The sequence below is a fragment of the Humulus lupulus genome, chromosome 5 (genome assembly GCF_963169125.1).
Source record: "Humulus lupulus chromosome 5, drHumLupu1.1, whole genome shotgun sequence".
NCBI lineage: Eukaryota > Viridiplantae > Streptophyta > Magnoliopsida > Rosales > Cannabaceae > Humulus > Humulus lupulus.
This window is the reverse complement of record NC_084797.1, coordinates 245,586,164-245,658,252: the sequence shown is the minus strand read 5'-3', so window position 1 is coordinate 245,658,252 and position 72,089 is coordinate 245,586,164.

Here is a 72,089-nt window from a genome sequence, read left to right as displayed (position 1 = left end):
GATCTTGCAATTCACTCATATTTCTCCCGAACAAGCTCTAATTTTTTTGAACCTTTTCCCTTCTCAATAATATTATATAGGGCTATTATTTACCATGAATTGGGGTCCTAATTCAACCAAACTAAAAAATTGACCTTTCAGGCCAAATCTCCGAGGCAGCTGCCTAGGGCTCCGAAGCGATCTTGTAATTCACTCATATGTCTCTCTAACAAGCTCTAATTTTTTTGAACCTTTTCCCATCTCAATAATATTATATAGGGCTATAATTGACCATGAATTGGGGCCCTAATTCAACCAAACATAAAAATTGACCTTTCAGGCCATATCTCCTAGGCCGCTGCCAAGGGCTCCGAAGCGATCTCGTAATTCACTCATATGTCTCTCTAACAAGCTCTAATTTTTTTGAACCTTTTCCCATCTCAATAATATTATATAGGGCTATAATTGACCATGAATTGGGGTCCTAATTCAACCAAACATAAAAATTGACCTTTCAGGCCAAATCTCCTAGGCAGCTGCCTAGGGCTACGAAGCGATCTCGTAATTCACTCATATTTCTCCCTACCAAGCTCTAATTTTTTTGAACCTTTTCCCATCACAATCATATTATATAGGGCTATTATTTACCATGAATTGGGGTCCTAATTCAACCAAACTAAAAAATTGACATTTCAAGCCAAATCTCTTAGGCAGCTGCCTAGGGCTCCGAAGCGATTTCGTAATTCACTCATATTTCTCTCTAACAAGCTCTAATTTTTTTGAACCTTTTCCCATCTCAATAATATTATATAGGGCTATTTTTGACCATAAATTGGGATCCTAATTCAACCAAACAAAAAAATTGACTTTTCATGCCAAATCTCCTAGGCCGCTGACTAGGGCTCCGAAGCAATCTTGCAATTCACTCATATTTCTCCCGAACAAGCTCTAATTTTTCTGAACCTTTTCCCATCTCAATAATATTATATAGGGCTATTATTGACTATGAATTGGGGTCCTAATTCAACCAAATAAAAAAATTGACCTTTCAGGCCAAATCTCCTAGGCAGCAGCGTAGGGCTCCGAAGAGATTGCGTAATTCACTCATATTTCTCTCTAACAAGCTCTAATTTTTCTGAACCTTTTCCCATCTCAATAATATTATATAGGGCTATTATTGACCAAGAATTGGGGTCCTAATTTAACCAAACAAAAAAACTGACCTTTCAGGCCAAATCTCCTAGGCAGCAGCGTAGGGCTCCGAAGCGATCTCGTAATTCACTCATATTTCTCTCTAACAAGCTCTAATTTTTTTAAACCTTTTCCCATCTCAATAATATTGTATAGGGCTATTATTGACCATAAATTGGGGTCCTAATTCAACCAAACATAAAAATTGACCTTTCAGGCCAAATCTCCTAGGCAGCTGCCTAGGGCTCCGAAGCAATCTTGCAATTCACTCATATTTCTCCCGAACAAGCTCTAATTTTTTTGAACCTTTTCCCTTCTCAATAATATTATATAGGGCTATTATTGACCATGAATCGGGGTCCTAATTCAACCAAACAAAAAAATTGTCCTTTCAGGCCAAATCTCCTAGGCTGCTGCCTTGGGCTCCGAAGCGATTTCGTAATTCACTCATATGTCTCTCTAACAAGCTCTAATTTTTCTGAACCTTTTCCCATCTCAATAATATTATATAGGGCTATTATTGGCTATGAATTGGGGTCCTAATTCAACCAAATAAAAAAATTGATCTTTCAGGCCAAATCTCCTAGGCGGCAGCCTAGGGCTCCGAAGAGATTTCGTAATTCACTCATATTTCTCTCTAACAAGCTCTAATTTTTCTGAACCTTTTCCCATCTCAATAATATTATATAGGGATATTATTGACAAAGAATTGGGATCCTAATTCAACCAAACAAAAAAATTAACCTTTCATGCCAAATCTCCTAGACAGCTGCCTAGGGCTCCGAAGCGATCTCGCAATTCACTCATATGTCTCTCTAACAAGCTCAAATTTTTTTGAAACTTTTCCCATCTACATAATATTATATAGGGGTATTATTGACTATGAATTGGGTCCTAATTCAACCAAACAAAAAAATTGACCTTTCAGGACAAATCTCCTAGGCAGCTGCCTAGGGCTACGAAGCGATCTCGTAATTCACTCATATTTCTCCCTAACAAGCTCTAATTTTTTTGAAACTTTTCCCATCTCAATAATATTATATAGGGCTATTATTTACCATGAATTGGGGTCCTAATTCAACCAAACTAAAAAATTGACCTTTCAGGCCAAATCTCCTAGGCCGCTGCCTAGGGCTCCGAAGCGATCTTGTAATTCACTCATATGTCTCTCTAACAAGCTCTAATTTTTTTGAACCTTTTCCCATCTCAATAATATTATATAGGGCTATAATTGACCATTAATTGGGGCCCTAATTCAACCAAACATAAAAATTGACCTTTCAGGCCATATCTCCTAGGCCGCTGCCAAGGGCTCCGAAGCGATCTCGTAATTCACTCATATGTCTCTCTAACAAGCTCTAATTTTTTTGAACCTTTTCCCATCTCAATAATATTATATAGGGCTATAATTGACCATGAATTGGGGTCCTAATTCAACCAAACAAAAAAATTGACCTTTCATGCCAAATCTCCTAGATGGCGGCCTCGGGCTCCGAAGCGATCTCGCAATTCACTCATATGTCACTCTAACAAGCTCTAATTTTTTTGAAACTTTTCCCATCACAATCATATTATATAGGGCTATTATTTACCATGAATTGGGGTCCTAATTCAACCAAACTAAAAAATTGACCTTTCAAGCCAAATCTCCTAGGCAGCTGCCTAGGGCACCGAAGCGATTTCGTAATTCACTGATATATCTATCTAACAAGCTCTAATTTTTCAGAACCTTTTCCCATCTCAATAATATTATATAGGGCTATTATTGACCAGGAATTGGGGTCCTAATTCAACCAAAAAATAAATTGAACTTTCAGGCCAAATCCCTAGGCAGCTGCCTTGGGCTACGAAGCGATCTCGTAATTCACTCATATTTCTCCCTAACAAGCTCTAATTTTTTTGAAACTTTTCCCATCTCAATAATATTATATAGGGCTATTATTTACCATGAATTGGTGTCCTAATTCAACCAAACTAAAAAATTGACCTTTCAGGCCAAATCTCCTAGGCCGCTGCCTAGGGCTCCGAAGCGATCTTGTAATTCACTCATATGTCTCTCTAACAAGCTCTAATTTTTTTGAACCTTTTCCCATCTCAATAATATTATATAGGGCTATAATTGACCATGAATTGGGGCCCTAATTCAACCAAACATAAAAATTGACCTTTCAGGCCATATCTCCTAGGCCGCTGCCAAGGGCTCTGAAGCGATCTCGTAATTCACTCATATGTCTCTCTAACAAGCTCTAATTTTTTTGAACCTTTTCCCATCTCAATAATATTATATAGGGCTATAATTGACCATGAATTGGGGTCCTAATTCAACCAAACATAAAAATTGACCTTTCAGGCCAAATCTCCTAGGCAGCTGCCTAGGGCTACGAAGCGATCTCGTAATTCACTCATATTTCTCCCTACCAAGCTCTAATTTTTTTGAACCTTTTCCCATCACAATCATATTATATAGGGCTATTATATACCATGAATTGGGGTCCTAATTCAACCAAACTAAAAAATTGACCTTTCAAGCCAAATCTCCAAGGCAGCTGCCTAGGGCTCCGAAGCGATTTCGTAATTCACTCATATTTCTCTCTAACAAGCTCTAATTTTTTTGAACCTTTTCCCATCTCAATAATATTATATAGGGCTATTTTTGACCATAAATTGGGATCCTAATTCAACCAAACAAAAAAATTGACTTTTCATGCCAAATCTCCTAGGCAGCTGACTAGGGCTCCGAAGCAATCTTGCAATTCACTCATATTTCTCCCGAACAAGCTCTAATTTTTTTGAACCTTTTCCCTTCTCAATAATATTATATAGGGCTATTATTGACCATGAATCGGGGTCCTAATTCAACCAAACAAAAAAATTGACCTTTCAGGCCAAATCTCCTAGGCTGCTGCCTAGGGCTCCGTAGCGATTTCGTAATTCACTCATATGTCGCTCTAACAAGCTCTAATTTTTCTGAACCTTTTCCCATCTCAATAATATTATATAGGGCTATTATTGACTATGAATTGGGGTCCTAATTCAACCAAATAAAAAAATTGACCTTTCAGGCCAAATCTCCTAGGCGGCAACCTAGGGCTCCGAAGAGATTTCGTAATTCACTCATATTTCTCTCTAACAATCTCTAATTTTTCTGAACCTTTTCCCATCTCAATAATATTATATAGGGCTATTATTGACAAAGAATTGGGATCCTAATTCAACCAAACAAAAAAATTATCCTTTCATGCCAAATCTCCTAGACAGCTGCCTAGGGCTCCGAAGCGATCTCGCAATTCACTCATATGTCTCTCTAACAAGCTCAAATTTTTTTGAAACTTTTCCCATCTACATAATATTATATAGGGGTATTATTGACTATGAATTGGGTCCTAATTCAAACAAACAAAAAAATTGACCTTTCAGGACAAATCTCCTAGGCAGCTGCCTAGGGCTACGAAGCGATTTCGTAATTCACTGATATATCTATCTAACAAGCTCTAATTTTTTAGAACCTTTTCCCATCTCAATAATATTATATAGGGCTATTATTGACCAGGAATTGGGGTCCTAATTCAACCAAAAAAAAAATTGACCTTTCAGGCCAAATCCCTAGGCAGCTGCCTAGGGCTACGAAGCGATCTCGTAATTCACTCATATTTCTCCTTAACAAGCTCTAATTTTTTTGAAACTTTTCCCATCTCAATAATATTATATAGGGCTATTATTTACCATGAATTGGGGTCCTAATTCAACCAAACTAAAAAATTAACCTTTCAGGCCAAATCTCCTAGGCCGCTGCCTAGGGCTCCGAAGCGATCTTGTAATTCACTCATATGTCTCTCTAACAAGCTCTAATTTTTTTGAACCTTTCCCCATCTCAATAATATTATATACGGCCATAATTTACCATGAATTGGGGTCCTAATTCAACCAAACATAAAAATTGACCATTCAGGCCAAATCTCCTTGGCTGCTGCCTAGGGCTACGAAGCGATTTCGTAATTTACTGATATATCTCTCTAACAAGCTCTGATTTCTCAGAACCTTTTCCCATCTCAATAATATTATATAGGGCTATTATTGACCATGAATTGGGGTCCTAATTCAACCAAAAAAAAAAATTGACCTTTCAGGCCAAATCCCTAGGCTGCTGCCTAGGGCTACGAAGCGATCTCGTAATTCACTCATATTTCTCCCTAACAAGCTCTAATTTTTTTGAAACTTTTCCCATCTCAATAATATTATATAGGGCTATTATTTACCATGAATTGCTGTCCTAATTCAACCACACTAAAAAATTGACCTTTCAGGCCAAATCTCCTAGGCCGCTGCCTAGGGCTCCGAAGCGATCTTGTAATTCACTCATATGTCTCTCTAACAAGCTCTAATTTTTTTGAACCTTTTCCCATCTCAATAATATTATATAGGGCTATAATTGACCATGAATTGGGGTCCTAATTCAACCAAACATAAAAATTGACCTTTCAGGCCATATCTCCTAGGCCGCTGCCAAGGGCTCCGAAGCGATCTCGTAATTCACTCATATGTCTCTCTAACAAGCTCTAATTTTTTTGAACCTTGTCCCATCTCAATAATATTATATAGGGCTATAATTGACCATGAATTGGGGTCCTAATTCAACCAAACATAAAAATTGACCTTTCAGGCCAAATCTCCTAGGCAGTTGCCTAGGGCTACGAAGCGATCTCGTAATTCACTCATATTTCTCCCTACCAAACTCTAATTTTTTTGAACCTTTTCCCATCACAATCATATTATATAGGGTTATTATTTACCATGAATTGGGGTCCTTATTCAACCAAACTAAAAAATGACCTTTCAGGCCAAATCTCCTAGGCAGTTGCCTAGGGCTCCGAAGCGATCTCGTAATTCACTCATATTTCTCTCTAACAAGCTCTAATTTTATTGAACCTTTTCCCATCTCAATAATATTATATAGGGCTATTATTGACCATAAATTGGGATCCTAATTCAATCAAACAAAAAAATTGACTTTTCATGCCAAATCTCCTAGGCAGCTGACTAAGGCTCCGAAGCCATCTTGCAATTCACTCATATTTCTCCCGAACAAGCTCTAATTTTTTTGAACCTTTTCCCTTCTCAATAATATTATATAGGGCTATTATTGACCATGAATCGGGGTCCTAATTCAACCAAACAAAAAAATTGACCTTTCAGGCCAAATCTCCTAGGCTGCTGCCTAGGGCTCCGAAGCGATTTCGTAATTCACTCATATGTCTCTCTAACAAGCTCTAATTTTTCTGAACCTTTTCCCATCTCAATAATATTATATAGGGCTATTATTGACTATGAATTGGGGTCCTAATTCAACCAAATAAAAAAATTGACCTTTCAGGCCAAATCTCCTAGGCAGCAGCCTAGGGCTCCGAAGAGATTTCGTAATTCACTCATATTTCTCTCTAACAAGCTCTAATTTTTCTGAACCTTTTCCCATCTCAATAATATTATATAGGGCTATTATTGACCAAGAATTGGGATCCTAATTCAACCAAACAAAAAAATTAACCTTTCATGCCAAATCTCCTAGACAGCTGCTTAGGGCTCCGAAGCGATCTCGCAATTCACTCATATGTCTCTCTAACAAGCTCAAATATTTTTGAAACTTTTCCCATCTCAATAATATTATATAGGGGTATTATTGACTATGAATTGGGTCCTAATTCAACCAAACAAAAAAATTGACCTTTCAGGACAAATCTCCTAGGCAGCTGCCTAGGGCTACGAAGCGATCTCGTAATTCACTCATATTTCTCTCTAACAAGCTCTAATTTTTCATAACCTTTTCCCATCTCAATAATATTATATAGGGCTATTATTGACCATAAATTGGGATCCTAATTCAACCAAACAAAAAAATTGACTTTTCATGCCAAATCTCCTAGGCAGCTGACTAGGGCTCCGAAGCCATCTTGCAATTCACTCATATTTCTCCCGAACAAGCTCTAATTTTTTTGAACCTTTTCCCTTCTCAATAATATTATATAGGGCTATTGTTGACCATGAATCGGGGTCCTAATTCAACCAAACAAAAAAAATTGACCTTTCAGGCCAAATCTCCTAGGCTGCTGCCTAGGGCTCCGAAGCGATTTCGTAATTCACTCATATGTCTCTCTAACAAGCTCTAATTTTTCTGAACCTTTTCCCATCTCAATAATATTATATAGGGCTATTATTGACCAAGAATTGGGGTCCTAATTTAACCAAACAAAAAAATTGACCTTTCAGGCCAAATCTCCTAGGCTGCTGCCTAGGGCTCCGAAGCGATTTCGTAATTCACTCATATGTCTCTCTAACAAGCTCTAATTTTTCTGAACCTTTTCCCATCTCAATAATATTATATAGGGCTATTATTGACCAAGAATTGGGGTCCTAATTTAACCAAACAAAAAAATTGACCTTTCAGGCCAAATCTCCTAGGCTGCTGCCTAGGGCTCCGAAGCGATTTCGTAATTCACTCATATGTCTCTCTAACAAGCTCTAATTTTTCTGAACCTTTTCCCATCTCAATAATATTATATAGGGCTATTATTGACCAAGAATTGGGGTCCTAATTTAACCAAACAAAAAAATTGACCTTTCAGGCCAAATCTCCTAGGCAGCAGCCTAGGGCTCCGAAGCGATCTCGTAATTCACTCATATTTCTCTCTAACAAGCTCTAATTTTTTTAAACCTTTTCCCATCTCAATAATATTGTATAGGGCTATTATTGACCATAAATTGGGATCCTAATTCAACTAAACAAAAAAATTGACCTTTCATGCCAAATCTCCTAGGCAGCTGCCTAGGGCTCCGAAGCGATCTCGCAATTCACTAATATGTCTCTCTAACAAGCTCAAATGTTTTTGAAACTTTTCCCATCTCAATAATATTATATAGGGGTATTATTGACTATGAATTGGGTCCTAATTCAACCAAACAAAAAAATTGACCTTTCAGGACAAATCTCCTAGGCAGCTGCCTAGGGCTACGAAGCGATTTCGTAATTCACTGATATATCTCTCTAACAAGCTCTAATTTTTTTGAACCTTTTCCCATCTCAATAATATTATATAGGGCTATAATTGACCATGAATTGGGGTCCTAATTCAACCAAACATAAAAATTGACCTTTCAGGCCATATCTCCTAGGCCGCTGCCAAGGGCTCCGAAGCGATCTCTTAATTCACTCATATGTCTCTCTAACAAGCTCTAATTTTTTTGAACCTTTTCCCATCTCAATAATATTATATAGGGCTATAATTGACCATGAATTGGGGTCCTAATTAAACCAAACATAAAAATTGACCTTTCAGGCCAAATCTCCTAGGCAGCGGCCTAGGGCTACGAAGCGATCTCGTAATTCACTCATATTTCTCCCTACCAAGCTCTAATTTTTTTGAACCTTTTCCCATCTCAATCATATTATATAGGGCTATTATTTACCATGAATTGGGGTCCTAATTCAACCAAACTAAAAAATTGACCTTTCAGGCCATATCTCCTAGGCCGCTGCCAAGGGCTCCGAAGCGATCTCGTAATTCACTCATATTTCTCCCTACCAAGCTCTAATTTTTTTGAACCTTTTCCCATCTCAATCATATTATATAGGGCTATTATTTACCATGAATTGGGGTCCTAATTCAACCAAACTAAATAATTAACCTTTCAGGCCAAATCTTCTAGGCAGCGGCCTAGGACTCCGAAGCGATTTCGTAATTCTCTCATATTTCTCTCTAACAAGCTCTAATTTTTTTGAACCTTTTCCCATCTCAATAATATTATATAGGGAAATTATTGACCATAAATTGGGATCCTAATTCAACCAAACAAAAAAATTGACCTTTCATGCCAAATCTCCTAGACAGCTGCCTAGGGCTCCGAAGCGATCTCGCAATTCACTAATATGTCTCTCTAACAAGCTCAAATTTTTTTGAAACTTTTCCCATCTCAATAATATTATATAGGGGTATTATTGACTATGAATTGGGTCCTAATTCAACCAAACAAAAAAATTGACCTTTCAGGACAAATCTCCTAGGCTGCTGCCTAGGGCTACGAAGCGATTTCGTAATTCACTGATATATCTCTCTAACAAGCTCTAATTTTTCAGAACCTTTTCCCATCTCAATAATATTATATAGGGCTATTATTGACCAGGAATTGGGGTTCTACTTCAACCAAAAAAAAAATTGACCTTTCAGGCCAAATCCCTAGGCAGCAGCCTAGGGCTACGAAGCGATCTCGTAATTCACTCATATTTCTCCCTAACAAGCTCTAATTTTTTTGAAACTTTTCCCATCTAAATAATATTATATAGGGCAAATTTTTACCATGAATTGCTATCCTAATTCAACCACACTAAAAAATTGACCTTTCAGGCCAAATCTCCTAGGCCGCTGCCTAGGGCTCCGAAGCGATCTTGTAATTCACTCATATGTGACTCTAACAAGCTCTAATTTTTTTGAACCTTTTCCCATCTCAATAATATTATATAGGGCTATAATTCACCATGAATTGGGGTCCTAATTCAACCAAACATAAAAACTGACCTTTCAGGCCATATCTCCTAGGCCGCTGCCAAGGGCTCCGAAGCGATCTCGTAATTCACTCATATGTCTCTCTAACAAGCTCTAATTTTTTTGAACCTTTTCCCATCTCAATAATATTATATAGGGCTATAATTGACGATGAATTGGGGTCCTAATTCAACCAAACATAAAAATTGACCTTTCAGGCCAAATCTCCTAGGCAGCGGCCTAGGGCTACGAAGCGATCTCGTAATTCACTCATATTTCTCCCTACCAAGCTCTAATTTTTTTGAACCTTTTCCCATCTCAATCATATTATATAGGGCTATTATTTACCATGAATTGGGGTCCTAATTCAACCAAACTAAAAAATTGACCTTTCAGGCCATATCTCCTAGGCCGCTGCCAAGGGCTCCGAAGCGATCTCGTAATTCACTCATATGTCTCTCTAACAAGCTCTAATTTTTTTGAACCTTTTCCCATCTCAATAATATTATATAGGGCTATAATTGACCATGAATTGGGGTCCTAATTCAACCAAACATAAAAATTGACCTTTCAGGCCAAATCTCCTAGGCAGCGGCCTTGGGCTACGAAGCGATCTCGTAATTCACTCATATTTCTCCCTACCAAGCTCTAATTTTTTTGAACCTTTTCCCATCTCAATCATATTATATAGGGCTATTATTTACCATGAATTGGGGTCCTAATTCAACCAAACTAAAAAATTGACCTTTCAGGCCATATCTCCTAGGCCGCTGCCAAGGGCTCCGAAGCGATCTCGTAATTCACTCATATGTCTCTCTAACAAGCTCTAATTTTTTTGAACCTTTTCCCATCTCAATAATATTATATAGGTCTATAATTGACCATGAATTGGGGTCCTAATTCAACCAAACATAAAAATTGACCTTTCAGGCCAAATCTCCTAGGCAGCGGCCTTGGGCTACGAAGCGATCTCGTAATTCACTCATATTTCTCCCTACCAAGCTCTAATTTTTTTGAACCTTTTCCCATCTCAATAATATTATATAGGGCTATTATTTACCATGAATTGGGGTCCTAATTCAACCAAACTAAAAAATTGACCTTTCAGGCCAAATCTCCGAGGCAGCTGCCTAGGGCTCCGAAGCGATTTCGTAATTCACTCATATGTCTCTCTAACAAGCTCTAATTTTTCTGAACCTTTTCCCATCTCAATAATATTATATAGGGCTATTATTGACTATGAATTGGGGTCCTAATTCAACCAAATAAAAAAATTGACCTTTCAGGCCAAATCTCCTAGGCAGCAGCGTAGGGCTCCGAAGAGATTGCGTAATTCACTCATATTTCTCTCTAACAAGCTCTAATTTTTCTGAACCTTTTCCCATCTCAATAATATTATATAGGGCTATTATTGACCAAGAATTGGGGTCCTAATTTAACCAAACAAAAAAACTGACCTTTCAGGCCAAATCTCCTAGGCAGCAGCGTAGGGCTCCGAAGCGATCTCGTAATTCACTCATATTTCTCTCTAACAAGCTCTAACTTTTTTAAACCTTTTCCCATCTCAATAATATTGTATAGGGCTATTATTGACCATAAATTGGGGTCCTAATTCAACCAAACATAAAAATTGACCTTTCAGGCCAAATCTCCTAGGCAGCTGCCTAGGGCTCCGAAGCAATCTTGCAATTCACTCATATTTCTCCCGAACAAGCTCTAATTTTTTTGAACCTTTTCCCTTCTCAATAATATTATATAGGGCTATTATTGACCATGAATCGGGGTCCTAATTCAACCAAACAAAAAAATTGTCCTTTCAGGCCAAATCTCCTAGGCTGCTGCCTTGGGCTCCGAAGCGATTTCGTAATTCACTCATATGTCTCTCTAACAAGCTATAATTTTTCTGAACCTTTTCCCATCTCAATAATATTATATAGGGCTATTATTGGCTATGAATTGGGGTCCTAATTCAACCAAATAAAAAAATTGATCTTTCAGGCCAAATCTCCTAGGCGGCAGCCTAGGGCTCCGAAGAGATTTCGTAATTCACTCATATTTCTCTCTAACAAGCTCTAATTTTTCTGAACCTTTTCCCATCTCAATAATATTATATAGGGATATTATTGACAAAGAATTGGGATCCTAATTCAACCAAACAAAAAAATTAACCTTTCATGCCAAATCTCCTAGACAGCTGCCTAGGGCTCCGAAGCGATCTCGCAATTCACTCATATGTCTCTCTAACAAGCTCAAATTTTTTTGAAACTTTTCCCATCTACATAATATTATATAGGGGTATAATTGACTATGAATTGGGTCCTAATTCCACCAAACAAAAAAATTGACCTTTCAGGACAAATCTCCTAGGCAGCTGCCTAGGGCTACGAAGCGATCTCGTAATTCACTCATATTTCTCCCTAACAAGCTCTAATTTTTTTGAAACTTTTCCCATCTCAATAATATTATATAGGGCTATTATTTACCATGAATTGGGGTCCTAATTCAACCAAACTAAAAAATTGACCTTTCAGGCCAAATCTCCTAGGCCGCTGCCTAGGGCTCCGAAGCGATCTTGTAATTCACTCATATGTCTCTCTAACAAGCTCTAATTTTTTTGAACCTTTTCCCATCTCAATAATATTATATAGGGCTATAATTGACCATTAATTGGGGCCCTAATTCAACCAAACATAAAAATTGACCTTTCAGGCCATATCTCCTAGGCCGCTGCCAAGGGCTCCGAAGCGATCTCGTAATTCACTCATATGTCTCTCTAACAAGCTCTAATTTTTTTGAACCTTTTCCCATCTCAATAATATTATATAGGGCTATAATTGACCATGAATTGGGGTCCTAATTCAACCAAACAAAAAAATTGACCTTTCATGCCAAATCTCCTAGATGGCGGCCTCGGGCTCCGAAGCGATCTCGCAATTCACTCATATGTCTCTCTAACAAGCTCTAATTTTTTTGAAACTTTTCCCATCACAATCATATTATATAGGGCTATTATTTACCATGAATTGGGGTCCTAATTCAACCAAACTAAAAAATTGACCTTTCAAGCCAAATCTCCTAGGCAGCTGCCTAGGGCTCCGAAGCGATTTCGTAATTCACTGATATATCTATCTAACAAGCTCTAATTTTTCAGAACCTTTTCCCATCTCAATAATATTATATAGGGCTATTATTGACCAGGAATTGGGGTCCTAATTCAACCAAAAAATAAATTGAACTTTCAGGCCAAATCCCTAGGCAGCTGCCTAGGGCTACGAAGCGATCTCGTAATTCACTCATATTTCTCCCTAACAAGCACTAATTTTTTTGAAACTTTTCCCATCTCAATAATATTATATAGGGCTATTATTTACCATGAATTGGTGTCCTAATTCAACCAAACTAAAAAATTGACCTTTCAGGCCAAATCTCCTAGGCCGCTGCCTAGGGCTCCGAAGCGATCTTGTAATTCAGTCATATGTCTCTCTAACAAGCTCTAATTTTTTTGAACCTTTTCCCATCTCAATAATATTATATAGGGCTATAATTGACCATGAATTGGGGCCCTAATTCAACCAAACATAAAAATTGACCTTTCAGGCCATATCTCCTAGGCCGCTGCCAAGGGCTCTGAAGCGATCTCGTAATTCACTCATATGTCTCTCTAACAAGCTCTAATTTTTTTGAACCTTTTCCCATCTCAATAATATTATATAGGGCTATAATTGACCATGAATTGGGGTCCTAATTCAACCAAACATAAAAATTGACCTTTCAGGCCAAATCTCCTAGGCAGCTGCCTAGGGCTACGAAGCGATCTCGTAATTCACTCATATTTCTCCCTACCAAGCTCTAATTTTTTTGAACCTTTTCCCATCACAATCATATTATATAGGGCTATTATTTACCATGAATTGGGGTCCTAATTCAACCAAACTAAAAAATTGACCTTTCAAGCCAAATCTCCAAGGCAGCTGCCTAGGGCTCCGAAGCGATTTCGTAATTCACTCATATTTCTCTCTAACAAGCTCTAATTTTTTTGAACCTTTTCCCATCTCAATAATATTATATAGGGCTATTTTTGACCATAAATTGGGATCCTAATTCAACCAAACAAAAAAATTGACTTTTCATGCCAAATCTCCTAGGCAGCTGACTAGGGCTCCGAAGCAATCTTGCAATTCACTCATATTTCTCCCGAACAAGCTCTAATTTTTTTGAACCTTTTCCCTTCTCAATAATATTATATAGGGCTATTATTGACCATGAATCGGGGTCCTAATTCAACCAAACAAAAAAATTGACCTTTCAGGCCAAATCTCCTAGGCTGCTGCCTAGGGCTCCGAAGCGATTTCGTAATTCACTCATATGTCTCTCTAACAAGCTCTAATTTTTCTGAACCTTTTCCCATCTCAATAATATTATATAGGGCTATTATTGACTATGAATTGGGGTCCTAATTCAACCAAATAAAAAAATTGAACTTTCAGGCCAAATCTCCTAGGCGGCAGCCTAGGGCTCCGAAGAGATTTCGTAATTCACTCATATTTCTCTCTAACAATCTCTAATTTTTCTGAACCTTTTCCCATCTCAATAATATTATATAGGGCTATTATTGACAAAGAATTGGGATCCTAATTCAACCAAACAAAAAAATTATCCTTTCATGCCAAATCTCCTAGACAGCTGCCTAGGGCTCCGAAGCGATCTCGCAATTCACTCATATGTCTCTCTAACAAGCTCAAATTTTTTTGAAACTTTTCCCATCTACATAATATTATATAGGGGTATTATTGACTATGAATTGGGTCCTAATTCAACCAAACAAAAAAATTGACCTTTCAGGACAAATCTCCTAGGCAGCTGCCTAGGGCTACGAAGCGATTTCGTAATTCACTGATATATCTATCTAACAAGCTCTAATTTTTTAGAACCTTTTCCCATCTCAATAATATTATATAGGGCTATTATTGACCAGGAATTGGGGTCCTAATTCAACCAAAAAAAAAATTGACCTTTCAGGCCAAATCCCTAGGCAGCTGCCTAGGGCTACGAAGCGATCTCGTAATTCACTCATATTTCTCCTTAACAAGCTCTAATTTTTTTGAAACTTTTCCCATCTCAATAATATTATATAGGGCTATTATTTACCATGAATTGGGGTCCTAATTCAACCAAACTAAAAAATTAACCTTTCAGGCCAAATCTCCTAGGACGCTGCCTAGGGCTCCGAAGCGATCTTGTAATTCACTCATATGTCTCTCTAACAAGCTCTAATTTTTTTGAACCTTTCCCCATCTCAATAATATTATATAGGGCCATAATTTACCATGAATTGGGGTCCTAATTCAACCAAACATAAAAATTGACCATTCAGGCCAAATCTCCTAGGCAGCTGCCTAGGGCTACGAAGCGATTTCGTAATTTACTGATATATCTCTCTAACAAGCTCTGATTTCTCAGAACCTTTTCCCATCTCAATAATATTATATAGGGCTATTATTGACCATGAATTGGGGTCCTAATTCAACCAAAAAAAAAAATTGACCTTTCAGGCCAAATCCCTAGGCTGCTGCCTAGGGCTACGAAGCGATCTCGTAATTCACTCATATTTCTCCCTAACAAGCTCTAATTTTTTTGAAACTTTTCCCATCTCAATAATATTATATAGGGCTATTATTTACCATGAATTGCTGTCCTAATTCAACCACACTAAAAAATTGACCTTTCAGGCCAAATCTCCTAGGCCGCTGCCTAGGGCTCCGAAGCGATCTTGTAATTCACTCATATGTCTCTCTAACAAGCTCTAATTTTTTTGAACCTTTTCCCATCTCAATAATATTATATAGGGCTATAATTGACCATGAATTGGGGTCCTAATTCAACCAAACATAAAAATTGACCTTTCAGGCCATATCTCCTAGGCCGCTGCCAAGGGCTCCGAAGCGATCTCGTAATTCACTCATATGTCTCTCTAACAAGCTCTAATTTTTTTGAACCTTGTCCCATCTCAATAATATTATATAGGGCTATAATTGACCATGAATTGGGGTCCTAATTCAACCAAACATAAAAATTGACCTTTCAGGCCAAATCTCCTAGGCAGTTGCCTAGGGCTACGAAGGGATCTCGTAATTCACTCATATTTCTCCCTACCAAACTCTAAATTTTTTGAACCTTTTCCCATCACAATCATATTATATAGGGTTATTATTTACCATGAATTGGGGTCCTAATTCAACCAAACTAAAAAATTGACGTTTCAGGCCAAATCTCCTAGGCAGCTGCCTAGGGCTCCGAAGCGATCTCGTAATTCACTCATATTTCTCTCTAACAAGCTCTAATTTTATTGAACCTTTTCCCATCTCAATAATATTATATAGGGCTATTATTGACCATAAATTGGGATCCTAATTCAATCAAACAAAAAAATTGACTTTTCATGCCAAATCTCCTAGGCAGCTGACTAAGGCTCCGAAGCCATCTTGCAATTCACTCATATTTCTCCCGAACAAGCTCTAATTTTTTTGAACCTTTTCCCTTCTCAATAATATTATATAGGGCTATTATTGACCATGAATCGGGGTCCTAATTCAACCAAACAAAAAAATTGACCTTTCAGGCCAAATCTCCTAGGCTGCTGCCTAGGGCTCCGAAGCGATTTCGTAATTCACTCATATGTCTCTCTAACAAGCTCTAATTTTTCTGAACCTTTTCCCATCTCAATAATATTATATAGGGCTATTATTGACTATGAATTGGGGTCCTAATTCAACCAAATAAAAAAATTGACCTTTCAGGCCAAATCTCCTAGGCAGCAGCCTAGGGCTCCGAAGAGATTTCGTAATTCACTCATATTTCTCTCTAACAAGCTCTAATTTTTCTGAACCTTTTCCCATCTCAATAATATTATATAGGGCTATTATTGACCAAGAATTGGGATCCTAATTCAACCAAACAAAAAAATTAACCTTTCATGCCAAATCTCCTAGGCAGCTGACTAGGGCTCCGAAGCCATCTTGCAATTCACTCATATTTCTCCCGAACAAGCTCTAATTTTTTTGAACCTTTTCCCTTATCAATAATATTATATAGGGCTATTGTTGACCATGAATCGGGGTCCTAATTCAACCAAACAAAAAAATTGACCTTTCAGGCCAAATCTCCTAGGCTGCTGCCTAGGGCTCCGAAGCGATTTCGTAATTCACTCATATGTCTCTCTAACAAGCTCTAATTTTTCTGAACCTTTTCCCATCTCAATAATATTATATAGGGCTATTATTGACCAAGAATTGGGGTCCTAATTTAACCAAACAAAAAAATTGACCTTTCAGGCCAAATCTCCTAGGCTGCTGCCTAGGGCTCCGAAGCGATTTCGTAATTCACTCATATGTCTCTCTAACAAGCTCTAATTTTTCTGAACCTTTTCCCATCTCAATAATATTATATAGGGCTATTATTGACCAAGAATTGTGGTCCTAATTTAACCAAACAAAAAAATTGACCTTTCAGGCCAAATCTCCTAGGCAGCAGCCTAGGGCTCCGAAGCGATCTCGTAATTCACTCATATTTCTCTGTAACAAGCTCTAATTTTTTAAACCTTTTCCCATCTCAATAATATTGTATAGGGCTATTATTGACCATAAATTGGGATCCTAATTCAACTAAACAAAAAAATTGACCTTTCATGCCAAATCTCCTAGGCAGCTGCCTAGGGCTCCGAAGCGATCTCGCAATTCACTAATATGTCTCTCTAACAAGCTCAAATGTTTTTGAAACTTTTCCCATCTCAATAATATTATATAGGGGTATTATTGACTATGAATTGGGTCCTAATTCAACCAAACAAAAAAATTGACCTTTCAGGACAAATCTCCTAGGCAGCTGCCTAGGGCTACGAAGCGATTTCGTAATTCACTGATATATCTCTCTAACAAGCTCTAATTTTTTTGAACCTTTTCCCATCTTAATAATATTATATAGGGCTATAATTGACCATGAATTGGGGTCCTAATTCAACCAATCATAAAAATTGACCTTTCAGGCCATATCTCCTAGGCCGCTGCCAAGGGCTCCGAATCGATCTCGTAATTCACTCATATGTCTCTCTAACAAGCTCTAATTTTCTTGAACCTTTTCCCATCTCAATAATATTATATAGGGCTATAATTGACCATGAATTGGGGTCCTAATTAAACCAAACATAAAAATTGACCTTTCAGGCCAAATCTCCTAGGCAGCGGCCTAGGGCTACGAAGCGATCTCGTAATTCACTCATATTTCTCCCTACCAAGCTCTAATTTTTTTGAACCTTTTCCCATCTCAATCATATTATATAGGGCTATTATTTACCATGAATTGGGGTCCTAATTCAACCAAACTAAAAAATTGACCTTTCAGGCCATATCTCCTAGGCCGCTGCCAAGGGCTCCGAAGCGATCTCGTAATTCACTCATATTTCTCCCTACCAAGCTCTAATTTTTTTGAACCTTTTCCCATCTCAATCATATTATATAGGGCTATTATTTACCATGAATTGGGGTCCTAATTCAACCAAACTAAATAATTAACCTTTCAGGCCAAATCTTCTAGGCAGCGGCCTAGGACTCCGAAGCGATTTCGTAATTCTCTCATATTTCTCTCTAACAAGCTCTAATTTTTTTGAACCTTTTCCCATCTCAATAATATTATATAGGGCTATTATTGACCATCAATTGGGATCCTAATTCAACCAAACAAAAAAATTGACCTTTCATGCCAAATCTCCTAGACAGCTGCCTAGGGCTCCGAAGCGATCTCGCAATTCACTAATATGTCTCTCTAACAAGCTCAAATTTTTTTGAAACTTTTCCCATCTCAATAATATTATATAGGGGTATTATTGACTATGAATTGGGTCCTAATTCAACCAAACAAAAAAATTGACCTTTCAGGACAAATCTCCTAGGCTGCTGCCTAGGGCTACGAAGCGATTTCGTAATTCACTGATATATCTCTCTAACAAGCTCTAATTTTTCAGAACCTTTTCCCATCTCAATAATATTATATAGGGCTATTATTGACCAGGAATTGGGGTACTACTTCAACCAAAAAAAAAATTGACCTTTCAGGCCAAATCCCTAGGCAGCAGCCTAGGGCTACGAAGCGATCTCGTAATTCACTCATATTTCTCCCTAACAAGCTCTAATTTTTATGAAACTTTTCCCATCTCAATAATATTATATAGGGCAATTATTTACCATGAATTGCTATCCTAATTCGACCACACTAAAAAATTGACCTTTCAGGCCAAATCTCCTAGGCCGCTGCCTAGGGCTCCGAAGCGATCTTGTAATTCACTCATATGTGACTCTAACAAGCTCTAATTTTTTTGAACCTTTTCCCATCTCAATAATATTATATAGGGCTATAATTCACCATGAATTGGGGTCCTAATTCAACCAAACATAAAAATTGACCTTTCAGGCCATATCTCCTAGGCCGCTGCCAAGGGCTCCGAAGCGATCTCGTAATTCACTCATATGTCTCTCTAACAAGCTCTAATTTTTTTGAACCTTTTCCCATCTCAATAATATTATATAGGGCTATAATTGACCATGAATTGGGGTCCTAATTCAACCAAACATAAAAATTGACCTTTCAGGCCAAATCTCCTAGGCAGCGGCCTTGGGCTACGAAGCGATCTCGTAATTCACTCATATTTCTCCCTACCAAGCTCTAATTTTTTTGAACCTTTTCCCATCTCAATCATATTATATAGGGCTATTATTTACCATGAATTGGGGTCCTAATTCAACCAAACTAAAAAATTGACCTTTCAGGCCATATCTCCTAGGCCGCTGCCAAGGGCTCCGAAGCGATCTCGTAATTCACTCATATGTCTCTCTAACAAGCTCTAATTTTTTTGAACCTTTTCCCATCTCAATAATATTATATAGGGTTATAATTGACCATGAATTGGGGTCCTAATTCAACCAAACATAAAAATTGACATTTCAGGCCAAATCTCCTAGGCAGCGGCCTTGGGCTACGAAGCGATCTCGTAATTCACTCATATTTCTCCCTACCAAGCTCTAATTTTTTTGAACCTTTTCCCATCTCAATCATATTATATAGGGCTATTATTTACCATGAATTGGGGTCCTAATTCAACCAAACTAAAAAATTGACCTTTCAGGCCAAATCTCCTAGGCAGCTGCCTAGGGCTCCGAAGCGATTTCGTAATTCACTCATATGTCTCTCTAACAAGCTCTAATTTTTCTGAACCTTTTCCCATCTCAATAATATTATATAGGGCTATTATTGACTATGAATTGGGGTCCTAATTCAACCAAATAAAAAAATTGACCTTTCAGGCCAAATCTCCTAGGCAGCAGCGTAGGGCTCCGAAGAGATTTCGTAATTCACTCATATTTCTCTCTAACAAGCTCTAATTTTTCTGAACCTTTTCCCATCTCAATAATATTATATAGGGCTATTATTGACCAAGAATTGGGGTCCTAATTTAACCAAACAAAAAAATTGACCTTTCAGGCCAAATCTCCTAGGCAGCAGCCTAGGGCTCCGAAGCGATCTCGTAATTCACTCATATTTCTCTCTAACAAGCTCAAATTTTTTTGAAACTTTTCCCATCTCAATAATATTATATAGGGGTATTATTGACTATGAATTGGGTCTTAATTCAACCAAACAAAAAAATTGACCTTTCAGGACATATCTCCTAGACAGCTGCCTAGGGCTACGAAGCGTTTTCGTAATTCACTGATATATCTCTCTAACAAGCTCTCATTTTTCAGAACCTTTTCCCATCTCAATAATATTATATAGGGCTATTATTGACCAGGAATTGGGGTTCTAATTCAACCAAAAAAAAAATTGACCTTTCAGGCCAAATCCCTAGGCAACAGCCTAGGGCTACGAAGCGATCTCGTAATTCACTCATATTTCTCCCTAACAAGCTCTAATTTTTTTGAAACTTTTCCCATCTCAATAATATTATATAGGGCAATTATTTACCATGAATTGCTGTCCTAATTCGACCACACTAAAAAATTGACCTTTCAGGCCAAATCTCCTAGGCCGCTGCCTAGGGCTCCGAAGCGATCTTGTAATTCACTCATATGTGTCTCTAACAAGCTCTAATTTTTTTGAACCTTTTCCCATCTCAATAATATTATATAGGGCTATAATTGACCATGAATTGGGGTCCTAATTCAACCGAACATAAAAATTGACCTTTCAGGCCATATCTCCTAGGCCGCTGCAAAGGGCTCCGAAGCGATCTCGTAATTCACTCATATGTCTCTCTAACAAGCTCTAATTTTTTCGAACCTTTTCCCATCTCAATAATATTATATAGGGCTATAATTGACCATGAATTGGGGTCCTAATTCAACCGAACATAAAAATTGACCTTTCAGGCCATATCTCCTAGGCCGCTGCAAAGGGCTCCGAAGCGATCTCGTAATTCACTCATATGTCTCTCTAACAAGCTCTAATTTTTTCGAACCTTTTCCCATCTCAATAATATTATATAGGGCTATAATTCACCATGAATTGGGGTCCTAATTCAACCAAACATAAAAATTGACCTTTCAGGCCATATCTCCTAGGCCGCTGCCAAGGGCTCCGAAGCGATCTCGTAATTCACTCATATGTCTCTCTAACAAGCTCTAATTTTTTTGAACCTTTTCCCATCTCAATAATATTATATAGGGCTATAATTGACCATGAATTGGGGTCCTAATTCAACCAAACATAAAAATTGACCTTTCAGGCCAAATCTCCTAGGCAGCGGCCTTGGGCTACGAAGCGATCTCGTAATTCACTCATATTTCTCCCTACCAAGCTCTAATTTTTTTGAACCTTTTCCCATCTCAATCATATTATATAGGGCTATTATTTACCATGAATTGGGGTCCTAATTCAACCAAACTAAAAAATTGACCTTTCAGGCCATATCTCCTAGGCCGCTGCCAAGGGCTCCGAAGCGATCTCGTAATTCACTCATATGTCTCTCTAACAAGCTCTAATTTTTTTGAACCTTTTCCCATCTCAATAATATTATATAGGGTTATAATTGACCATGAATTGGGGTCCTAATTCAACCAAACATAAAAATTGACATTTCAGGCCAAATCTCCTAGGCAGCGGCCTTGGGCTACGAAGCGATCTCGTAATTCACTCATATTTCTCCCTACCAAGCTCTAATTTTTTTGAACCTTTTCCCATCTCAATCATATTATATAGGGCTATTATTTACCATGAATTGGGGTCCTAATTCAACCAAACTAAAAAATTGACCTTTCAGGCCAAATCTCCTAGGCAGCTGCCTAGGGCTCCGAAGCGATTTCGTAATTCACTCATATGTCTCTCTAACAAGCTCTAATTTTTCTGAACCTTTTCCCATCTCAATAATATTATATAGGGCTATTATTGACTATGAATTGGGGTCCTAATTCAACCAAATAAAAAAATTGACCTTTCAGGCCAAATCTCCTAGGCAGCAGCGTAGGGCTCCGAAGAGATTTCGTAATTCACTCATATTTCTCTCTAACAAGCTCTAATTTTTCTGAACCTTTTCCCATCTCAATAATATTATATAGGGCTATTATTGACCAAGAATTGGGGTCCTAATTTAACCAAACAAAAAAATTGACCTTTCAGGCCAAATCTCCTAGGCAGCAGCCTAGGGCTCCGAAGCGATCTCGTAATTCACTCATATTTCTCTCTAACAAGCTCAAATTTTTTTGAAACTTTTCCCATCTCAATAATATTATATAGGGGTATTATTGACTATGAATTGGGTCTTAATTCAACCAAACAAAAAAATTGACCTTTCAGGACATATCTCCTAGACAGCTGCCTAGGGCTACGAAGCGTTTTCGTAATTCACTGATATATCTCTCTAACAAGCTCTCATTTTTCAGAACCTTTTCCCATCTCAATAATATTATATAGGGCTATTATTGACCAGGAATTGGGGTTCTAATTCAACCAAAAAAAAAATTGACCTTTCAGGCCAAATCCCTAGGCAACAGCCTAGGGCTACGAAGCGATCTCGTAATTCACTCATATTTCTCCCTAACAAGCTCTAATTTTTTTGAAACTTTTCCCATCTCAATAATATTATATAGGGCAATTATTTACCATGAATTGCTGTCCTAATTCGACCACACTAAAAAATTGACCTTTCAGGCCAAATCTCCTAGGCCGCTGCCTAGGGCTCCGAAGCGATCTTGTAATTCACTCATATGTGTCTCTAACAAGCTCTAATTTTTTTGAACCTTTTCCCATCTCAATAATATTATATAGGGCTATAATTGACCATGAATTGGGGTCCTAATTCAACCGAACATAAAAATTGACCTTTCAGGCCATATCTCCTAGGCCGCTGCAAAGGGCTCCGAAGCGATCTCGTAATTCACTCATATGTCTCTCTAACAAGCTCTAATTTTTTCGAACCTTTTCCCATCTCAATAATATTATATAGGGCTATAATTGACCATGAATTGGGGTCCTAATTCAACTAAACATAAAAATAGACCTTTCAGGCCAAATCTCCTAGGCAGCGGCCTAGGGCTACGAAGCGATCTCGTAATTCACTCATATTTCTCCCTACCAAGCTCTAATTTTTTTGAACCTTTTCCCATCTCAATCATATTATATAGGGCTATTATTTACCATGAATTGGGGTCCTAATTCAACCAAACTAAAAAATTGACCATTCAGGCCAAATCTCCTAGGCAGCTGCCTAGGGCTCCGAAGCGATTTCGTAATTCACTCATATTTCTCTCTAACAAGCTCTAATTTTTTTGAACCTTTTCCCATCTCAATAATATTATATAGGGCTATTATTGACCATAAATTGGGATCCTAATTCAACCAAACAAAAAAATTGACTTTTCATGCCAAATCTCCTAGGCAGCTGAATAGGGCTCCGAAGCAATCTTGCAATTCACTCATATTTCTCCCGAACAAGCTCTAATTTTTTAGAACCTTTTCCCTTCTCAATAATATTATATGGGGCTATTATTGACCATGAATCGGGGTCCTAATTCAACCAAACAAAAAAATTGACCTTTCAGGCCAAATCTCCTAGGCTGCTGCCTAGGGCTCCGAAGTGATTTCGTAATTCACTCATATGTCTCTCTAACAAGCTCTAATTTTTCTGAACCTTTTCCCATCTCAATAATATTATATAGGGCTATTATTGACTATGAATTGGGGTCCTAATTCAACCAAATAAAAAAATTGACCTTTCAGGCCAAATCTCCTAGGCAGCAGCGTAGGGCTCCGAAGAGATTTCGTAATTCACTCATATTTCTCTCTAACAAGCTCTAATTTTTCTGAACCTTTTCCATCTCAATAATATTATATAGGGCTATTATTGACCAAGAATTGGGGTCCTAATTTAACCAAACAAAAAAATTGACCTTTCAGGCCAAATCTCCTAGGCAGCAGCCTAGGGCTCCGAAGCGATCTCGTAATTCACTCATATTTCTCTCTAACAAGCTCTAATATTTTTGAACCTTTTCCCATCTCAATAATATTGTATAGGGCTATTATTGACCATAAATTGGGATCCTAATTCAACCAAACAAAAAAATTGACCTTTCATGCCAAATCTCCTAGACAGCTGCCCAGGGCTCCGAAGCGATCTCGCAATTCACTCATATGTCTCTCTAACAAGCTCAAATTTTTTTGAAACTTTTCCCATCTCAATAATATTATATAGGGGTATTATTGACTATGAATTGGGTCCTAATTCAACCAAACAAAAAAATTGACCTTTCAGGACAAATCTCCTAGGCAGCTGCCTAGGGCTACGAAGCGATTTCGTAATTCACTGATATATCTCTCTAACAAGCTCTAATTTTTCAGAACCTTTTCCCATCTCAATAATATTATATAGGGCTATTATTGACCAGGAATTGGGGTTCTAATTCAACCAAAAAAAAAATTGGCCTTTCAGGCCAAATCCCTAGGCAGCAGCCTAGGGCTACGAAGCGATCTCGTAATTCACTCTTATTTCTCCCTAACAAGCTCTAATTTTTTTGAAACTTTTCCCATCTCAATAATATTTTATAGGGCTATTATTTACCATGAATTGCTGTCCTAATTCAACCACACTAAAAAATTGACTTTTCATGCCAAATCTCCTAGGCAGCTGACTAGGGCTCCGAAGCAATCTTGCAATTCACTCATATTTCTCCCGAACAAGCTCTAATTTTTTAGAACCTTTTCCCTTCTCAATAATATTATATAGGGCTATTATTGACCATGAATCGGGGTCCTAATTCAAACAAACAAAAAAATGGACCTTTTAGGCCAAATCTCCTAGGCCGCTGCCTAGGGCTCCGAAGCGATCTTGTAATTCACTCATATGTGTCTCTACCAAGTTCTAATTTTTTTGAACCTTTTCCCATCTCAATAATATTATATAGGGCTATAATTGACCATGAATTGGGGTCCTAATTCAACCAAACATAAAAATTGACCTTTCAGGCCATATCTCCTAGGCCGCTGCCAAAGGCTCCGAAGCCATCTCGTAATTCACTCATATGTCTCTCTAACAAGCTCTAATTTTTTTGAAACTTTTCCCATATCAATAATATTATATAGGGCTATAATTGACCATGATTTGGGGTCCTAATTCAACCAAACATAAAAATTTACCTTTCAGGCCAATTCTCCTAGGCAGCTGCCTAGGGCTACGAAGCGATCTCGTAATTCACTCATATTTCTCCCTACCAAGCTCTAATTTTTTTGAACCTTTTCCCATCTCAATCATATTATATAGGGCTATTATTTACCATGAATTGGGGTCCTAATTCAACCAAACTAAAAAATTGACCTTTCAGGCCAAATCTCCTAGGCAGCTGCCTAGGGCTCCGAAGCGATTTCGTAATTCACTGATATATCTCTCTAACAAGCTCTAATTTTTCAGAACCTTTTCTCATCTCAATAATATTATATAGGGCTATTATTGACCAGGAATTGGGGTTCTAATTCAACCAAAAAAAAAATTGACCTTTCAGGCCAAATCCCTAGGCAGCAGCCTAGGGCTACGAAGCGATCTCGTAATTCACTCATATTTCTCCCTAACAAGCTCTAATTTTTTTGAAACTTTTCCCATCTCAATAATATTATATAGGGCTATTATTACCATGAATTGCTGTCCTAATTCAACCAAACAAAAAAATTGGCCTTTCAGGCCAAATCTCCTAGGCTGGTGCCTAGGGCTCCGAAGCGATTTCGTAATTCACTCATATGTCTCTCTAACAAGCTCTAATTTTTCTGAACCTTTTCCCATCTCAATAATATTATATAGGGCTATTATTGACTATGAATTGGGGTACTAATTCAACCAAATAAAAAAATTGACCTTTCAGGCCAAATCTCCTAGGCAGCAGCCTAGGGCTCCGAAGAGATTTCGTAATTCACTCATATTTCTCTCTAACAAGCTCTAATTTTTCTGAACCTTTTCCCATCTCAATAATATTATATAGGGCTATTATTGACTATGAATTGGGGTCCTAATTCAACCAAATAAAAAAATTGACCTTTCAGGCCAAATCTCCTAGGCAGCAGCCTAGGGCTCCGAAGAGATTTCGTAATTCACTCATATTTCCCTCTAACAAGCTCTAATTTTTCTGAACCTTTTCCCATCTCAATAATATTATATAGGGATATTATTGACCAAGAATTGGGGTCCTAATTTAACCAAACAAAAAAATTGACCTTTCAGGCCAAATCTCCTAGGCAGCAGCCTAGGGCCCCGAAGCGATCTCGTAATTCACTCATATTTCTCTCTAACAAGCTCTAATTTTTTTGAACCTTTTCCCATCTCAATAATATTATATAGGGCTATTATTGACCATAAATTGGGATCCTAATTCAACCAAACAAAAAAATTGACCTATCATGCCAAATCTCCTAGACAGCAGCCTAGGGCTCCGAAGCGATCTCGCAATTCACTCATATTTCTCCCTAACAAGCTCTAATTTTTTTGAACCTTTTCCCTTCTCAATAATATTATATAGGGCAATTATTGACCATGAATCGGGGTCCTAATTCAACCAAACAAAAAAATTAACCTTTCAGGCCAAATCTCTTAGGCAGCTGCCTAGGGCTCCGAAGCGATTTCGTAATTCACTCATATTTCTCTCAAACAAGGTCCAATTTTTTTGAAACTTTTCCCATCTCAATAATATTATATAGGGCTATTATTGACTATGAATTGGGGTCCTAATTCAACCAAACAAAAAAATTGACCTTTCAGGCCAAATCTCCTAGGCTGCTGCCTAGGGCTCCGAAGCGATTTCGTAATTCACTCATATGTCTCTCTAACAAGCTCTAATTTTTCTGAACCTTTTCCCATCTCAATAATATTATATAGGGCTATTATTGACCATGAATTGGGGTCCTAATTCAACCAAAAAAAAAATTGACCTTTCAGGCCAAATCCTTAGGCTGCTGCCTAGGGCTACGAAGCGATCTCGTAATTCACTCATATGTCTCTCTAACAAGCTCTAATTTTTTTGAACCTTTTCCCATCTCAATAATATTATATAGGGCTATAATTGACCATGAATTGGGGTCCTAATTCAACCAAACATAAAAATTGACCTTTCAGGCCAAATCTCCTAGGCAGCAGCCTAGGGCTACGAAGCGATCTCGTAATTCACTCATATTTCTCCCTACCAAGCTCTAATTTTTTTGAACCTTTTCCCATCTCAATCATATTATATAGGGCTATTATTTACCATGAATTGGGGTCCTAATTCAACCAAACTAAAAAATTGACCTTTCAGGCCATATCTCCTAGGCCGCTGCCAAGGGCTCCGAAGCGATCTCGTAATTCACTCATATGTCTCTCTAACAAGCTCTAATTTTTTTGAACCTTTTCACATCTCAATAATATTATATAGGGCTATAATTGACCATGAATTGGGGTCCTAATTCAACCAAACACAAAAATTGACCTTTCAGGCAAAATCTCCTAGGCAGCGGGCTAGGGCTACGAAGCGATCTCGTAATTCACTCATATTTCTCCCTACCAAGCTCTAATTTTTTTGAACCTTTTCCCATCTCAATCATATTATATAGGGCTATTATTTACCATGAATTGGGGTCCTAATTCAACCAAACTAAAAAATTGACCTTTCAGGCCAAATCTCCTAGGCAGTCTGCCTAGGGCTCCGAAGCGATTTCGTAATTTACTCATATTTCTCTCTAACAAGCTCTAATTTTTTTGAACCTTTTCCCATCTCAATAATATTATATAGGGCTATTATTGACCATAAATTGGGATCCTAATTCAACCAAACAAAAAAATTGACTTTTCATGCCATATCTCCTAGGCGGCTGACTAGGGCTCCGAAGCGATCTCGCAATTCACTCATATTTCTCCCGAACAAGCGCTAATTTTTTTGAACCTTTTCCCTTCTCAATAATATTATATAGGGCTATTATTAACCATGAATCGGGGTCCTAATTCAACCAAACAAAAAAATTGACCTTTCAGGCCAAATCTCTTAGGCAGCTGCCTAGGGCTCCGGAGCGATTTCGTAATTCACTCATATTTCTCTCTAACAAGCTCAAATTTTTTTGAAACTTTTCCCATCTCAATAATATTATATAGGGCTATTATTGACTATGAATTGGGGTCCTAATTCAACCAAATAAAAAAATTGACCTTTCAGGCCAAATCTCCTAGGCAGCAGCGTAGGGCTCCGAAGAGATTTCGTAATTCACTCATATTTCTCTCTAACAAGCTCTAATTTTTCTGAACCTTTTCCCATCTCAATAATATTATATAGGGCTATTATTGACCAAGAATTGGGGTCCTAATTTAACCAAACAAAAAAATTGACCTTTCAGGCCAAATCCTTAGGCTGCTGCCTAGGGCTACGAAGCAATCTCGTAATTCACTCATATTTCTCCCTAACAAGCTCTAATTTTTTTGAAACTTTTCCCATCTCAATAATATTATATAGGGCTATTATTTACCATGAATTGCTGTCCTAATTCAACCACACTAAAGAATTGACCTTTCAGGCCAAATCTCCTAGGCCGCTGCCTAGGGCTCCGAAGCGATCTTGTAATTCACTCATATGTCTCTCTAACAAGCTCTAATTTTTTTGAACCTTTTCCCATCTCAATAATATTATATAGGGCTATAATTGACCATGAATTGGGGTCCTAATTCAACCAAACATAAAAATTGACCTTTCAGGCCATATCTCCTAGGCCGCTGCCAAGGGCTCCGAAGCGATCTCGTAATTCACTCATATGTCTCTCTAACAAGCTCTAATTTTTTTGAACCTTTTCCCATCTCAATAATATTATATAGGGCTATAATTGACCATGAATTGGGGTCCTAATTCAACCAAACATAAAAATTGACCTTTCAGGCCAAATCTCCTAGGCAGCTGCCTAGGGCTACGAAGCGATCTCGTAATTCACTCATATTTCTCCCTACCAAGCTCTAATTTTTTTGAACCTTTTCCCATCTCAATCATATTATATAGGGCTATTATTTACCATGAATTGGGGTCCTTATTCAACCAAACTAAAAAATTGACCTTTCAGGCCAAATCTCCTAGGCAGCTGCCTAGGGCTCCGAAGCGATTTCGTAATTCACTCATATTTCTCTCTAACAAGCTCTAATTTTTTTGAACCTTTTCCCATCTCAATAATATTATATAGGGCTATTATTGACCATAAATTGGGATCCTAATTCAACCAAACAAAAAAATTGACTTTTCATGCCAAATCTCCTAGGAGGCTGACTAGGGCTCCGAAGTGATCTCGCAATTCATTCATATTTCTCCCGAACAAGCTCTAATTTTTTTGAACCTTTTCCCTTCTCAATAATATTATATAGGGCTATTATTGACCATGAATCGGGGTCCTAATTCAACCAAACAAAAAAATTGACCTTTCAGGCCAAATCTCTTAGGCAGCTGCCTAGGGCTCCGGAGCGATTTTGTAATTCACTCATATTTCTCTCTAACAAGCTCAAATTTTTTTGAAACTTTTCCCATCTCAATAATATTATATAGGGCTATTATTGACTATGAATTGGGGTCCTAATTCAACCAAACAAAAAAATTGACCTTTCAGGCCAAATCTCCTAGGCTGCTGCCTAGGGCTCCGAAGCGATTTCGTAATTCACTCATATGTCTCTCTAACAAGCTCTAATATTTCTGAACCTTTTCCCATCTCAATAATATTATATAGGGCTATTATTGACCATAAATTGGGATCCTAATTCAACCAAACAAAAAAATTGACTTTTCATGCCAAATCTCCTAGGCAGCTGCCTAGGGCTCCGAAGCGATTTCGTAATTCACTCATATTTCTCTCTAACAAGCTCTAATTTTTTTGAACCTTTTCCCATCTCAATAATATTATATAGGGCTATTATTGACCATAAATTGGGATCCTAATTCAACCAAACAAAAAAATTGACTTTTCATGCCAAATCTCCTAGGCGGCTGACTAGGGCTCCGAAGTGATCTCGCAATTCATTCATATTTCTCCCGAACAAGCTCTAATTTTTTTGAACCTTTTCCCTTCTCAATAATATTATATAGGGCTATTATTGACCATGAATCGGGGTCCTAATTCAACCAAACAAAAAAATTGACCTTTCAGGCCAAATCTCTTAGGCAGCTGCCTAGGGCTCCGGAGCGATTTTGTAATTCACTCATATTTCTCTCTAACAAGCTCAAATTTTTTTGAAACTTTTCCCATCTCAATAATATTATATAGGGCTATTATTGACTATGAATTGGGGTCCTAATTCAACCAAACAAAAAAATTGACCTTTCAGGCCAAATCTCCTAGGCTGCTGCCTAGGGCTCCGAAGCGATTTCGTAATTCACTCATATGTCTCTCTAACAAGCTCTAATATTTCTGAACCTTTTCCCATCTCAATAATATTATATAGGGCTATTATTGACCATAAATTGGGATCCTAATTCAACCAAACAAAAAAATTGACTTTTCATGCCAAATCTCCTAGGCGGCTGACTAGGGCTCCGAAGTGATCTCGCAATTCACTCATATTTCTCCCGAACAAGCACTAATTTTTTTGAACCTTTTCCCTTCTCAATAATATTATATAGGGCTATTATTGACCATGAATCGGGGTCCTAATTCAACCAAACAAAAAAATTGACCTTTCAGGCCAAATCTCTTAGGCAGCTGCCTAGGGCTCCGGAGCGATTTCGTAATTCACTCATATTTCTCTCTAACAAGCTCAAATTTTTTTGAAACTTTTCCCATCTCAATAATATTATATAGGGCTATTATTGACTATGAATTGGGGTCCTAATTCAACCAAACAAAAAAATTGACCTTTCAGGCCAAATCTCCTAGGCTGCTGCCTAGGGCTCCGAAGCGATTTCGTAATTCACTCATATGTCTCTCTAACAAGCTCTAATTTTTCTGAACCTTTTCCCATCTCAATAATATTATATAGGGCTATTATTGACTATGAATTGGGGTCCTAATTAACCAAATAAAAAAAATTTCCTTTCAGGCCAAATCTCCTAGGCAGCAGCCTAGGGCTCCGAAGAGATTTCGTAATTCACTCATATTTCTCTCTAACAAGCTCTAATTTTTCTGAACCTTTTCCCATCTCAATAATATTATATAGGGCTATTATTGACTATGAATTGGGGTCCTAATTCAACCAAATAAAAAAATTGACCTTTCAGGCCAAATCTCCTAGGCAGCAGCCTAGGGCTCCGAAGAGATTTCGTAATTCACTCATATTTCTCTCTAACAAGCTCTAATTTTTCTGAACCTTTTCCCATCTCAATAATATTATATAGGGATATTATTGACCAAGAATTGGGGTCCTAATTTAACCAAACAAAAAAATTGACCTTTCAGGCCAAATCTCCTAGGCAGCAGCCTAGGGCCCCGAAGCGATCTCGTAATTCACTCATATTTCCCTCTAACAAGCTCTAATTTTTTTGAACCTTTTCCCATCTCAATCATATTATATAGGGCTATTATTTACCATGAATTGGGGTCCTAATTCAACCAAACTAAAAAATTGACCTTTCAGGCCATATCTCCTAGGCCGCTGCCAAGGGCTCCGAAGCGATCTCGTAATTCACTCATATGTCTCTCTAACAAGCTCTAATTTTTTTGAACCTTTTCACATCTCAATAATATTATATAGGGCTATAATTGACCATGAATTGGGGTCCTAATTCAACCAAACACAAAAATTGACCTTTCAGGCAAAATCTCCTAGGCAGCGGGCTAGGGCTACGAAGCGATCTCGTAATTCACTCATATTTCTCCCTACCAAGCTCTAATTTTTTTGAACCTTTTCCCATCTCAATCATATTATATAGGGCTATTATTTACCATGAATTGGGGTCCTAATTCAACCAAACTAAAAAATTGACCTTTCAGGCCAAATCTCCTAGGCAGTCTGCCTAGGGCTCCGAAGCGATTTCGTAATTTACTCATATTTCTCTCTAACAAGCTCTAATTTTTTTGAACCTTTTCCCATCTCAATAATATTATATAGGGCTATTATTGACCATAAATTGGGATCCTAATTCAACCAAACAAAAAAATTGACTTTTCATGCCATATCTCCTAGGCGGCTGACTAGGGCTCCGAAGCGATCTCGCAATTCACTCATATTTCTCCCGAACAAGCTCTAATTTTTTTGAACCTTTTCCCTTATCAATAATATTATATAGGGCTATTATTAACCATGAATCGGGGTCCTAATTCAACCAAACAAAAAAATTGACCTTTCAGGCCAAATCTCTTAGGCAGCTGCCTAGGGCTCCGGAGCGATTTCGTAATTCACTCATATTTCTCTCTAACAAGCTCAAATTTTTTTGAAACTTTTCCCATCTCAATAATATTATATAGGGCTATTATTGACTATGAATTGGGGTCCTAATTCAACCAAATAAAAAAATTGACCTTTCAGGCCAAATCTCCTAGGCAGCAGCGTAGGGCTCCGAAGAGATTTCGTAATTCACTCATATTTCTCTCTAACAAGCTCTAATTTTTCTGAACCTTTTCCCATCTCAATAATATTATATAGGGCTATTATTGACCAAGAATTGGGGTCCTAATTTAACCAAACAAAAAAATTGACCTTTCAGGCCAAATCCTTAGGCTGCTGCCTAGGGCTACGAAGCAATCTCGTAATTCACTCATATTTCTCCCTAACAAGCTCTAATTTTTTTGAAACTTTTCCCATCTCAATAATATTATATAGGGCTATTATTTACCATGAATTGCTGTCCTAAATCAACCACACTAAAGAATTGACCTTTCAGGCCAAATCTCCTAGGCCGCTGCCTAGGGCTCCGAAGCGATCTTGTAATTCACTCATATGTCTCTCTAACAAGCTCTAATTTTTTTGAACCTTTTCCCATCTCAATAATATTATATAGGGCTATAATTGACCATGAATTGGGGTCCTAATTCAACCAAACATAAAAATTGACCTTTCAGGCCATATCTCCTAGGCCGCTGCCAAGGGCTCCGAAGCGATCTCGTAATTCACTCATATGTCTCTCTAACAAGCTCTAATTTTTTTGAACCATTTCCCATCTCAATAATATTATATAGGGCTATAATTGACCATGAATTGGGGTCCTAATTCAACCAAACATAAAAATTGACCTTTCAGGCCAAATCTCCTAGGCAGCTGCCTAGGGCTACGAAGCGATCTCGTAATTCACTCATATTTCTCCCTACCAAGCTCTAATTTTTTTGAACCTTTTCCCATCTCAATCCTATTAAATAGGGCTATTATTTACCATGAATTGGGGTCCTTATTCAACCAAACTAAAAAATTGACCTTTCAGGCCAAATCTCCTAGGCAGCTGCCTAGGGCTCCGAAGCGATTTCGTAATTCACTCATATTTCTCTCTAACAAGCTCTAATTTTTTTGAACCTTTTCCCATCTCAATAATATTATATAGGGCTATTATTGACCATAAATTGGGATCCTAATTCAACCAAACAAAAAAATTGACTTTTCATGCCAAATCTCCTAGGCGGCTGACTAGGGCTCCGAAGTGATCTCGCAATTCACTCATATTTCTCCCGAACAAGCTCTAATTTTTTTGAACCTTTTCCCTTCTCAATAATATTATATAGGGCTATTATTGACCATGAATCGGGGTCCTAATTCAACCAAACAAAAAAATTGACCTTTCAGGCCAAATCTCTTAGGCAGCTGCCTAGGGCTCCGGAGCGATTTCGTAATTCACTCATATTTCTCTCTAACAAGCTCAAATTTTTTTGAAACTTTTCCCATCTCAATAATATTATATAGGGCTATTATTGACTATGAATTGGGGTCCTAATTCAACCAAACAAAAAAATTGACCTTTCAGGCCAAATCTCCTAGGCTGCTGCCTAGGGCTCCGAAGCGATTTCGTAATTCACTCATATGTCTCTCTAACAAGCTCTAATTTTTCTGAACCTTTTCCCATCTCAATAATATTATATAGGGCTATTATTGACCATAAATTGGGATCCTAATTCAACCAAACAAAAAAATTGACTTTTCATGCCAAATCTCCTAGGCGGCTGACTAGGGCTCCGAAGTGATGTCGCAATTCACTCATATTTCTCCCGAACAAGCACTAATTTTTTTGAACCTTTTCCCTTCTCAATAATATTATATAGGGCTATTATTGACCATGAATCGGGGTCCTAATTCAACCAAACAAAAAAATTGACCTTTCAGGCCAAATCTCTTAGGCAGCTGCCTAGGGCTCCGGAGCGATTTCGTAATTCACTCATATTTCTCTCTAACAAGCCCAAATTTTTTTGAAACTTTTCCCATCTCAATAATATTATATAGGGCTATTATTGACTATGAATTGGGGTCCTAATTCAACCAAACAAAAAAATTGACCTTTCAGGCCAAATCTCCTAGGCTGCTACCTCGGGCTCCGAAGAGATTTCGTAATTCACTCATATTTCTCTCTAACAAGCTCTAATTTTTCTGAACCTTTTCCCATCTCAATAATATTATATAGGGCTATTATTGACTATGAATTGGGGTCCTAATTCAACCAAATAAAAAAATTGACCTTTCAGGCCAAATCTCCTAGGCAGCAGCCTAGGGCTCCGAAGAGATTTCGTAATTCACTCATATTTCTCTCTAACAAGCTCTAATTTTTCTGAACCTTTTCCCATCTCAATAATATTATATAGGGATATTATTGACCAAGAATTGGGGTCCTAATTTAACCAAACAAAAAAATTGACCTTTCAGGCCAAATCTCCTAGGCAGCAGCCTAGGGCCCCGAAGCGATCTCGTAATTCACTCATATTTCCCTCTAACAAGCTCTAATTTTTTTGAACCTTTTCCCATCTCAATCATATTATATAGGGCTATTATTTACCATGAATTGGGGTCCTAATTCAACCAAACTAAAAAATTGACCTTTCAGGCCATATCTCCTAGGCCGCTGCCAAGGGCTCCGAAGCGATCTCGTAATTCACTCATATGTCTCTCTAACAAGCTCTAATTTTTTTGAACCTTTTCACATCTCAATAATATTATATAGGGCTATAATTGACCATGAATTGGGGTCCTAATTCAACCAAACACAAAAATTGACCTTTCAGGCAAAATCTCCTAGGCAGCGGGCTAGGGCTACGAAGCGATCTCGTAATTCACTCATATTTCTCCCTACCAAGCTCTAATTTTTTTGAACCTTTTCCCATCTCAATCATATTATATAGGGCTATTATTTACCATGAATTGGGGTCCTAATTCAACCAAACTAAAAAATTGACCTTTCAGGCCAAATCTCCTAGGCAGTCTGCCTAGGGCTCCGAAGCGATTTCGTAATTTACTCATATTTCTCTCTAACAAGCTCTAATTTTTTTGAACCTTTTCCCATCTCAATAATATTATATAGGGCTATTATTGACCATAAATTGGGATCCTAATTCAACCAAACAAAAAAATTGACTTTTCATGCCATATCTCCTAGGCGGCTGACTAGGGCTCCGAAGCGATCTCGCAATTCACTCATATTTCTCCCGAACAAGCTCTAATTTTTTTGAACCTTTTCCCTTATCAATAATATTATATAGGGCTATTATTAACCATGAATCGGGGTCCTAATTCAACCAAACAAAAAAATTGACCTTTCAGGCCAAATCTCTTAGGCAGCTGCCTAGGGCTCCGGAGCGATTTCGTAATTCACTCATATTTCTCTCTAACAAGCTCAAATTTTTTTGAAACTTTTCCCATCTCAATAATATTATATAGGGCTATTATTGACTATGAATTGGGGTCCTAATTCAACCAAATAAAAAAATTGACCTTTCAGGCCAAATCTCCTAGGCAGCAGCGTAGGGCTCCGAAGAGATTTCGTAATTCACTCATATTTCTCTCTAACAAGCTCTAATTTTTCTGAACCTTTTCCCATCTCAATAATATTATATAGGGCTATTATTGACCAAGAATTGGGGTCCTAATTTAACCAAACAAAAAAATTGACCTTTCAGGCCAAATCCTTAGGCTGCTGCCTAGGGCTACGAAGCAATCTCGTAATTCACTCATATTTCTCCCTAACAAGCTCTAATTTTTTTGAAACTTTTCCCATCTCAATAATATTATATAGGGCTATTATTTACCATGAATTGCTGTCCTAAATCAACCACACTAAAGAATTGACCTTTCAGGCCAAATCTCCTAGGCCGCTGCCTAGGGCTCCGAAGCGATCTTGTAATTCACTCATATGTCTCTCTAACAAGCTCTAATTTTTTTGAACCTTTTCCCATCTCAATAATATTATATAGGGCTATAATTGACCATGAATTGGGGTCCTAATTCAACCAAACATAAAAATTGACCTTTCAGGCCATATCTCCTAGGCCGCTGCCAAGGGCTCCGAAGCGATCTCGTAATTCACTCATATGTCTCTCTAACAAGCTCTAATTTTTTTGAACCATTTCCCATCTCAATAATATTATATAGGGCTATAATTGACCATGAATTGGGGTCCTAATTCAACCAAACATAAAAATTGACCTTTCAGGCCAAATCTCCTAGGCAGCTGCCTAGGGCTACGAAGCGATCTCGTAATTCACTCATATTTCTCCCTACCAAGCTCTAATTTTTTTGAACCTTTTCCCATCTCAATCATATTAAATAGGGCTATTATTTACCATGAATTGGGGTCCTTATTCAACCAAACTAAAAAATTGACCTTTCAGGCCAAATCTCCTAGGCAGCTGCCTAGGGCTCCGAAGCGATTTCGTAATTCACTCATATTTCTCTCTAACAAGCTCTAATTTTTTTGAACCTTTTCCCATCTCAATAATATTATATAGGGCTATTATTGACCATAAATTGGGATCCTAATTCAACCAAACAAAAAAATTGACTTTTCATGCCAAATCTCCTAGGCGGCTGACTAGGGCTCCGAAGTGATCTCGCAATTCACTCATATTTCTCCCGAACAAGCTCTAATTTTTTTGAACCTTTTCCCTTCTCAATAATATTATATAGGGCTATTATTGACCATGAATCGGGGTCCTAATTCAACCAAACAAAAAAATTGACCTTTCAGGCCAAATCTCTTAGGCAGCTGCCTAGGGCTCCGGAGCGATTTCGTAATTCACTCATATTTCTCTCTAACAAGCTCAAATTTTTTTGAAACTTTTCCCATCTCAATAATATTATATAGGGCTATTATTGACTATGAATTGGGGTCCTAATTCAACCAAACAAAAAAATTGACCTTTCAGGCCAAATCTCCTAGGCTGCTGCCTAGGGCTCCGAAGCGATTTCGTAATTCACTCATATGTCTCTCTAACAAGCTCTAATTTTTCTGAACCTTTTCCCATCTCAATAATATTATATAGGGCTATTATTGACCATAAATTGGGATCCTAATTCAACCAAACAAAAAAATTGACTTTTCATGCCAAATCTCCTAGGCGGCTGACTAGGGCTCCGAAGTGATGTCGCAATTCACTCATATTTCTCCCGAACAAGCACTAATTTTTTTGAACCTTTTCCCTTCTCAATAATATTATATAGGGCTATTATTGACCATGAATCGGGGTCCTAATTCAACCAAACAAAAAAATTGACCTTTCAGGCCAAATCTCTTAGGCAGCTGCCTAGGGCTCCGGAGCGATTTCGTAATTCACTCATATTTCTCTCTAACAAGCTCAAATTTTTTTGAAACTTTTCCCATCTCAATAATATTATATAGGGCTATTATTGACTATGAATTGGGGTCCTAATTCAACCAAACAAAAAAATTGACCTTTCAGGCCAAATCTCCTAGGCTGCTACCTCGGGCTCCGAAGAGATTTCGTAATTCACTCATATTTCTCTCTAACAAGCTCTAATTTTTCTGAACCTTTTCCCATCTCAATAATATTATATAGGGCTATTATTGACTATGAATTGGGGTCCTAATTCAACCAAATAAAAAAATTGACTTTTCAGGCCAAATCTCCTAGGCAGCAGCCTAGGGCTCCGAAGAGATTTCGTAATTCACTCATATTTCTCTCTAACAAGCTCTAATTTTTCTGAACCTTTTCCCATCTCAATAATATTATATAGGGATATTATTGACCAAGAATTGGGGTCCTAATTTAACCAAACAAAAAAATTGACCTTTCAGGCCAAATCTCCTAGGCAGCAGCCTAGGGCCCCGAAGCGATCTCGTAATTCACTCATATTTCCCTCTAACAAGCTCTAATTTTTTTGAACCTTTTCCCATCTCAATAATATTATATAGGGCTATTATTGACCATAAATTGGGATCCTAATTCAACCAAACAAAAAAATTGACCTTTCATGCCAAATCTCCTAGACAGCTGCCTAGGGCTCCGAAGCGATCTCGCAATTCACTCATATTTCTCCCTAACAAGCTCTAATTTTTTTGAACCTTTTCCCTTCTCAATAATATTATATAGGGCAATTATTGACCATGAATCGGGGTCCTAATTCAACCAAACAAAAAAATTAACCTTTCAGGCCAAATCTCCTAGGCAGCTGCCTAAGGCTCCGAAGCGATTTCGTAATTCACTCATATTTCTCTCAAACAAGCTCCAATTTTTTTGAAACTTTTCCCATCTCAATAATATTATATAGGGCTATTATTGACTATGAATTGGGGTCCTAATTCAACCAAACAAAAAAATTGACCTTTCAGGCCAAATCTCCTAGGCAGCTGCCTAGGGCTCCGAAGCGATTTCGTAATTCACTCATATGTCTCTCTAACAAGATCTAATTTTTCTGAACCTTCTCCCATCTCAATAATATTATATAGGGCTATTATTGACCAGGAATTGGGGTTCTACTTCAACCAAAAAAAAAATTGACCTTTCAGGCCAAATCCCTAGGCAGCAGCCTAGGGCTACGAAGCGATCTCGTAATTCACTCATATTTCTCCCTAACAAGCTCTAATTTTTTTGAAACTTTTCCCATCTCAATAATATTATATAGGGCAATTATTTACCATGAATTGCTATCCTAATTCAACCACACTAAAAAATAGACCTTTCAGGCCAAATCTCCTAGGGCGCTGCCTAGGGCTCCGAAGCGATCTTGTAATTCACTCATATGTGACTCTAACAAGCTCTAATTTTTTTGAACCTTTTCCCATCTCAATAATATTATATAGGGCTATAATTGACCATGAATTGGGGTCCTAATTCAACCAAACATAAAAATTGACCTTTCAGGCCATATCTCCTAGGCCGCTGCCAAGGGCTCCGAAGCGATATCGTAATTCACTCATATGTCTCTCTAACAAGCTCTAATTTTTTTGAACCTTTTCCCATCTCAATAATATTATACAGGGCTATAATTGACCATGAATTGGGGTCCTAATTCAACCAAACATAAAAATTGACCTTTCAGGCCAAATCTCCTAGGCAGCGGCCTAGGGCTACGAAGCGATCTCGTAATTCACTCATATTTCTCCCTACCAAGCTCTAATTTTTTTGAACCTTTTCCCATCTCAATCATATTATATAGGGCTATTATTTAAAATGAATTGGGGTCCTAATTCAACCAAACTAAAAAATTGACCTTTCAGGCCATATCTCCTAGGCCGCTGCCAAGGGCTCCGAAGCGATCTCGTAATTCACTCATATGTCTCTCTAACAAGCTCTAATTTGTTTGAACCTTTTCACATCTCAATAATATTATATAGGGCTATAATTGACCATGAATTGGGGTCCTAATTCAACCAAACACGAAAATTGAGCTTTCAGGCAAAATCTCCTAGGCAGCGGGCTAGGGCTACGAAGCGATCTCGTAATTCACTAATATTTCTCCCTACCAAGCTCTAATTTTTTTGAACCTTTTCCCATCTCAATCATATTATATAGGGCTATTATTTACCATGAATTGGGGTCCTAATTCAACCAAACTAAAAAATTGACCTTTCAGGCCAAATCTCCTAGGCAGCTGCCTAGGGCTCCGAAGCGATTTCGTAATTCACTCATATGTCTCTCTAACAAGCTCTAATTTTTCTGAACCTTTTCCCAACTCAATAATAATATATAGGGCTATTATTGACTATGAATTGGGGTCCTAATTCAACCAAATAAAAAAATTGACCTTTCAGGCCAAATCTCCTAGGCAGCAGCGTAGGGCTCCGAAGAGATTTCGTAATTCACTCATATTTCTCTCTAACAAGCTCTAATTTTTCTGAACCTTTTCCCATCTCAATAATATTATATAGGGCTATTATTGACCAAGAATTGGGGTCCTAATTTAACCAAACAAAAAAATTGACCTTTCAGGCCAAATCCTTAGGCTGCTGCCTAGGGCTACGAAGCAATCTCGTAATTCACTCATATTTCTCCCTAACAAGCTCTAATTTTTTTGAAACTTTTCCCATCTCAATAATATTATATAGGGCTATTATTTACCATGAATTGCTGTCCTAAATCAACCACACTAAAGAATTGACCTTTCAGGCCAAATCTCCTAGGCCGCTGCCTAGGGCTCCGAAGCGATCTTGTAATTCACTCATATGTCTCTCTAACAAGCTCTAATTTTTTTGAACCTTTTCCCATCTCAATAATATTATATAGGGCTATAATTGACCATGAATTGGGGTCCTAATTCAACCAAACATAAAAATTGACCTTTCAGGCCATATCTCCTAGGCCGCTGCCAAGGGCTCCGAAGCGATCTCGTAATTCACTCATATGTCTCTCTAACAAGCTCTAATTTTTTTGAACCATTTCCCATCTCAATAATATTATATAGGGCTATAATTGACCATGAATTGGGGTCCTAATTCAACCAAACATAAAAATTGACCTTTCAGGCCAAATCTCCTAGGCAGCTGCCTAGGGCTACGAAGCGATCTCGTAATTCACTCATATTTCTCCCTACCAAGCTCTAATTTTTTTGAACCTTTTCCCATCTCAATCATATTAAATAGGGCTATTATTTACCATGAATTGGGGTCCTTATTCAACCAAACTAAAAAATTGACCTTTCAGGCCAAATCTCCTAGGCAGCTGCCTAGGGCTCCGAAGCGATTTCGTAATTCACTCATATTTCTCTCTAACAAGCTCTAATTTTTTTGAACCTTTTCCCATCTCAATAATATTATATAGGGCTATTATTGACCATAAATTGGGATCCTAATTCAACCAAACAAAAAAATTGACTTTTCATGCCAAATCTCCTAGGCGGCTGACTAGGGCTCCGAAGTGATCTCGCAATTCACTCATATTTCTCCCGAACAAGCTCTAATTTTTTTGAACCTTTTCCCTTCTCAATAATATTATATAGGGCTATTATTGACCATGAATCGGGGTCCTAATTCAACCAAACAAAAAAATTGACCTTTCAGGCCAAATCTCTTAGGCAGCTGCCTAGGGCTCCGGAGCGATTTCGTAATTCACTCATATTTCTCTCTAACAAGCTCAAATTTTTTTGAAACTTTTCCCATCTCAATAATATTATATAGGGCTATTATTGACTATGAATTGGGGTCCTAATTCAACCAAACAAAAAAATTGACCTTTCAGGCCAAATCTCCTAGGCTGCTGCCTAGGGCTCCGAAGCGATTTCGTAATTCACTCATATGTCTCTCTAACAAGCTCTAATTTTTCTGAACCTTTTCCCATCTCAATAATATTATATAGGGCTATTATTGACCATAAATTGGGATCCTAATTCAACCAAACAAAAAAATTGACTTTTCATGCCAAATCTCCTAGGCGGCTGACTAGGGCTCCGAAGTGATGTCGCAATTCACTCATATTTCTCCCGAACAAGCACTAATTTTTTTGAACCTTTTCCCTTCTCAATAATATTATATAGGGCTATTATTGACCATGAATCGGGGTCCTAATTCAACCAAACAAAAAAATTGACCTTTCAGGCCAAATCTCTTAGGCAGCTGCCTAGGGCTCCGGAGCGATTTCGTAATTCACTCATATTTCTCTCTAACAAGCTCAAATTTTTTTGAAACTTTTCCCATCTCAATAATATTATATAGGGCTATTATTGACTATGAATTGGGGTCCTAATTCAACCAAACAAAAAAATTGACCTTTCAGGCCAAATCTCCTAGGCTGCTACCTCGGGCTCCGAAGAGATTTCGTAATTCACTCATATTTCTCTCTAACAAGCTCTAATTTTTCTGAACCTTTTCCCATCTCAATAATATTATATAGGGCTATTATTGACTATGAATTGGGGTCCTAATTCAACCAAATAAAAAAATTGACTTTTCAGGCCAAATCTCCTAGGCAGCAGCCTAGGGCTCCGAAGAGATTTCGTAATTCACTCATATTTCTCTCTAACAAGCTCTAATTTTTCTGAACCTTTTCCCATCTCAATAATATTATATAGGGATATTATTGACCAAGAATTGGGGTCCTAATTTAACCAAACAAAAAAATTGACCTTTCAGGCCAAATCTCCTAGGCAGCAGCCTAGGGCCCCGAAGCGATCTCGTAATTCACTCATATTTCCCTCTAACAAGCTCTAATTTTTTTGAACCTTTTCCCATCTCAATAATATTATATAGGGCTATTATTGACCATAAATTGGGATCCTAATTCAACCAAACAAAAAAATTGACCTTTCATGCCAAATCTCCTAGACAGCTGCCTAGGGCTCCGAAGCGATCTCGCAATTCACTCATATTTCTCCCTAACAAGCTCTAATTTTTTTGAACCTTTTCCCTTCTCAATAATATTATATAGGGCAATTATTGACCATGAATCGGGGTCCTAATTCAACCAAACAAAAAAATTAACCTTTCAGGCCAAATCTCCTAGGCAGCTGCCTAAGGCTCCGAAGCGATTTCGTAATTCACTCATATTTCTCTCAAACAAGCTCCAATTTTTTTGAAACTTTTCCCATCTCAATAATATTATATAGGGCTATTATTGACTATGAATTGGGGTCCTAATTCAACCAAACAAAAAAATTGACCTTTCAGGCCAAATCTCCTAGGCAGCTGCCTAGGGCTCCGAAGCGATTTCGTAATTCACTCATATGTCTCTCTAACAAGATCTAATTTTTCTGAACCTTTTCCCATCTCAATAATATTATATAGGGCTATTATTGACCAGGAATTGGGGTTCTACTTCAACCAAAAAAAAAATTGACCTTTCAGGCCAAATCCCTAGGCAGCAGCCTAGGGCTACGAAGCGATCTCGTAATTCACTCATATTTCTCCCTAACAAGCTCTAATTTTTTTGAAACTTTTCCCATCTCAATAATATTATATAGGGCAATTATTTACCATGAATTGCTATCCTAATTCAACCACACTAAAAAATAGACCTTTCAGGCCAAATCTCCTAGGGCGCTGCCTAGGGCTCCGAAGCGATCTTGTAATTCACTCATATGTGACTCTAACAAGCTCTAATTTTTTTGAACCTTTTCCCATCTCAATAATATTATATAGGGCTATAATTGACCATGAATTGGGGTCCTAATTCAACCAAACATAAAAATTGACCTTTCAGGCCATATCTCCTAGGCCGCTGCCAAGGGCTCCGAAGCGATATCGTAATTCACTCATATGTCTCTCTAACAAGCTCTAATTTTTTTGAACCTTTTCCCATCTCAATAATATTATACAGGGCTATAATTGACCATGAATTGGGGTCCTAATTCAACCAAACATAAAAATTGACCTTTCAGGCCAAATCTCCTAGGCAGCGGCCTAGGGCTACGAAGCGATCTCGTAATTCACTCATATTTCTCCCTACCAAGCTCTAATTTTTTTGAACCTTTTCCCATCTCAATCATATTATATAGGGCTATTATTTAAAATGAATTGGGGTCCTAATTCAACCAAACTAAAAAATTGACCTTTCAGGCCATATCTCCTAGGCCGCTGCCAAGGGCTCCGAAGCGATCTCGTAATTCACTCATATGTCTCTCTAACAAGCTCTAATTTGTTTGAACCTTTTCACATCTCAATAATATTATATAGGGCTATAATTGACCATGAATTGGGGTCCTAATTCAACCAAACACGAAAATTGAGCTTTCAGGCAAAATCTCCTAGGCAGCGGGCTAGGGCTACGAAGCGATCTCGTAATTCACTAATATTTCTCCCTACCAAGCTCTAATTTTTTTGAACCTTTTCCCATCTCAATCATATTATATAGGGCTATTATTTACCATGAATTGGGGTCCTAATTCAACCAAACTAAAAAATTGACCTTTCAGGCCAAATCTCCTAGGCAGCTGCCTAGGGCTCCGAAGCGATTTCGTAATTCACTCATATGTCTCTCTAACAAGCTCTAATTTTTCTGAACCTTTTCCCAACTCAATAATAATATATAGGGCTATTATTGACTATGAATTGGGGTCCGAATTCAACCAAATAAAAAAATTGACCTTTCAGGCCAAATCTCCTAGGCAGCAGCGTAGGGCTCCGAAGAGATTTCGTAATTCACTCATATTTCTCTCTAACAAGCTCTAATTTTTCTGAACCTTTTCCCATCTCAATAATATTATATAGGGCTATTATTGACCAAGAATTGGGGTCCTAATTTAACCAAACAAAAAAATTGACCTTTCAGGCCAAATCTCCTAGGCAGCAGCCTAGGGCTCCGAAGCGATCTCGTAATTCACTCATATTTCTCTCTAACAAGCTCTAATTTTTTTAAACCTTTTCCCATCTCAATAATATTGTATAGGGCTATTATTGACCATAAATTGGGATCCTAATTCAACCAAACAAAAAAATTGACCTTTCATGCCAAATCTCCTAGACAGCTGCCTAGGGCTCCGAAGCGATCTCGCAATTCACTAATATGTCTCTCTAACAAGCTCAAATTTTTTTGAAACTTTTCCCATCTCAATAATATTATATAGGGGTATTATTGACTTTGAATTGGGTCCTAATTCAACCAAACAAAAAAATTGACCTTTCAGGACATATCTCCTAGACAGCTGCCTAGGGCTACGAAGCGTTTTCGTAATTCACTGATATATCTCTCTAACAAGCTCTCATTTTTCAGAACCTTTTCCCATCTCAATAATATTATATAGGGCTATTATTGACCAGGAATTGGGATCCTAATTCAACCAAACAAAAAAATTGACCTTTCATGCCAAATCTCCTAGACAGCTGCCTAGGGCTCCGAACCGATCTCGCAATTCACTCATATTTCTCCCTAACAAGCTCTAATTTTTTTGAACCTTTTCCCTTCTCAATAATATTATATAGGGAAATTATTGACCATGAATCGGGGTCCTAATTCAACCAAACAAAAAAATTAACCTTTCAGGCCAAATCTCCTAGGCAGCGGCCTAGGGCTCCGAAGCGATTTCGTAATTCACTCATATTTCTCTCAAACAAGCTCCAATTTTTTTGAAACTTTTCCCATCTCAATAATATTATATAGGGCTATTATTGACTATGAATTGGGGTCCTAATTCAACCAAACAAAAAAATTGACCTTTCAGGCCAAATCTCCTAGGCTCCTGCCTAGGGCTCCGAAGAGATTTCGTAATTCACTCATATGTCTCTCTAACAAGCTCTAATTTTTCTGAACCTTTTCCCATCTCAATAATATTATATAGGGCTATTATTGACCAGGAATTGGGGTTCTACTTCAACCAAAAAAAAAATTGACCTTTCAGGCCAAATCCCTAGGCAGCAGCCTAGGGCTACGAAGCGATCTCGTAATTCACTCATATTTCTCCCTAACAAGCTCTAATTTTTTTGAAACTTTTCCCATCTCAATAATATTATATAGGGAAATTATTGACCATGAATCGGGGTCCTAATTCAACCAAACAAAAAAATTAACCTTTCAGGCCAAATCTCCTAGGCAGCTGCCTAGGGCTCCGAAGCGATTTCGTAATTCACTCATATTTCTCTCAAACAAGCTCCAATTTTTTTGAAACTTTTCCCATCTCAATAATATTATATAGGGCTATTATTGACTATGAATTGGGGTCCTAATTCAACCAAACAAAAAAATTGACCTTTCAGGCCAAATCTCCTAGGCTGCTGCCTAGGGCTCCGAAGCGATTTCGTAATTCACTCATATGTCTCTCTAACAAGCTCTAATTTTTCTGAACCTTTTCCCATCTCAATAATATTATATAGGGCTATTATTGACCAGGAATTGGGGTTCTACTTCAACCAAAAAAAAAATTGACCTTTTAGGCCAAATCCCTAGGCAGCAGCCTAGGGCTACGAAGCGATCTCGTAATTCACTCATATTTCTCCCTAACAAGCTCTAATTTTTTTGAAACTTTTCCCATCTCAATAATATTATATAGGGCAATTATTTACCATGAATTGCTATCCTAATTCAACCACACTAAAAAATTGACCTTTCAGGCCAAATCTCGTAGGCCGCTGCCTAGGGCTCCGAAGCGATCGTGTAATTCACTCATATGTGACTCTAACAAGCTCTAATTTTTTTGAACCTTTTCCCATCTCAATAATATTATATAGGGCTATAATTGACCATGAATTGGGGTCCTAATTCAACCAAACATAAAAATTGACCTTTCAGGCCATATCTCCTAGGCCGCTGCCAAGGGCTCCGAAGCGATCTCGTAATTCACTCATATGTCTCTCTAACAAGCTCTAATTTTTTTGAACCTTTTCCCATCTCAATAATATTATATAGGGGTATAATTGACCATGAATTGGGGTCCTAATTCAACCAAACATAAAAATTGACCTTTCAGGCCAAATCTCCTAGGCAGCGGCCTAGGGCTACGAAGCGATCTCGTAATTCACTCATATTTCTCCCTACCGAGCTCTAATTTTTTTGAACCTTTTCCCATCTCAATCATATTATATAGGGCTATTATTTACCATGAATTGGGGTCCTAATTCAACCAAACTAAAAAATTGACCTTTCAGGCCATATCTCCTAGGCCGCTGCAAAGGGCTCCGAAGCGATCTCGTAATTCACTCATATGTCTCTCTAACAAGCTCTAATTTTTTTGAACCTTTTCCCATCTCAATAATATTATATAGGGCTATAATTGACCATGAATTGGGGTCCTAATTCAACCAAACATAAAAATTGACCTTTCAGGCCAAATCTCCTAGGCAGCGGCCTTGGGCTACGAAGCGATCTCGTAATTCACTCATATTTCTCCCTACCAAGCTCTAATTTTTTTGAACCTTTTCCCATCTCAATCATATTATATAGGGCTATTATTTACCATGAATTGGGGTCCTAATTCAACCAAACTAAAAAATTGACCTTTCAGGCCAAATCTCCTAGGCAGCTGCCTAGGGCTCCGAAGCGATTTCGTAATTCACTCATATGTCTCTCTAACAAGCTCTAATTTTTCTGAACCTTTTCCCATCTCAATAATATTATATAGGGCTATTATTGACTATGAATTGGGGTCCTAATTCAACCAAATAAAAAAATTGACCTTTCAGGCCAAATCTCCTAGGCAGCAGCGTAGGGCTCCGAAGAGATTTCGTAATTCACTCATATTTCTCTCTAACATGCTCTAATTTTTCTGAACCTTTTCCCATCTCAATAATATTATATAGGGCTATTATTGACCAAGAATTGGGGTCCTAATTTAACCAAACAAAAAAATTGACCTTTCAGGCCAAATCTCCTAGGCAGCAGCCTAGGGCTCCGAAGCGATCTCGTAATTCACTCATATTTCTCTCTAACAAGATCTAATTTTTTTAAACCTTTTCCCATCTCAATAATATTGTATAGGGCTATTATTGACCATAAATTGGGATCCTAATTCAACCAAACAAAAAAATTGACCTTTCATGCCAAATCTCCTAGACAGCTGCCTAGGGCTTCGAAGCGATCTCGCAATTCACTAATATGTCTCTCTAACAAGCTCAAATTTTTTTGAAACTTTTCCCATCTCAATAATATTATATAGGGGTATTATTGTCTATGAATTGGGTCCTAATTCAACCAAACAAAAAAATTGACCTTTCAGGACATATCTCCTAGACAGCTGCCTAGGGCTACGAAGCGTTTTCGTAATTCACTGATATATCTCTCTAACAAGCTCTCATTTTTCAGAACCTTTTCCCATCTCAATAATATTATATAGGGCTATTATTGACCAGGAATTGGGGTTCTAATTCAACCAAAAAAAAAATTGACCTTTCAGGCCAAATCCCTAGGCAACAGCCTAGGGATACGAAGCGATCTCGTAATTCACTCAAATTTCTCCCTAACAAGCTCTAATTTTTTTGAAACTTTTCCCATCTCAATAATATTATATAGGGCAATTATTTACCATGAATTGCTGTCCTAATTCGACCACACTAAAAAATTGACCTTTCAGGCCAAATCTCCTAGGCCGCTGCCTAGGGCTCCGAAGCGATCTTGTAATTCACTCATATGTGTCTCTAACAAGCTCTAATTTTTTTAAACCTTTTCCCATATCAATAATATTATATAGGGCTATAATTGACCATGAATTGGGGTCCTAATTCAACCGAACATAAAAATTGACCTTTCAGGCCATATCTCCTAGACCGCTGCAAAGGGCTCCGAAGCGATCTCGTAATACACTCATATGTCTCTCTAACAAGCTCTAATTTTTTTGAACCTTTTCCCATCTCAATAATATTATATAGGGCTATAATTGACCATGAATTGGGGTCCTAATTCAACCAAACATAAAAATTGACCTTTCAGGCCAAATCTCCTAGGCAGCGGCCTAGGGCTACGAAGCGATCTCGTAATTCACTCATATTTCTCCCTACCAAGCTCTAATTTTTTTGAACCTTTTCCCATCTCAATAATATTATATAGGGCTATTATTTACCATGAATTGGGGTCCTAATTCAACCAAACTAAAAAATTGACCATTCAGGCCAAATCTCCTAGGCAGCTGCCTAGGGCTCCGAAGCGATTTCGTAATTCACTCATATTTCTCTCTAACAAGCTCTAATTTTTTTGAACCTTTTCCCATCTCAATAATATTATATAGGGCTATTATTGACCATAAATTGGGATCCTAATTCAACCAAACAAAAAAATTGACTTTTCATGCCAAATCTCCTTGGCAGCAGACTAGGGCTCCGAAGCAATCTTGCAATTCACTCATATTTCTCCCGAACAAGCTCTAATTTTTTAGAACCTTTTCCCTTCTCAATAATATTATATAGGGCTATTATTGACCATGAATCGGGGTCCTAATTCAACCAAACAAAAAAATTGACCTTTCAGGCTAAATCTCTTAGGCAGCTGCCTAGGGCTCCGGAGCGATTTCGTAATTCACTCATATTTCACTCTAACAAGCTCAAATTTTTTTGAAACTTTTCCCATCTCAATAATATTATATAGGGCTATTATTGACTATGAATTGGGGTCCTAATTCAACCAAACAAAAAAATTGACCTTTCAGGCCAAATCTCCTAGGCTGCTGCCTAGGGCTCCGAAGCGATTTCGTAATTCACTCATATGTCTCTCTAACAAGCTCTAATTTTTCTGAAACTTTTCCCATCTCAATAATATTATATAGGGCTATTATTGACTATGAATTGGGATCCTAATTCAACCAAATAAAAAAAAATTCCTTTCAGGCCAAATCTCCTAGGCAGCAGCCTAGGGCTCCGAAGAGATTTCGTAATTCACTCATATTTCTCTCTAACAAGCTCTAATTTTTCTGAACCTTTTCCCATCTCAATAATATTATATAGGGCTATTATTGACTATGAATTGGGGTCCTAATTCAACCAAATAAAAAAATTGACCTTTCAGGCCAAATCTCCTAGGCAGCAGCCTAGGGCTCCGAAGAGATTTCGTAATTCACTCATATTTCTCTCTAACAAGCTCTAATTTTTCTGAACCTTATCCCATCTCAATAATATTATATAGGGATATTATTGACCAAGAATTGGGGTCCTAATTCAACCAAACAAAAAAAATTGACCTTTCAGGACATATCTCCTAGACTGCCTAGGGCTACGAAGCGTTTTCGTAATTCACTGATATATCTCTCTAACAAGCTCTCATTTTTCAGAACCTTTTCCCATCTCAATAATATTATATAGGGCTATTATTGACCAGGAATTGGGTTCCTAATTCAACCAAACAAAAAAATTGACCTTTCATGCCAAATCTCCTAGACAGCTGCCTAGGGCTCCGAAGCGATCTCGCAATTCACTCATATTTCTCCCTAACAAGCTCTAATTTTTTTGAACCTTTTCCCTTCTCAATAATATTATATAGGGCAATTATTGACCATGAATCGGGGTCCTAATTCAACCAAACAAAAAAATTAACCTTTCAGGCCAATTCTCCTAGGCAGCTGCCTAGGGCTCCGAAGCGATTTCGTAATTCACTCATATTTCTCTCAAACAAGCTCCAATTTTTTTGAAACTTTTCCCATCTCAATAATATTATATAGGGCTATTATTGACTATGAATTGTGGTCCTAATTCAACCAAACAAAAAAATTGACCTTTCAGGCCAAATCTCCTAGGCTGCTGCCTAGGGCTCCGAAGCGATTTCGTAATTCACTCATATGTCTCTCTAACAAGCTCTAATTTTTCTGAACCTTTTCCCATCTCAATAATATTATATAGGGCTATTATTGACCAGGAATTGGGGTTCTACTTCAACCAAAAAAAAAATTGACCTTTCAGGCCAAATCCCTAGGCAGCCGCCTAGGGCTACGAAGCGATCTCGTAATTCACTCATAATTCTCCCTAACAAGCTCTAATTTTTTTGAAACTTTTCCCATCTCAATAATATTATATAGGGCAATTATTTTCCATGAATTGCTATCCTAATTCAACCACACTAAAAAATTGACCTTTCAGGCCAAATCTCCTAGGCCGCTGCCTAGGGCTCCGAAGCGATCTTGTAATTCACTCATATGTGACTCTAACAAGCTCTAATTTTTTTGAACCTTTTCCCATCTCAATAATATTATATAGGGCTATAATTGACCATGAATTGGGGTCCTAATTCAACCAAACATAAAAATTGACCCTTCAGGCCATATCTCCTAGGCCGCTGCCAGGGGCTCCGAAGCGATCTCGTAATTCACTCATATGTCTCTCTAACATGCTCTAATTTTTCTGAACCTTTTCCCATCTCAATAATATTATATAGGGCTATTATTGACCAGGAATTGGGGTTCTACTTCAACAAAAAAAAAAATTGACCTTTCAGGCCAAATCCCTAGGCAGCAGCCTAGGGCTACGAAGCGATCTCGTAATTCACTCATATTTCTCCCTAACAAGCTCTAATATTTTTGAAAATTTTCCCATCTCAATAATATTATATAGGGCAATTATTTACCATGAATTGCTATCCTAATTCAACCACACTAAATAATTGACCTTTCAGGCCATATCTCCTAGGCCGCTGCCAAGGGCTCCGAAGCGATCTCGTAATTCACTCATATGTCTCTCTAACAAGCTCTAATTTTTTTGAACCTTTTCCCATCTCAAAAATATTATATAGGGCTATAATTGACCATGAATTGGGGTCCTAATTCAACCAAACACAAAAATTGACCTTTCAGGCAAAATCTCCTAGGCAGCGGCCTAGGGCTACGAAGCGATCTCGTAATTCACTCATATTTCTCCCTACCAAGCTCTAATTTTTTTGAACCTTTTCCCATCTCAATCATATTATATAGGGCTATTATTTACCATGAATTGGGGTCCTAATTCAACCAAACTAAAAAATTGACCTTTCAGGCCAAATCTCCTAGGCAGCTGCCTAGGGCTCCGAAACGATTTCGTAATTCACTCATATGTCTCTCTAACAAGCTCTAATTTTTCTGAACCTTTTCCCATCTCAATAATATTATATAGGGCTATTATTGACTATGAATTGGGGTCCTAATTCAACCAAATAAAAAAATTGACCTTTCAGGCCAAATCTCCTAGGCAGCAGCGTAGGGCTCCGAAGAGATTTCGTAATTCACTCATATTTCTCTCTAACAAGCTCTAATTTTTCTGAACCTTTTCCCATCTCAATAATATTATATAGGGCTATTATTGACAAAGAATTGGGGTCCTAATTTAACCAAACAAAAAAATTGACCTTTCAGGCCAAATCTCCTAGGCAGCAGCCTAGGGCTCCGAAGCGATCTCGTAATTCACTCATATTTCTCTCTAACAAGCTCTAATTTTTTTAAACCTTTTCCCATCTCAATAATATTGTATAGGGCTATTATTGACCATAAATTGGGATCCTAATTCAACCAAACAAAAAAATTGACCTTTCATGCCAAATCTCCTAGACAGCTGCCTAGGGCTCCGAAGCGATCTCGCAATTCACTAATATGTCTCTCTAACAAGCTCAATTTTTTTTGAAACTTTTCCCATCTCAATAATATTATATAGGGGTATTATTGACTTTGAATTGGGTCCTAATTCAACCAAACAAAAAAATTGACCTTTCAGGACATATCTCCTAGACAGCTGCCTAGGGCTACGAAGCGTTTTCGTAATTCACTGATATATCTCTCTAACAAGCTCTCATTTTTCAGAACCTTTTCCCATCTCAATAATATTATATAGGGCTATTATTGACCAGGAATTGGGTTCCTAATTCAACCAAACAAAAAAATTGACCTTTCATGCCAAATCTCCTAGACAGCTGCCTAGGGCTCCGAAGCGATCTCGCAATTCACTCATATTTCTCCCTAACAAGCTCTAATTTTTTTGAACCTTTTCCCTTCTCAATAATATTATATAGGGCAATTATTGACCATGAATCGGGGTCCTAATTCAACCAAACAAAAAAATTAACCTTTCAGGCCAAATCTCCTAGGCAGCTGCCTAGGGCTCCGAAGCGATTTCGTAATTCACTCATATTTCTCTCTAACAAGCTCTAATTTTTCTGAACCTTTTCCCATCTCAATAATATTATATAGGGCTATTATTGACCAGGAATTGGGGTTCTACTTCAACCAAAAAAAAAATTGACCTTTCAGGCCAAATCCCTAGGCAGCAGCCTAGGGCTACGAAGCGATCTCGTAATTCACTCATATTTCTCCCTAACAAGCTCTAATTTTTTTGAAACTTTTCCCATCTCAATAATATTATATAGGGGTATTATTGACTATGAATTGGGTCCTAATTCAACCAAACAAAAAAATTGACCTTTCAGGACATATCTCCTAGACAGCTGCCTAGGGCTACGAAGCGTTTTCGTAATTCACTGATATATCTCTCTAACAAGCTCTCATTTTTCAGAACCTTTTCCCATCTCAATAATATTATATAGGGCTATTATTGACCAGGAATTGGGTTCCTAATTCAACCAAACAAAAAAATTGACCTTTCATGCCAAATCTCCTAGACAGCTGCCTAGGGCTCTGAAGCGATCTCGCAATTCACTCATATTTCTCCCTAACAAGCTCTAATTTTTTTGAACCTTTTCCCTTCTCAATAATATTATATAGGGCAATTATTGACCATGAATCGGGGTCCTAATTCAACCAAACAAAAAAATTAACCTTTCAGGCCAAATCTCCTAGGCAGCTGCCTAGGGCTCCGAAGCGATTTCGTAATTCACTCATATTTCTCTCAAACAAGCTCCAATTTTTTTGAAACTTTTCCCATCTCAATAATATTATATAGGGCTATTATTGACTATGAATTGGGGTCCTAATTCAACCAAACTAAATAATTGACCTTTCAGGCCATATCTCCTAGGCCGCTGCCAAGGGCTCCGAAGCGATCTCGTAATTCACTCATATGTCTCTCTAACAAGCTCTAATATTTTTGAACCTTTTCCCATCTCAATAATATTATATAGGGCTATAATTGACCATGAATTGGGGTCCTAATTCAACCAAACATAAAAATTGACCTTTCAGGCCAAATCTCCTAGGCAGCGGCCTAGGGCTACGAAGCGATCTCGTAATTCACTCATATTTCTCCCTACCAAGCTCTAATTTTTTTAAACCTTTTCCCATCTCAATCATATTATATAGGGCTATTATTTACCATGAATTGGGGTCCTAATTCAACCAAACTAAAAAATTGACCTTTCAGGCCAAATCTCCTAGGCAGCTGCCTAGGGCTCCGAAGCGATTTCGTAATTCACTCATATGTCTCTCTAACAAGCTCTAATTTTTCTGAACCTTTTCCCATCTCAATAATATTATATAGGGCTATTATTCACTATGAATTGGGGTCCTAATTCAACCAAATAAAAAAATTGACCTTTCAGGCCAAATCTCCTAGGCAGCAGCGTAGGGCTCCGAAGAGATTTCGTAATTCACTCATATTTCTCTCTAACAAGCTCTAATTTTTCTGAACCTTTTCACATCTCAATAATATTATATAGGGCTATTATTGACCAAGAATTGGGGTCCTAATTTAACCAAACAAAAAAATTGACCTTTCAGGCCAAATCTCCTAGGCAGCAGCCTAGGACTCCGAAGCGATCTCGTAATTCACTCATATTTCTCTCTAACAAGCTCTAATTTTTTTAAACCTTTTCCCATCTCAATAATATTGTATAGGGCTATTATTGACCATAAATTGGGATCCTAATTCAACCAAACAAAAAAATTGACCTTTCATGCCAAATCTCCTAGACAGCTGCCAAGGGCTCCGAAGCGATCTCGCAATTCACTAATATGTCTCTCTAACAAGCTCAAATTTTTTTGAAACTTTTCCCATCTCAATAATATTATATAGGGGTATTATTGACTATGAATTGGGTCCTAATTCAACCAAACAAAAAAATTGACCTTTCAGGACATATCTCCTAGACAGCTGCCTAGGGCTACGAAGCGTTTTCGTAATTCACTGATATATCTCTCTAACAAGCTCTCATTTTTCAGAACCTTTTCCCATCTCAATAATATTATATAGGGCTATTATTGACCAGGAATTGGGGTTCTAATTCAACCAAAAAAAAAATTGACCATTCACGCCAAATCCCTAGGCAACAGCCTAGGGCTACGAAGCGATCTCGTAATTCACTCATATTTCTCCCTAACAAGCTCTAATTTTTTTGAAACTTTTCCCATCTCAATAATATTATATAGGGCAATTATTTACCATGAATTGCTGTCCTAATTCGACCACACTAAAAAATTGACCTTTCAGGCCAAATCTCCTAGGCCGCTGCCTAGGGCTCCGAAGCGATCTTGTAATTCACTCATATGTGTCTCTAACAAGCTCTAATTTTTTTGAACCTTTTCCCATCTCAATAATATTATATAGGGCTATAATTGACCATGAATTGGGGTCCTAATTCAACCGAACATAAAAATTGACCTTTCAGGCCATATCTCCTAGGCCGCTGCAAAGGGCTCCGAAGCGATCTCGTAATTCACTCATATGTCTCTCTAAGAAGCTCTAATTTTTTCGAACCTTTTCCCATCTCAATAATATTATATAGGGCTATAATTGACCATGAATTGGGGTCCTAATTCAACCAAACATAAAAATTGACCTTTCAGGCCAAATCTCCTAGGCAGCGGCCTAGGGCTACGAAGCGATCTCGTAATTCACTCATATTTCTCCCTACCAAGCTCTAATTTTTTTGAACCTTTTCCCATCTCAATCATATTATATAGGGCTATTATTTACCATGAATTGGGGTCCTAATTCAACCAAACTAAAAAATTGACCATTCAGGCCAAATCTCCTAGGCAGCTGCCTAGGGCTCCGAAGCGATTTCGTAATTCACTCATATTTCTCTCTAACAAGCTCTAATTTTTTTGAACCTTTTCCCATCTCAATAATATTATATAGGGCTATTATTGACCATATATTGGGATCCTAATTCAACCAAACAAAAAAATTGACTTTTCATGCCAAATCTCCTAGGCAGCTGAATAGGGCTCCGAACCAATCTTGCAATTCACTCATATTTCTCCCGAACAAGCTCTAATTTTTTAGAACCTTTTCCCTTCTCAATAATATTATATAGGGCTATTATTGACCATGAATCGGGGTCCTAATTCAACCAAACAAAAAAATTGACCTTTCAGGCCAAATCTCCTAGGCTGCTGCCTAGGGCTCCGAAGCGATTTCGTAATTCACTCATATGTCTCTCTAACAAGCTCTAATTTTTCTGAACCTTTTCCCATCTCAATAATATTATATAGGGCTATTATTGACTATGAATTGGGGTCCTAATTCAACCAAATAAAAAAATTGACCTTTCAGGCCAAATCTCCTAGGCAGCAGCCTAGGGCTCCGTAGAGATTTCGTAATTCACTCATATTTCTCTCTAACAAGCTCTAATTTTTCTGAACCTTTTCCCATCTGAATAATATTATATAGGGCTATTATTGACTATGAATTGGGGTCCTAATTCAACCAAATAAAAAAATTGACCTTTCAGGCCAAATCTCCTAGGCAGCAGCCTAGGGCTCCGAAGAGATTTCGTAATTCACTCATATTTCTCTCTAACAAGCTCTAATTTTTCTGAACCTTTTCCCATCTCAATAATATTATATAGGGATATTATTGACCAAGAATTGGGGTCCTAATTTAACCAAACAAAAAAATTGACCTTTCAGGCCAAATCTCCTAGGCAGCAGCCTAGGGCCCCGAAGCGATCTCGTAATTCACTCATATTTCTCTCTAACAAGCTCTAATTTTTTTGAACCTTTTCCCATCTCAATAATATTATATAGGGCTATTATTGACCATAAATTGGGATCCTAATTCAACCAAACAAAAAAATTGACCTTTCATGCCAAATCTCCTAGACAGCTGCCTAGGGCTCCGTAGCGATCTCGCAATTCACTCATATTTCTCCCTAACAAGCTCTAATTTTTTTGAACCTTTTCCCTTCTCAATAATATTATATAGGGCAATTATTGACCATGAATCGGGGTCCTAATTCAACCAAACAAAAAAATTAACCTTTCAGGCCAAATCTCTTAGGCAGCTGCCTAGGGCTCCGAAGCGATTTCGTAATTCACTCATATTTCTCTCAAACAAGCTCCAATTTTTTTGAAACTTTTCCCATCTCAATAATATTATATAGGGCTATTATTGACTATGAATTGGGGTCCTAATTCAACCAAACAAAAAAATTGACCTTTCAGGCCAAATCTCCTAGGCTGCTGCCTAGGGCTCCGAAGCGATTTCGTAATTCACTCATATGTCTCTCTAACAAGCTCTAATTTTTCTGAACCTTTTCCCATCTCAATAATATTATATAGGGCTATTATTGACCATGAACTGGGGTCCTAATTCAAACAAAAAAAAAAATTGACCTTTCAGGCCAAATCCCTAGGCTGCTGCCTAGGGCTACGAAGCGATCTCGTAATTCACTCATATTTATCCCTAACAAGCTCTAATTTTTTTGAAACTTTTCCCATCTCAATAATATTATATAGGGCTATTATTTACCATGAATTGCTGTCCTAATTCAACCACACTAAAATATTGACCTTTCAGGCCAAATCTCCTAGGCCGCTGCCTAGGGCTCCGAAGCGATCTTGTAATTCACTCATATGTCTCTCTAACAAGCTCTAATTTTTTTGAACCTTTTCCCATCTCAATAATATTATATAGGGCTATAATTGACCATGAATTGGGGTCCTAATTCAACCAAACATAAAAATTGACCATTCAGGCCATATCTCCTAGGCCGCTGCCAAGGGCTCCGAAGCGATCTCGTAATTCACTCATATGTCTCTCTAACAAGCTCTAATTTTTTTGAACCTTTTCCCATCTCAATAATATTATATAGGGCTATAATTGACCATGAATTGGGGTCCTAATTCAACCAAACAAAAAAATTGACCTTTCAGGCCAAATCTCCTAGGCAGCAGCCTAGGGCTCCGAAGCGATCTCGTAATTCACTCATATTTCTCTCTAACAAGCTCTAATTTTTTTGAACCTTTTCCCATCTCAATAATATTGTATAGGGCTATTATTGACAATAAATTGGGATCCTAATTCAAGCAAACAAAAAAATTGACCTTTCATGCCAAATCTCCTAGACAGCTGCCCAGGGCTCCGAAGCGATCTCGCAATTCACTCATATGTCTCTCAAACAAGCTCAAATTTTTTTGAAACTTTTCCCATCTCAATAATATTATATAGGGGTATTATTGACTATGAATTGGGTCCTAATTCAACCAAACAAAAAAATTGACCTTTCAGGACAAATCTCCTAGGCAGCTGCCTAGGGCTACGAAGCGATTTCGTAATTTACTGATATATCTCTCTAACAAGCTCTAATTTTTCAGAACCTTTTCCCATCTCAATAATATTATATAGGGCTATTATTGACCAGGAATTGGGGTTCTAATTCAACCAAAAAAAAAATTGACCTTTCAGGCCAAATCCCTATGCAGCAGCCTAGGGCTACGAAGCGATCTCGTAATTCACTCATATTTCTCCCTAACAAGCTCTATTTTTTTTGAAACTTTTCCCATCTCAATAATATTATATAGGGCTATTATTTACCATGAATTGCTGTCCTAATTCAACCACACTAAAAAATTGACCTTTCAGGCCAAATCTCCTAGGCCGCTGCCTAGGGCTCCGAAGCGATCTTGTAATTCACTCATATGTGTCTCTAACAAGCTCTAATTTTTTTGAACCTTTTCCCATCTCAATAATATTATATAGGGCTATAATTGACCATGAATTGGGGTCCTAATTCAACCAAACATAAAAATTGACCTTTCAGGCCATATCTCCTAGGCCGCTGCCAAGGGCTCCGAAGCGATCTCGTAATTCACTCATATGTCTCTCTAACAAGCTCTAATTTTTTTGAACCTTTTCCCATCTCAATAATATTATATAGGGCTATAATTGACCATGAATTGGGGTCCTAATTCTACCAAACATAAAAATTGACCTTTCAGGCCAAATCTCCTAGGCAGCTGCCTAGGGCTACGAAGCGATCTCGTAATTCACTCATATTTCTCCCTACCAAGCTCTAATTTTTTTGAACCTTTTCCCATCTCAATAATATTATATAGGGCTATTATTGACCATAAATTGGGATCCTAATTCAACCAAACAAAAAAATTGACTTTTCATGCCAAATCTCCTAGGCAGCTGACTAGGGCTCCGAAGCGATCTCGATATTCACTCATATTTCTCCCTAACAAGCTCCAATTTTTTTGAAACTTTTCCCATCTCAATAATATTATATAGGGCTATTATTGACTATGAATTGGGGTCCTAATTCAACAAAATAAAAAAATTGACCTTTCAGGCCAAATCTCCTAGGCTGCTGCCTAGAGCTCCGAAGCGATTTCGTAATTCACTCATATGTCTCTCTAACAAGCTCTAATTTTTCTGAACCTTTTCCCATCTCAATAATATTATATAGGGCTATTATTGACCATGAATTGGGGTCCTAATTCAACCAAAAAAAAAAATTGACCTTTCAGGCCAAATCCCTAGGCTGCTGCCTTGGGCTACGAAGCGATCTCGTAATTCACTCATATTTCTCCCTAACAAGCTCTAATTTTTTTGAAACTTTTCCCATCTCCATAATATTATATAGGGCTATTATTTACCATGAATTGCTGTCCTAATTCAACCACACTAAAAAATTGACCTTTCAGGCCAAATCTCCTAGGTCGCTGCCTAGGGCTCCGAAGCGATCTTGTAATTCACTCATATGCCTCTCTAACAAGCTCTAATTTTTTTGAACCTTTTCCCATCTCAATAATATTATATAGGGCTATAATTGACCATGAATTGGGGTCCTAATTCAACCAAACATAAAAATTGACCTTTCAGGCCAAATCTCCTAGGCAGCTGCCTAGGGCTACGAAGCGATCTCGTAATTCACTCACATTTCTCCCTACCAAGCTCTAATTTTTTTGAACCTTTTCCCATCTCAATCATATTATATAGGGCAATTATTTACCACGAATTGGGGTCCTAATTCAACCAAACTAAAAAATTGACCTTTCACGCAAAATCTCCTAGGCAGCTGCCTAGGGCTCCGAAGCGATTTCGTAATTCACTCATATTTCTCTCTAACAAGCTCTAATTTTTTTGAACCTTTTCGCATCTCAATAATATTATATAGGGCTATTATTGACCATAAATTGGGATCCTAATTCAACCAAACAAAAAAATTGACTTTTCATGCCAAATCTCCTAGGCAGCTGACTAGGCCTCCGAAGCGATCTCGCAATTCACTCATATTTCTCCCGAACAAGCTCTAATTTTTTTGAACCTTTTCCCTTCTCAATAATATTATATAGGGCTATTATTGACCATGAATCGGGGTCCTAATTCAACCAAACAAAAAAATTGACCTTTCAGGCCAAATCTCTTAGGCAGCTGCCTAGGGCTCCGGAGCGATTTCGTAATTCACTCATATGTCTCTCTAACAAGCTCAAATTTTTTTGAACCTTTTCCCATCTCAATAATATTATATAGGGCTATAATTGACCATGAATTGGGGTCCTAATTCAACCAAACATAAAAATTGACCATTCAGGCCATATCTCCTAGGCCGCTGCCAAGGGCTCCGAAGCGATCTCGTAATTCACTCATATGTCTCTCTAACAAGCTCTAATTTTTTTGAACCTTTTCCCATCTCAATAATATTATATAGGGCTATATTTGACCATGAATTGGGGTCCTAATTCAACCAAACATAAAAATTGACCTTTCAGGCCAAATCTCCTGGGCAGCTGCCTAGGGCTACGAAGCGATCTCGTAATTCACTCATATTTCTCCCTACCAAGCTCTAATCTTTTTGAACCTTTTCCCATCTCAATCATATTATATAGGGCTATTATTTACCATGAATTGGGGTCCTAATTCAACCAAACTAAAAAATTGACCTTTCAGGCCAAATCTCCTAGGCAGCTGCCTAGGGCTCCGAAGCGATTTCGTAATTCACTCATATTTCTCTCTGACAAGCTCTAATTTTTTTGAACCTTTTCCCATCTCAATAATATTATATAGGGCTATTATTGACCATAAATTGGGATCCTAATTCAACCAAACAAAAAAATTGACTTTTCATGCCAAATCACCTAGGCGGCTGACTAGGGCCCCGAAGCGATCTCGCCATTCACTCATATTTCTCCCGAACAAGCTCTAATTTTTTTGAACCTTTTCCCTTCTCAATAATATTATATAGGGCTATTATTGACCATGAATCAGGGTCCTAATTCAACCAAACAAAAAAATTGACCTTTCATGCCAAATCTCCTAGACAGCTGCCTAGGGCTTCGGAGCGATCTCGTAATTCACTCATATTTCTCTCTAACAAGCTCAAATTTTTTTGAAACTTTTCCCATCTCAATAATATTATATAGGGCTATTATTGACTATGAATTGGGGTCCTAATTCAACCAAACAAAAAAATTGACCTTTCAGGCCAAATCTCCTAGGCTGCTGCCTAGGGCTCCGAAGCGATTTCGTAATTCACTCGTATTTCTCTCTAACAAGCTCTAATTTTTCTGAACCTTTTCCCATCTCAATAAAATTATATAGGGCTATTATTGACCATGAATTGGGGTCCTAATTCAACCAAACATAAAAATTGACCTTTCAGGCCATATCTCCTAGGCCGCTGCCAAGGGCTCCGAAGCGATCTCGTAATTCACTCATATGTCTCTCTAACAAGCTCTAATTTTTTTGAACCTTTTCCCATCTCAATAATATTATATAGGGCTATAATTGACCATGAATTGGGGTCCTAATTCAACCAAACATAAAAATTGACCTTTCAGGCCAAATCTCCTAGGCAGCTGCCTAGGGCTACGAAGCGATCTCGTAATTCACTCACATTTCTCCCTACCAAGCTCTAATTTTTTTGAACCTTTTCCCATCTCAATCATAATATATAGGGCAATTATTTACCATGAATTGGGGTCCTAATTCAACCAAACTAAAAAATTGACCTTTCACGCCAAATCTCCTAGGCAGCTGCCTAGGGCTCCGAAGCGATTTCGTAATTCACTCGTATTTCTCTCTAACAAGCTCTAATTTTTCTGAACCTTTTCCCATCTCAATAAAATTATATAGGGCTATTATTGACCATGAATTGGGGTCCTAATTCAACCAAACATAAAAATTGACCTTTCAGGCCATATCTCCTAGGCCGCTGCCAAGGGCTCCGAAGCTATCTCGTAATTCACTCATATGTCTCTCTAACAAGCTCTAATTTTTTTGAACCTTTTCCCATCTCAATAATATTATATAGGGCTATAATTGACCATGAATTGGGGTCCTAATTCAACCAAACATAAAAATTGACCTTTCAGGCCAAATCTCCTAGGCAGCTGCCTAGGGCTACGAAGCGATCTCGTAATTCACTCACATTTCTCCCTACCAAGCTCTAATTTTTTTGAACCTTTTCCCATCTCAATCATATTATATAGGGCAATTATTTACCATGAATTGGGGTCCTAATTCAACCAAACTAAAAAATTGACCTTTCACGCCAAATCTCCTAGGCAGCTGCCTAGGGCTCCGAAGCGATTTCGTAATTCACTCATATTTCTCTCTAACAAGCTCTAATTTTTTTGAACCTTTTCGCATCTCAATAATATTATATAGGGCTATAATTGACCATGAATTGGGGTCCTAATTCTACCAAACATAAAAATTGACCTTTCAGGCCAAATCTCCTAGGCAGCTGCCTAGGGCTACGAAGCGATCTCGTAATTCACTCATATTTCTCCCTACCAAGCTCTAATTTTTTTGAACCTTTTCCCATCTCAATAATATTATATAGGGCTATTATTGACCATAAATTGGGATCCTAATTCAACCAAACAAAAAAAATTGACTTTTCATGCCAAATCTCCTAGGCAGCTGACTAGGGCTCCGAAGCGATCTCGATATTCACTCATATTTCTCCCTAACAAGCTCTAATTTTTTTGAACCTTTTCCCATCTCAATAATATTATATAGGGCAATTATTGACCATGAATCTGGGTCCTAATTCAACCAAACAAAAAAATTAACCTTTCAGGCCAAATCTCTTAGGCAGCTGCCTAGGGCTCCGAAGCGATTTCGTAATTCACTCATATTTCTCTCAAACAAGCTCCAATTTTTTTGAAACTTTTCCCATCTCAATAATATTATATAGGGCTATTATTGACTATGAATTGGGGTCCTAATTCAACAAAACAAAAAAATTGACCTTTCAGGCCAAATCTCCTAGGCTGCTGCCTAGAGCTCCGAAGCGATTTCGTAATTCACTCATATGTCTCTCTAACAAGCTCTAATTTTTCTGAACCTTTTCCCATCTCAATAATATTATATAGGGCTATTATTGACCATGAATTGGGGTCCTAATTCAACCAAAAAAAAAAATTGACCTTTCAGGCCAAATCCCTAGGCTGCTGCCTTGGGCTACGAAGCGATCTCGTAATTCACTCATATTTCTCCCTAACAAGCTCTAATTTTTTTGAAACTTTTCCCATCTCCATAATATTATATAGGGCTATTATTTACCATGAATTGCTGTCCTAATTCAACCACACTAAAAAATTGACCTTTCAGGCCAAATCTCCTAGGTCGCTGCCTAGGGCTCCGAAGCGATCTTGTAATTCACTCATATGTCTCTCTAACAAGCTCTAATTTTTTTGAACCTTTTCCCATCTCAATAATATTATATAGGGCTATAATTGACCATGAATTGGGGTCCTAATTCAACCAAACATAAAAATTGACCTTTCAGGCCAAATCTCCTAGGCAGCTGCCTAGGGCTACGAAGCGATCTCGTAATTCACTCACATTTCTCCCTACCAAGCTCTAATTTTTTTGAACCTTTTCCCATCTCAATCATATTATATAGGGCAATTATTTACCATGAATTGGGGTCCTAATTCAACCAAACTAAAAAATTGACCTTTCACGCAAAATCTCCTAGGCAGCTGCCTAGGGCTCCGAAGCGATTTCGTAATTCACTCATATTTCTCTCTAACAAGCTCTAATTTTTTTGAACCTTTTCGCATCTCAATAATATTATATAGGGCTATTATTGACCATAAATTGGGATCCTAATTCAACCAAACAAAAAAATTGACTTTTCATGGCAAATCTCCTAGGCAGCTGACTAGGCCTCCGAAGCGATCTCGCAATTCACTCATATTTCTCCCGAACAAGCTCTAATTTTTTTGAACCTTTTCCCTTCTCAATAATATTATATAGGGCTATTATTGACCATGAATCAGGGTCCTAATTCAACCAAACAAAAAAATTGACCTTTCAGGCCAAATCTCTTAGGCAGCTGCCTAGGGCTCCGGAGCGATTTCGTAATTCACTCATATGTCTCTCTAACAAGCTCAAATTTTTTTGAACCTTTTCCCATCTCAATAATATTATATAGGGCTATAATTGACCATGAATTGGGGTCCTAATTCAACCAAACATAAAAATTGACCATTCAGGCCATATCTCCTAGGCCGCTGCCAAGGGCTCCGAAGCGATCTCGTAATTCACTCATATGTCTCTCTAACAAGCTCTAATTTTTTTGAACCTTTTCCCATCTCAATAATATTATATAGGGCTATAATTGACCATGAATTGGGGTCCTAATTCAACCAAACATAAAAATTGACCTTTCAGGCCAAATCTCCTAGGCAGCTGCCTAGGGCTACGAAGCGATCTCGTAATTCACTCATATTTCTCCCTACCAAGCTCTAATCTTTTTGAACCTTTTCCCATCTCAATCATATTATATAGGGCTATTATTTACCATGAATTGGGGTCCTAATTCAACCAAACTAAAAAATTGACCTTTCAGGCCAAATCTCCTAGGCAGCTGCCTAGGGCTCCGAAGCGATTTCGTAATTCACTCATATTTCTCTCTAACAAGCTCTAATTTTTTTGAACCTATTCCCATCTCAATAATATTATATAGGGCTATTATTGACCATAAATTGGGATCCTAATTCAACCAAACAAAAAAATTGACTTTTCATGCCAAATCTCCTAGGCGGCTGACTAGGGCCCCGAAGCGATCTCGCCATTCACTCATATTTCTCCCGAACAAGCTCTAATTTTTTTGAACCTTTTCCCTTCTCAATAATATTATATAGGGCTATTATTGACCATGAATCAGGGTCCTAATTCAACCAAACAAAAAAATTGACCTTTCATGCCAAATCTCCTAGACAGCTGCCTAGGGCTCCGGAGCGATCTCGTAATTCACTCATATTTCTCTCTAACAAGCTCAAATTTTTTTGAAACTTTTCCCATCTCAATAATATTATATAGGGCTATTATTGACTATGAATTGGGGTCCTAATTCAACCAAACAAAAAAATTGACCTTTCAGGCCAAATCTCCTAGGCTGCTGCCTAGGGCTCCGAAGCGATTTCGTAATTCACTCGTATTTCTCTCTAACAAGCTCTAATTTTTCTGAACCTTTTCCCATCTCAATAAAATTATATAGGGCTATTATTGACCATGAATTGGGGTCCTAATTCAACCAAACATAAAAATTGACCTTTCAGGCCATATCTCCTAGGCCGCTGCCAAGGGCTCCGAAGCGATCTCGTAATTCACTCATATGTCTCTCTAACAAGCTCTAATTTTTTTGAACCTTTTCCCATCTCAATAATATTATATAGGGCTATAATTGACCATGAATTGGGGTCCTAATTCAACCAAACATAAAAATTGACCTTTCAGGCCAAATCTCCTAGGCAGCTGCCTAGGGCTACGAAGCGATCTCGTAATTCACTCACATTTCTCCCTACCAAGCTCTAATTTTTTTGAACCTTTTCCCATCTCAATCATATTATATAGGGCAATTATTTACCATGAATTGGGGTCCTAATTCAACCAAACTAAAAAATTGACCTTTCACGCCAAATCTCCTAGGCAGCTGCCTAGGGCTCCGAAGCGATTTCGTAATTCACTCATATTTCTCTCTAACAAGCTCTAATTTTTTTGAACCTTTTCGCATCTCAATAATATTATATAGGGCTATTATTGACCATAAATTGGGATCCTAATTCAACCAAACAAAAAAATTGACTTTTCATGCCAAATCTCCTAGGCAGCTGACTAGGCCTACGAAGCGATCTCGCAATTCACTCATATTTCTCCCGAACAAGCTCTAATTTTTTTGAACCTTTTCCCTTCTCAATAATATTATATAGGGCTATTATTGACCATGAATCGGGGTCCTAATTCAACCAAACATAAAAATTGACCTTTCAGGCCAAATCTCCTAGGCAGCTGCCTAGGGCTACGAAGCGATCTCGTAATTCACTCACATTTCTCCCTACCAAGCTCTAATTTTTTTGAACCTTTTCCCATCTCAATCATATTATATAGGGCAATTATTTACCATGAATTGGGGTCCTAATTCAACCAAACTAAAAAATTGACCTTTCACGCCAAATCTCCTAGGCAGCTGCCTAGGGCTCCGAAGCGATTTCGTAATTCACTCATATTTCTCTGTAACAAGCTCTAATTTTTCTGAACCTTTTCCCATCTCAATAATATTATATAGGGCTATTATTGACCAAGAATTGGGGTCCTCATTTAACCAAACAAAAAAATTGACCTTTCAGGCCAAATCTCCTAGACTGCTGCCTAGGGCTCCGAAGCGATTTCGTAATTCACTCATATTTCTCTCTAACAAGCTCAAATTTTTTTGAAACTTTTCCCATCTCAATAATATTATATAGGGCTATTATTGACTATGAATTGGGGTCCTAATTCAACCAAACAAAAAAATTGACCTTTCAGGCCAAATCTCCTAGGCTGGTGCCTAGGGCCCCGAAGCGATTTCGTAATTCACTCATATGTCTCTCTAACAAGCTCTAATTTTTCTGAACCTTTTCCCATCTCAATAATATTATATAGGGCTATTATTGACTATGAATTGGGGTCCTAATTCAACCAAATAAAAAAATTGACCTTTCAGGCCAAATCTCCTAAGCAGCAGCCTAGGGCTCCGAAGATATTTCGTAATTCACTCATATTTCTCTCTAACAAGCTCTAATTTTTCTGAACCTTTTCCCATCTCAATAATATTATATAGGGCTATTATTGACTATGAATTGGGGTCCTAATTCAACCAAATAAAAAAATTGACCTTTCAGGCCAAATCTCCTAGGCAGCAGCCTAGGGCTCCGAAGAGATTTCGTAATTCACTCATATTTCTCTCTAACAAGCTCTAATTTTTCTGAACCTTTTCCCATCTCAATAATATTATATAGGGATATTATTGACCAAGAATTGGGGTCCTAATTTAACCAAACAAAAAAATTGACCTTTCAGGCCAAATCTCCTAGGCAGCAGCCTAGGGCCCCGAAGCGATCTCGTAATTCACTCATATTTCTCTCTAACAAGCTCTAATTTTTTTGAACCTTTTCCCATCTCTATAATATTATATAGGGCTATTATTGACCATAAATTGGGATCCTAATTCAACCAAACAAAAAAATTGACCTTTCATGCCAAATCTCCTAGACAGCTGCCTAGGACTCCGAAGCGATCTCGCAATTCACTCATATTTCTCCCTAACAAGCTCTAATTTTTTTGAACCTTTTCCCTTCTCAATAATATTTTATAGGGCAATTATTAACCATGAATCGGGGTCCTAATTCAACCAAACAAAAAAATTAATCTTTCAGGCCAAATCTCTTAGGCAGCTGCCTAGGGCTCCGAAGCGATTTCGTAATTCACTCATATTTCTCTCAAACAAGCTCCAATTTTTTTGAAACTTTTCCCATCTCAATAATATTATATAGGGCTATTATTGACTATGAATTGGGGTCCTAATTCAACCAAACAAAAAAATTGACCTTTCAGGCCAAATCTCCTAGGCTGCTGCCTAGGGCTCCGAAGCGATTTCGTAATTCACTCATATGTCTCTCTAACAAGCTCTAATTTTTCTGAACCTTTTCCCATCTCAATAATATTATATAGGGCTATTATTGACCATGAACTGGGGTCCTAATTCAACCAAAAAAAAAAATTGACCTTTCAGGCCAAATCCCTAGGCTGCTGCCTAGGGCTACGAAGCGATCTCGTAATTCACTCATATTTCTCCCTAACAAGCTCTAATTTTTTTGAAACTTTTCCCATCTCAATAATATTATATAGGGCTATTATTTACCATGAATTGCTGTCCTAATTCAACCACACTAAAAAATTGACCTTTCAGGCCAAATCTCCTAGGCCGCTGCCTAGGGCTCCGAAGCGATCTTGTAATTCACTCATATGTCTCTCTAACAAGCTCTAATTTTTTTGAACCTTTTCCCATCTCAATAATATTATATAGGGCTATAATTGACCATGAATTGGGGTCCTAATTCAACCAAACATAAAAATTGACCTTTCAGGCCATATCTCCTAGGCCGCTGCCAAGGGCTCCGAAGCGATCTCGTAATTCACTCATATGTCTCTCTAACAAGCTCTAATTTTTTTGAACCTTTTCCCATCTCAATAATATTATATAGGGGTATAATTGACCATGAATTGGGGTCCTAATTCAACCAAACATAAAAATTGACCTTTCAGGACAAATCTCCTAGGCAGCTGCCTAGGGCTACGAAGCGATCTCGTAATTCACTCATATTTCTCCCTACCAAGCTCTAATTTTTTTGAACCTTTTCCCATCTCAATCATATTATATAGGGCTATTATTTACCATGAATTGGGGTCCTAATTCAACCAAACTAAAAAATTGACCTTTCAGGCCAAATCTCCTAGGCAGCTGCCTAGGGCTCCGAATCGATTTCGTAATTCACTCATATTTCTCTCTGACAAGCTCTAATATTTTTGAACCTTTTACCATCTCAATAATATTATATAGGGCTATTATTGACCATAAATTGGGATCCTAATTCAACCAAACAAAAAAATTGACTTTTCATGCCAAATCTCCTAGGCGGCTGACTAGGGCTCCGAAGCGATCTCGCAATTCACTCATATTTCTCCCGAACAAGCTCTAATTTTTTTGGAACCTTTTCCCTTCTCAATAATATTATATAGGGCTATTATTGACCATGAATCAGGGTCCTAATTCAACCAAACAAAAAAATTGACCTTTCAAGCCAAATCTCTTAGGCAGTTGCCTAGGGCTCCGGAGCGATTTCGTAATTCACTCATATTTCTCTCTAACAAGCTCAAATTTTTTTGAAAATTTTCCCATCTCAATAATATTATATAGGGCTATTATTGACTATGAATTGGGGTCCTAATTCAACCAAACAAAAAAATTGACCTTTCAGGCCAAATCTCCTAGGCTGCTGCCTAGGGCTCCGAAGAGATTTCGTAATTCACTCATATTTCTCTCTAACAAGCTCTAATTTTTCTGAACCTTTTCCCATCTCAATAATATTATATAGGGATATTATTGACCAAGAATTGGGGTCCTAATTTTACCAAACAAAAAAATTGACCTTTCAGGCCAAATCTCCAAAGCAGCAGCCTAGGGCCCCGAAGCGATCTCGTAATTCACTCATATTTCTCTCTAACAAGCTCTAATTTTTTTGAACCTTTTCCCATCTCAATAATATTATATAGGGCTATTATTGACCATAAATTGGGATCCTAATTCAACCAAACAAAAAAATTGACCTTTCATGCCAAATCTCCTAGACAGCTGCCTAGGGCTCCGAAGAGATCTCGCAATTCACTCATATTTCTCCCTAACAAGCTCTAATTTTTTTGAACCTTTTCCCTTCTCAATAATATTATATAGGGCAATTATTGACCATGAATCGGGGTCCTAATTCAACCAAACAAAAAAATTAACCTTTCAGGCCAAATCTCCAAGGCAGCTGCCTAGGGCTCCGAAGCGATTTCGTAATTCACTCATATTTCTCTCAAACAAGCTCCAATTTTTTTGAAACTTTTCCCATCTCAATAATATTATATAGGGCTATTATTGACTATGAATTGGGGTCCTAATTCAACCAAACAAAAAAATTGACCTTTCAGGCCAAATCTCCTAGGCTGCTGCCTAGGGCTCCGAAGCGATTTCGTAATTCACTCATATGTCTCTCTAACAAGCTCTAATTTTTCTGAACCTTTTCCCATCTCAATAATATTATATAGGGCTATAATTGACCATGAATTGGGGTCCTAATTCAACCAAAAAAAAAATTGACCTTTCAGGCCAAATCCCTAGGCTGCTGCCTAGGGCTACGAAGCGATCTCGTAATTCACTCATATTTCTTCCTAACAAGCTCTAATTTTTTTGAAACTTTTCCCATCTCAATAATATTATATAGGGCTATTATTTACCATGAATTGCTGTCCTAATTCAACCACACTAAAAAATTGACCTTTCAGGCCAAATCTCCTAGGCCGCTGCCTAGGGCTCCGAAGCGATCTTGTAATTCACTCATATGTCTCTCTAACAAGCTCTAATTTTTTTGAACCTTTTCCCATCTCAATAATATTATATAGGGCTATAATTTACCATGAATTGGGGTCCTAATTCAACCAAACATAAAAATTGACCTTTCAGGCCATATCTCCTAGGCCGGTGCCAAGGGCTCCGAAGCGATCTCGTAATTCACTCATATGTCTCTCTAACAAGCTCTAATTTTTTTGAACCTTTTCCCATCTCAATAATATTCTATAGGGCTATAATTGACCATGAATTGGGGTCCTAATTCAACAAAACATAAAAATTGACCTTTCAGGCCAAATCTCCTAGGCAGCTGCCTAGGGCTACGAAGCGATCTCGTAATTCACTCTTATTTCTCCCTACCAAGCTCTAATATTTTTGAACCTTTTCCCATCTCAATCATATTATGTAGGGCTATTATTTACCATGAATTGGGGTCCTAATTCAACCAAACTAAAAAATTGACCTTTCAGGCCAAATCTCTTAGGCTGCTGCCTAGGGCTCCGAAGCGATTTCGTAATTCACTCATATTTCTCTCTAACAAGCTCTAATTTTTTTGAACCTTTTCCCATCTCAATAATATTACATAGGGCTATTATTGACCATAAATTGGGATCCTAATTCAACCAAACAAAAAAATTGACTTTTCATGCCAAATCTCCTAGGCGGCTGACTAGGGCTCCGAAGCGATCTCGCAATTCACTCATATTTCTCCCGAACAAGCTCTAATTTTTTTGAACCTTTTCCCTTCTCAATAATATTATATAGGGCTATTATTGACCATGAATCAGGGTCCTAATTCAACCAAACAAAAAAATTGACCTTTCAGGCCAAATCTCTTAGGCAGCTGCCTAGGGCTCCGGAGCGATTTCGTAATTCGCTCATATTTCTCTCTAACAAGCTCAAATTTTTTTGAAACTTTTCCCATCTCAATAATATTATATAGGGCTATTAATGACTATGAATTGGGGTCCTAATTCAACCAAACAAAAAAATTGACCATTCAGGCCAAATCTCCTAGGCAACTGCCTTGGGCTACGAAGCGATCTCGTAATTCCCTCATATTTCTCCCTAACAAGCTCTAATTTTTTTGAACCTTTTCCCGTCTCAATAATATTATATAGGGCTATTATTGACCATGTATTGGGGTCCTAATTCAACCAAACAAAAAATTGACCTTTCAGGCCAAATCTCCTAGGCAGCTACCTAGGGCTCCAAAGCGATTTCGTAATTCACTCATATTTCTCTGTAACAAGCTCTAATTTTTCTGAACCTTTTCCCATCTCAATAATATTATATAGGGCTATTATTGACCAAGAATTGGGGTCCTAATTTAACCAAACAAAAAAATTGACCTTTCAGGCCAAATCTCCTAGACTGCTGCCTAGGGCTCCGAAGCGATTTCGTAATTCACTCATATTTCTCTCTAACAAGCTCTAATTTTTCTGAACCTTTTCCCATCTCAATAATATTATATAGGGCTATTATTGACTATGAATTGGGGTCCTAATTCAACCAAATAAAAAAATTGACCTTTCAGGCCAAATCTACTAGGCAGCAGCCTAGGGCTCCGAAGAGATTTCGTAATTCACTCATATTTCTCTCTAACAAGCTCTAATTTTTCTGATCCTTTTCCCATCTCAATAATAT